General features: G+C 38.7%; 2 protein-coding genes and 1 long non-coding RNA gene across 3 annotated transcripts; all 3 read right to left on the bottom strand.

The window, feature by feature from the left end:
* Positions 1–26,566: 26,566 nt before the first annotated feature.
* On the bottom strand, positions 26,567–27,577 carry LOC145106373 (uncharacterized). Its single transcript, XM_079043373.1, has 3 exons — positions 27,490–27,577; positions 27,007–27,422; positions 26,567–26,917 (listed from the first exon to the last, which is right to left on the bottom strand). The coding sequence occupies exons 1-3, from the start codon at positions 27,575–27,577 to the stop codon at positions 26,567–26,569; spliced, it is 855 nt and encodes a 284-aa protein (XP_078899499.1).
* A 6,603-nt stretch (positions 27,578–34,180) lies between these two features.
* On the bottom strand, positions 34,181–35,883 carry LOC145106372 (uncharacterized). The gene is made up of 3 exons (XM_079043372.1): positions 35,398–35,883; positions 34,814–35,286; positions 34,181–34,340 (listed from the first exon to the last, which is right to left on the bottom strand). The coding sequence occupies exons 1-3, from the start codon at positions 35,881–35,883 to the stop codon at positions 34,181–34,183; spliced, it is 1,119 nt and encodes a 372-aa protein (XP_078899498.1).
* A 19,092-nt stretch (positions 35,884–54,975) lies between these two features.
* Positions 54,976–56,390, bottom strand: LOC145169018 (uncharacterized). The gene is made up of 3 exons (XR_013742245.1): positions 56,225–56,390; positions 55,355–55,454; positions 54,976–55,246 (listed from the first exon to the last, which is right to left on the bottom strand). It is a non-coding gene; the product is annotated as an uncharacterized LOC145169018 (long non-coding RNA).
* Between the last annotated feature and the right edge of the window lie 15,699 nt (positions 56,391–72,089).

The following is a 72,089-nucleotide window of genomic DNA, read 5'->3' as shown; positions in this document are numbered from 1 at the left end:
ACTGAGGACCGGATCAGGGAGATTATCCATGAGGATGTTGTTACCATTGTCCGGGGGAAGATAGCGAAGTTGTTTGGGTCTATCAAGACTGCGATGATGGAGTTCTTCGATGACAGATACGCTGCCCTTGCTGAGACTGCTGTTGCTGCGGGGGTTGCTGCTGGGAGGGCTTTTCAGTATCGGGACTTTGATAATATGAAGCCCCTGAAGTTTGATGGAGTCCATGACTTGATTATAGCCATGAGATGGCTATCTAACATTGATGGATTCTTTTTCACTTGCTCTTTCCCACTTGAACAAAAGGTCAAGTGTGCTCTGAACCTGTTGCGGTCCAGAGCGAAGGAATGGTCGAGACTTATTACCAGTTCATACTCTCCTGAGCAGAGGGCTGCAATGACATGGGAGTAGTTCTCGGAGATGTTCTGTTCTAGATATGTTCCACTGGTAGATTGTGAGAGGTTGACCCAGGAGTATTAGGACCTGAGACAGGGGACGGAGTTGGTGACGAACATCACCAAGATGTTCACGGAGAGGGCCATGTTTTGTACTGAGTTTGCTGCTTCTGAGCAAGCTCAGATGACTCGTTACTTGAGCATGCTCAAGATGGACATCAGGCAGTTTGTATCCACTCAACATTATGGTTCATTTCTGGAGTTGCAGGAGGCCTCCAGGCGGCGTGAAATTGAGATTGAGCTCCAGACGAGGGAGCAGAGACCGACCCCAACGCTATCACAGCTGATTCTAGGTCTTGGAGTTAGAGGGGCCGCACTTGTGGGAAGTGCGGCAAGGTTCATGATGGAACTTGTCGATCTTCTTCGGGATGCCACAAATATGGCAAGCAGGGTCACATTACGAGGGACTGTCGGCAACAGGCTCCAACTTCTGGCATCAGACTTTGTTATCATTGTCATCAGGTGGGCTATATGAAGGAGAAGTGCCCCTTTCTTGCTGCCAAGCCAGCGCAGGCTCCAACACCGGCTACCCTGAGGATCACGAATGGGAGTCAGGGCAGGGCGGAGCCCCCCGAGGGCTCAAGTTTGTGCTTTCTAGCTCACTGCCGAGGAGACTAGGGCAGCTCCAGATGTCGTCACTGGTATGATTCCCGTTATTGTTCTATTGATATTGTTTTATGTTATGCTTATATATATATATATATATATATATATATATATATATATATATATATATATACATTTGCCCGTGATAGGTATGTTCTTAGTGAACTCTTTGCCTGATCTTGTGTTATTTGACTCGGGCGTGAGTCGGTTCTTTGTATCTCGATCATTCAGCAGGGAGTTTGATACGCATATTGGGGAGTTAAAGTGTCCATTGCAAGTTTCCATCGCCAATGAACACGGGGTTTCTGCATCTGCAGTATATCAAGGTTGTGTATTGGAGATCTTCGGGGTGCCTTATCTGATTGATCTGATCCCTATCCCCATGGGGGATGTATGCATGATATTGGGTATGGACTGGCTGAGTAAGTTTGGTGCCATGATTGATTGTGAGGGCCAACAAGTGGTGGTTCGAACCCAAAGTGGGGAAGAACTGGTTACCTATGGCTAGGGCACCAAGATTGGTTCAAGGTTTTGTTCGGCAACCAGGGCTCGACAGTATATTCAACATGGGTGTGCCAGTTATCTGACTTATGTGGTTGATACCCGGGTTAGGGACCAGACTCCAGTTTCAGAGATTCCAGTTGTCAGGGAGTTTGCTGATGTATTTACGGAGGAGCTACCCGACATACCTCTCGAGAGGCAGGTCGAGTTTAGGATTGACCTTGTGCCAGGTGCAGCCCCGATTGCCAAGGTGTCGTACTGCTTGGCACCGCCTGAGATGCAGGAGATGTCATCTCAGCTGCAGGAGCTGCTAGGCAAGCAGTTCATCAGACCGAGCAGTTCTCCGTGGGGAGCGCCGATACTTTTCGTCAAGAAGAAGGATGGTTCACATTGGATGTGCATTGATTACCGGGAGTTAAACAAGTTAACGATGAAGAACCGTTATCCCCTTCCATGGGTTGATTACCTCTTTGATCAGTTGCAGGCTACATCTTGGTTCTCTAAGATTGATCTGAGGTCTGGGTGTCATCAGGTGAGAGTGAGAGAGGAGGACGTGGAGAAGACTGCGTTCTGGAATCATTATGGACATTACGAGTTCGTGGTGATGCCATTTGGGCTCACCAATGCGCCTGATGTGTTTATGGATTTGATGAATCAGGTATGCAGGCTGATGCTCGACCGATCCATCATTGTGTTTATTGATGATATATTGGTGAATTCCAAGACCAAAGAGCAGCATGAGGAGCACATTCGAGAGCTTTTGGGGGTATCTGAGGCGAGAACGGCTTTATGCCAAGTTCTTGAAGTGTGATTTTTGGTTACGAGAGGTCCAGTTCCTGGGGCATCTGGTTAACCACAACGGGATATTGGTCGACCCAACCAAGATTGAGGCCGTGATGTAGTGGGAGGTTCCGAAATCTCCCTCAGAGATTTGGAGTTTCTTGGGTTTGGCATGGTACTATCGGAGATTCATTCATGATTTATCCAAGATGGTGGTACCCCTCACTTGTCTGACGAGGAAAGGCGGGGAATTCCACAGGGGCCGAAGCAGCAAACAACATTCAAGACCTTGAGACGGAAACTATGCGAGGCCCTAGTATTGACACTTCGTAAGCGTATTGAGGATTTCGTGGTCTACTGTGATGCATTTATCACAAGATTGGGGGCAGTGCTCATGCAACGTGGGAGAGTTATTGCTTATGCGTCATGACAGCTGAAGCCGCATGAGGCTCGATACCCTACATATGATTTGGAGTTGGGGCCGATGGTATTTGCCCTCAAGATCTGACGGCATTATGTATATGGGGTTCCGTGTACCATCTACACGGGCCATAAGAGTTTGAGGTATATGATGGATCAACCGAATTTGAAGATGAGGTAGAGGATATGGCTTGACGTAGTCAAGGTTTATGACTGTGAGATTTTGTATCACCCCGGGAAGGCGAATGTGGTCGCTGATGCATTAAGCTGCAAGTCGATTGGTTCTTCGATTGAGAGTATATGTATGAGGATTTCAATCGATTCTCCGCTCCTTAAGTTGATTCGGGAGGCTCAGGCAGAGGGAGTGAAGGAAAAGAATTGGAAACAGGAGAGACTTTAGGGTGAGATTACCAGATTTGTTACAGACAGTCAGGGATTATTGACCTGGTGTGGTCGGGTTTCGATACTAGTGTCTGGTGGGATTAGGCAGACAGTTATGGAGGAGACGCACAAGTCTTGATTTCTGATACACCCTGGAGCCACCAAGATGTATTGGGATCTGAGGCTCAGTTACTGGTGGCCATGCATGGAAAGGGAGATTACATGGTATGTTGAGAGGTGCTTGACCTGTCGGATAGTCAAGGCCGAGCACCAGAGGCCACATGGCAAGTTGCAGCCATTGGAGGTTCCCATGTGGAAATGGGAACACATTACTATGGATTTTTTTACCAAATTGCCTCAGACGGATAATGGTTTCGACGCGATTTGGGTGATTGTGGACCGACTGACCAAAATGCTTACTTCTTGGCTATTCGTGAGAGCTACGCGGCTGAGAAATTGGCCGACTTATATGTACGTGAGATTGTCGCTCGACATGGTATTCCTGTCTCCATTATATCTGATCGGGATGTTCGGTTCACATCTCGTTTTTGGCAGAAGTTCCATGAGGAATTGGGTATGAGACTGCATCTTAGCACTACTTATCATCCGCAGACCGATGGTCAGAGTAAGTGGACCATTCAGACACTGGAGGACATGTTGAGGGCCTGTGTTATAGATTTTGGTGGGAGTTGGGACTCCTACCTTCCCTTACCTGAGTTTTCATACAACAACAGCTAGCAATCCAGTATTGGTGCACCACCATTCGAGCTCCTCTACGGGAGGAAATGTCGCACCCCAGTTTGTTAGGGAGAGATATGGAATAGAGTATTGGGAAGGAATAAAGTAGCCCTTCAGACAAAAAAGCTTATCCAACAAATTAGACTGAGATTGCAGACCGCTCAGAGTCGACAGAATAGTTATGCCGACAAGCGTCGATCTGAGTTGGAATTTCAGGTCGGTGATATGGTATTACAGAAGGTCTCACATTGGAAAGGTGTGATACGCTTCACGAAGAGGGGGAAGTTGGGTCCCCGGTATAATGGGTCTTTTTGAGTGATTGCCAGGGTTGGTAAGGCGGCTTACAGGTTGGATCTACCTGAGGAGCTCAGTTAGATTCACAACACTTTCCATGTTTCGCAGTTGCGAAAGTGTGTATTGGATGATGAGGTAGTGGTCTCCTTGGACGATATTTAGGTTGAAGAGCGCCTGAACTATATTCAGCGGCCGGTAGCTATTTCGGAGAAAAAGATGAAGGTCTTGCGCAACAAGGAGATACCTTTGGTAAAGGTGCAGTGGAAGCATCGGAGGGGCTCCGAGTGGACCTGGGAGCCGGAGGTGGAGATGTGGGAGCATAATCCTAAGTTGTTCACCGCGGAAGACTTCAAGGACGAAGTCTAGATCAAGTGAGGGAGAATTGTAACATCCCAATGCGAGGTACTTCTAAATTAAACCCTTTAAGTCATATATGTTGCATTTTGGTCCCCAATTCAAGATATGTATGCAAAAAGGGCCTTAATGGCATTGTTGTAATTCTAGGCCTTCAGAGTACGCCATGCGTACATGGTGTACGCTGAGCGTACTAGGGCGCACCCTAGTACGCTGGGCATACTTTCCAGATGAAGAAATCCTAATTTTTAGGGTTTGGCTGGTATTTAAGCACTCTTATGGCCTCATTTCCTTCACCTTATCACCATCCACCCTCTCATACGTGTTTGTAACCCTAATATCCTCTTGAGGAGCCATTTCTAAGCTTGTATGTGTGATTTGGTGCTTTTGAAGAAGAAGGAAGGAAGGGAAGACCACCTTGAAGGAGTGAAGCTTTCTGGATCCAGGATCACACCACCTTTTGGCACCATTTTGAGGTATCAAGTTCTAAACTTGGTGTAGTTTCTTGTAGATCTTGTTTTGGATTGGTTTTAGGTTCTTTTGTCCCAAATGTGGTGTTTCATGAACAAATCATGTTCTTGACCCATTAAGCTGCCCTTTTCAGACCTTGGGAGGGTCTTGAGTCATAAAAATGAGTTTCAAATGTTTGGTTTTTATCCATGCATCTTGTAGAATGTCTTAATGGATTAAGAAGTTTAGATAAGCACTCGATGGGCATGTAAAGTCATAAAGTTGGAAACTTTATGACTTTAGAGTGTATTTTAGCCTTGGATTTGAAATATGGACATAAGTGCTTAAGCCATTAAGCACTTAATGAGTTTTGAAGTTTGTGAGAGTACGCCCCGCGTACTCGGAGTACGCCCTGCATACGAGGTCAACCATCCCCATGGTTGTCAACATGCGAGGACTCGAGTACGCCCAATGTACCTTCGGTGTACGCCCCACGTGCTCGCACTGGGTCAATTCAGTTGAGTTGACTCGGTTAAGTTGACTCAGTTGACTTAGTTGGTTTGACCATTTGACTTTGACTTTGACCAAGTTTGACAACGTTTGACCTTAAGGGTATTTTGGGTATTTTAGGATTTTGATGGAAATTGGTCATTTGTGGGAATAGGTATCGGTTAGAGAGTTGAGATTCGGAGTCAAGACCTCACTGTACTAATGGGTCTAATGAACCAAGGGCTACCCAATAGATTAGATATCATGTTATATGATAGTATGATGCAATTTTTAGTGATCTGTAGAACTGTTTGGTTGTCTATTGACTGATTATATGTTTATTTGTATATGTGCACATATTTGGTTGATGGTTGAGGCTTTACTGCTTTGTGCGTGAGCCAACAGGCCGGGGCCATTCCAACTCGATGGTTGATGGGCCCGAGGGTATTCCATCCCGAGGATAACAGAACCCGTTATGTATTGGCAATCCAAACCGATGGTTGATGGGCCTGGGGTATTCCAACCCGATGGTTGACTCCACCCATAGTGTATTGGCATTCCAACCCGATGGTTGAGGGGCCTAGGGTATTCCAACCCGATGGTTGATTAGACCCAACATGCTGTTATTGTATATGTTATTTGTGGTGTGTTGGTACATTGGGGGAACTCACAAAGCATTGGCTTACAATTTTGGGTTATATTTCAGGTACTTCGGATGACCGCGGGAAGGCGAAGGTGTGACCGTACACTTCCTCTTGTTATGATCTATTATTCTGGGAAAACTATGATTTTGGAAATGTTTTGAAAACTATTTTGTAAACACTTTATGGTTTTGGATTGTATTTAAAAAGTTAAAATTTATCATGATTTTTATTATGGATGTTACATGATGTATGAAATACTTTCAATCCATGAATAGATTTGGTCATAGATATTTAGTAAATTTCACTGACGACTTTTATTCGTTATAGTTGAAAATTTTGATTTGCTCAAATTGTTTCATTGTGAAGATTGAAATAAAACTTAATGAGACCATCATTAACCTTTCGTTCTGATAAAAAATGAGTTTTGTGAACCAAGTCTTCTTGGAACATCTTAGGAGTTGTGGAATCGATTACCAACTTATTTCGTCAAAAACACTCACCCTTCATTAGTATGTTTCTTGTGGCACATGATCAAGTGGTCACTTGGATCTATCTTTTGATGTTTTAGGTAGCCTTCGTATTCTCCGGTGGGATAGGGTCACCTGGGCATTGGTTGAATGATGATAGTACATGTTTTTTAATATGATAAAACATAGACCTTGCAATCTATTATATGATGTTTTAAAAGAACTATTTACTCTAATTTTTTTTGGAATTATGCTCACTGCAACAAATATATTGAATATATTGGGGATGTGATTTAGAACCGGAAAACCGGACCGAAACCGGAACCGTTAGAACTGAAACATGTAGAACCGGTCTGGGCCCCGAGTTTAAAATATGGCTCTATCCAGGTTCCGAGTAATCCGGGTTTCGGGTCCTTCGGGTCCGGTAAACCGGATTTAAGAACCGGAACCGTGTTAGGAACCGAAACTGGTTTTAGGGGCCGGAACCAGTTTCTGTGAAAAGTTTAAAACATGCTAATCTCATTCGTTTGAAGTCAAGTTGGAATGAGGTTTTTTCCAGAGTGTAGTTTATAGTTTGTACATGACTTTAGACTATAATTTTGTCATTTTTGGGTTTATATTCATTGACTTACAGTATCTCAAAGTCGGGATATCAAATCTGGAAATTTTATGTTTTTTAGTTTTTTTGTATTCAATGGTAGTTTTAAAACATGCATATATAATTTGTTTGAAGATGAAATAGCATGCGACTTTTTCCAAAGTGTAATATAGATTTTGTACATGATTTTAGACTTTTATTTTGTCATTTTTGGTTTCATATTCGTTGATTTATAGTCTCCCAAAGCCGGGATATAAAAGTTGTGAATTTTCTGTTTTTCAGCTTTATTTTTGTATTTTGTGAAATTTTAAAACATGCATATCTAATTCGTTTGAAGTCGAATTATCATGAAGTTTTTTTGCAATGTGTATTTTAAAGTTTATAAATGATTTTAGACTATAAGTTTGTCATTTTTGGTTTAATATTCAATAAATTACAGTCCCCCAAAGTTGGGATATCAAAGTTGAAAATTTTCAAAGTTCAACCACTAAGTAATTACCAAAAAATTCTGGTTTTCCCAGGTTTTCCGGTTCTAGACCCACTTTATCCAGTTCCATCCGACCCACTTTGATGTTTCCGGGTTTTCCGGTTCTAGACCCACTTTACGTGGTACCTTACCCAAAACCGAACCGAAACCGTTTGTTATATACCGGTCCGTTTTTCGGTCCTACAAAATCTCGTTAACTGGTTCCCGGGTTTTCTGGGCCCAGGTCTACCGGTCCGGGTTTGGACCCACTCTCATCCCTAGAATATATATATTTCCAACCAAACTAATGGATTAAATACTTTCATTAGAATAAGGATTTAATGATTTATCCTTATCTAAAAGATATAGAGTTATGGAGCTTATGTTAGACAATAAGCTCAACCACTATAGTATCTACTAACTACATTTATGTAGACTATCCTAAATGATTGTTTAGGATGAAGTTTTTACTAATCCCACTAATTTTCATTCCATAAGACAAGTGCCTAAAAAGTTCTTTTTCTAAGTGGGAGAGATATGGAGCTTTAAGTAAAATTGCATTGATTGTCAATGATCTTAAAGAGCTTAAGACAGAGGACTCTGAGAGAGTTATCTTGTCAAATACCACATGACATGATTTTGAGCACTCCTCAAAATTCTAGTACAATGTTTTTAACTAGACAATATGATTGTATTCCATATGCTGCTGCAATTGGATTAATCATATATGTCATGATTATGCATAAAGGCCAGATAAGTTATATGCTTAGAGCATGTTGAATGATACTAGTTATATCCGAGAACAAGTCACGGTGTGACTTAAAGGAACATTCTAAAGTACTTGCGAGTACTAGAAAAATATTCCTAATATGCAAAGTATTTGAAAGAAAGCTATGTTTAAAGTTGTTACACGTGTGCTAAAATTCCAAATAGATTGAGATGATTCTCAATCACAATCGGGAGTGTTCTAATTATGAATGAAGAGAAATTACATGGATAGTAGTTCCATGCAGATTTTAACTATAATTACACATCAGAGTTAGAGTACATTGTGGTTTGAAGAATCACATACAAAGATGTTTAATATATAGTTCATTATGACCATGAATAATCCCATTACGTAAGTATTGGTATCTAAGTCGTATTTAAGCATCTAATTTATTCTCAATAGTTTTCTTTATGCATAAGTTATATATAAAACTGAAAATGTTTATATTCGCAAAGTTTATACAAATGAAGTTTGTCAAATCTTATTAACATAGCTCCTTCATTAGGTAAAGCATGAAATCCAAGCTGGTGCTATAGGACCTTGTTGATATAAGTAGATGTATTTGATTGAAATGTAGTATTTAGATATTGGAACAATACAGGCAACATATATTCTAATGAGTTGATATATTGGATATGAGTCTCTCATTAAATAATTGTTGTGTTCTATATTAGCATGTTTAAATCCTTGAATAACTAGGTTATTCTAAATGTCCATTGTCATTCAGAGTTGTGGGAGCATCTCTGAGGCAAGACTAATATGAGTGGATTGGTTGATTCTCATAGAGATGAGAACAACAAGAGCTGCTACCAACTTCATAGGTACTTGATTACGAGAATAAGTATTGGACTTGACCTGCATCAAAATCACTTTATGGTTTGTAGTTATGAGTGATGTTTTGATCAAGGTTGTATCTTTTTATTCTTAGACCTGAGATACATATTTGGGACTTGAAGTGTAGGAATTGTTGTGCTTTGGTATGGTTTAACGTTGTTCCGTAAAAGGCAATCATAAGGTCCATCGTTGGGTATAACATGAACTACATTGATGGGTGTATGTAGTCAAGATGGGATTTTTCCATCTTATACATTAAGAGTTATAAATCTAAGGCCTTACTAAAAGTTGAACACTTAATGAGAATGATGGTGATCAATATCTCATGTTCAACATGATGTCTGAGACAAATGAATAATTGACACCACACCTTTAGTAACAATTGTAGCTTAGAGCTCCTAGAATTAGTTGTTGATGAGATGACACCCTTCATATGTTGTTAGGGGCAGTACACGGTTGCTAGACACTAACTACTGTCTATGTCAGTCTGTAATGAATCTTATGCAAGTGGGAGATTGTTGAATCTATATGCCCAAGAATCATCATTGAGTGATATTGCTAATAATATACGATCATATAGTGTCACACCTTTATCAATTTGACACATTTTATTTATTATTAATATGATTATTAATAAATAATATCAATTCTTGTATTTAATTAGGGAATAATTATTTTTTCGTGAAAATAATAATTATAAGAGAGTATAACTAGTTATTATTTCATATGGTATGAATAAATAAGTCATGCACAACCTTTTGGACTAGTTGGATATTTTTGTCATTTACCTAAAGACAAAGTTTATATTTTATAAACTTTGAGCCTATAAAAATAAAAGAATTCCTCTCTTTTGAAGGGCATGGCCGAAAATATTAAAGAAACATGGAGGTTGCTTGTCAACCTCAATGACATCTCTCTCATGCTTCTAAAGATTACCATTACTTTAGAGTATTTTAATGTTAAGCCCTTACTTTGCATGGAGTATTTAAAGGAGTGCCTTGCATGACTTTTGAGCTAGTTTTTGGTCTATTTTCTTCTTCCCTTTTCTCTAAAATCGTAAGTCATGAAGAGCTCCAACTCTTTGAAGTTTTGTGCTTTACTTTGGTGATTAAATCCCTCTTGAGTTGTCTCCTTTAGTGTTAATTTGAGTTAAGCACTTAAAGGCTTAAGACACTCAAGAATATAGGAAGGAACTAACATTCCAAGTGCGTTACTCTTGATGATGGATACTGTGACACCCCGCTAAAGCGGAAACACGAGGCATGGCAGTATAAAGGGTTTCATAGCAAAAGTTAGAAGACAACACCAACCATAGTATTAAAAATCTTTACAAATTTACAATGGTTTGAACAAATTTTAAAAGAAATAACAATGTAAATTGAAATACAACACATGCGAATGCTCCTAACAATGATGTGTCCCTAAGTGCCACTTACTCGATGATTCCTGAAAAAGCATGTAAAACGAGCGTCAACTATAAAAATAGTTGGTGAGTACTCACAGATAAACAAAATAATACTGGTTCCATGAATTGAAATCAAAGTTTTGATAAAAGTTTCCAATAATAAAAGTATATTGTTAAGATGAGTAAATAAGTTTGTAAAAACAAAGTTCTTTGTCATCATGAGAGATAAGGTATGTTGCCCAAATAAGATGCAACATTCATATTCTCATGGAAGATAAAGTTCGTTACTCAAACGAGTAAACAAGTTTCATTGCTAAAATGAGCAATCAATTTCGTTGCTACAAGGAGCAAACAATTTCATTGCTAAAACATGTATATAAGTTTTCACTAATAACAGTTCGTTGTTGTAATGAGAAACAAAGTTCATTGCTATAATTAATAAACAAGTTTATTGCTATAATAAGTAACGAGTTTGTATGTGTATGAGCAAACAATGAGTCTCAACCAAACCTATGACTGAAGCCCTATCAAGATCTATGCTTATCGTTCCATAGATGAATATGGTATCATGCACTCCAGCAATAGGGCGAGTGAGGAGTTGTCAATTCCTAATAGCGCTATCCATAATGACCATTGGCTCAAAGAGTTAATGGTTAGAGATAAGGGAAGGGCCTTAGTACGATAAGTTCTCATGTTCCGTGTTGCATAGACATACATAGAGAGACATAGCAATAAAATAACAATCATGTTTGATACAAATCAATTTAAATACAACATTCAAAATAATAGTTTATCGGGACATGCTTTTCCACCCCAAAACATAAAAACTGAAAATAGGGAAGTGCGTGAATACTCACAATATGCAAAATATAGCAACCAAGTTTATACGAGTCAAATAAATACAACGAACATAAATAGTTTAGGACATGCTTTTCCACCCCAAAACGTAAAAACCGAAAATAGGGGATTGGTGAATACTCACAATGCATTTAGATGATGCAAATGGTGCCTTGAACTACGTTCCACGTGTACCACTACCGATTCCTACAATAATGGTATTCGCTAGTGAGTCTCTAATCGAAATCTAACACTAGTATACTTACTACTACAATAGAATTATGCCAATAATGTGTCAAAATTTAATATTGATAAGTTACAAACATTTTTCTGTGGAAATTAAGTTTCAAAGAATCAATTGTTATATAACAATTTAAGTGGAAAATTTCGATTATTGAAATGTTAATATTTAACATTTTAGAGGTGTTCCAATGATTAAATATTCAAAACTAAATCAATTTAGTTCTAAAAGTTCCCAAACTTTGCATTTCAGTTTTAATTGAAGTCAAAGACCTCAAGATAAATTTTCTTGAATTTTTGATTTGTCTAACTATTTTTCACCATTTTAGTTTCTTGGATAACCATAAAATCATGAAAAATACTAAACAATTAATAAAAATTACCAAACTTTAGATTTTGGTTCTAAATACGTTAAAAGACTTCTAGATAAATTTTCATGGATTATGGATATGCATAACCATTTTTCATATATTTAATTCTCTAAATATATAAAAATTCATGAAAAATAGAAATCGGTTAAGAAAATGCCCCAAACTTTTTATAGTAATGTCATTACACGTACTTAAGCTGGGAAAAATATACAAATTGATTTCTAAACTGCTTAACCCAATTTTATAATTTTGAGCATTTATTCTAATAAAAATTGAAATAAATAGAAAACAGTTTCCAAAATTGTCCAAAATTTTTGTAACACTTTTATTATACATTTAGAAGCTGTGAAAAATATAAAAGATATTTTTCAATTAGTCTTTCTATTTTTCTTTGTTTTATCCTCTTAAATAATCATTAATTGGAGAATAATTATTAAACAGTTAAAGTAAATTACCAAAATTTTTGTACACTTCATTTTCAGAGTAAATAATCTGGGAAAAATACCAAATGCGGTTTTTATATACTGAAATCCGATTTTGTGTATTTAAGTGTATTTAATCTTAGAAAATAGGAGAAAAATAGTATACAGAAGAGAAAAATCATCAAAATTTTTCTATAGCCTCCATATGTACTACAAGCTGTTCTGGTAAATTTGCATGAATTTTGGATGAGCAGAACTATTTTTTCTATTTTTAGTCCATTATAAATACAAAAATCGGAGAAAAATAGGAATACATTATGAAAAATTCTGAAAATATTTTTCTAAGTCTTATACCTCTGGTAGAAGCTGCGAAAATTGTTATACAGCCTTTTCAACTTGTCTAACATGGTTTTATGATTTATTGGGGCTAAACAAAAAGAAAATTCAAAACCATATTAAACAGTAACAAAAGTCATTGACACTTCATAGGAGATGTTTATTAACTTAAAGAATCATCCAAGAATTTTTCCAGAATTTATTTACTAGTGTAAGTATTTTATATGATTTAACACTCTATTTTCTTATTATTTTCATATAAAAATAAAGAAAATATATATTGAGCTGAAAATTTCCAGAATGCATCTTCATACAATTTAACAACAATGAAAAATTGTTTTCTTATTTTTGATGTTGAAAACCATGCCTAAAGGCTCAATAAAATGTATAGAGAAAACTTGGTTCTTGTGATTTATGTAAAGATTATTGATGTTACTTTGACAATTTTTGCAACATGTTACAAAGACTTTTGAATCAAGATCTTTTTGTTCCTATTAATACATGATATTAAGAGTTTAAAATAATTTTTGGAATGATTTTTAGTGATGAATAAGTCCTTTGAACATGCAACACAAAACAAATGTTCATAAGGAAAGTGCTGTTTGAGCAACAGTTTTGTAAAAATTGGTAAAAATCGAAATATTGGAATTTTCCAGTGAGGTCAGATGGGTTTGAAAGCTAACTAAAAATATTATATTTCAGAAAAAGAATCACGAATTTTGGCTAAGAAATGAGTGAGATATGACAGTTTAAAGTCAGGTAAAGAAATCTGGCAAATTGCATGCATGATGATTGGTTAGAAAAGTGGGTTTTCATCATTTCCTTGAGTAAATCTTTTCAAGTATTTTAAATATATCATGATAAACTCATATTTTAGTCATGTTTCCAGAGATCAAAAGATTAAAACTTATCAAAATGTATACATGCATTTATGAACAAAATTTTGTTTCTCAAAAACTCTTAACTTGAGTTTGATGTTTTACTCCTTAAAATCGATTTTTGCACTAAGATCATGAACATGCAACCTTGTTTAGCATACATGCATGGTGTTAAAACACATCCATAATGTTGTAAAAACCATTTTAACAAAAAGAAAACAAGTTTGAAGAAGATGAAGAAGGAGAAAGTGTAAGAAAAAGAGCAAAACTTGAAGGAAAAGTGAAGTAGAAATCGATTTTACCTTCAAGAATACCACAAGATGATGAAGATTTCGAGTTTGAGGAGTGTTCTTGGGTTTGTTTTCTGGAAAATTTCTTGGTTCTTAGAGGGAGGAAGAGAGAATGGAGTGGTGTTTGGAGAGAAAAAGTAGAGAGAAGGTAGAGAGAGTTTTCTAGAGAGAGAAAGAAGAGAGATGTGTGTGTGTTGGAGAATGAGAGTGTGAGAGAGATATGGGGAGAGAGGGATCCGATTTTAGGGGAGGAGAGGCTCTCTCTCTCTCTCTTGTTTCTTTTATAAAAATTCAAATCTTTTATAAAAATATCCAACTTTTTATAAAATGTGCACCTTAACCTAGTTTTTATGCATAAAACTCTTGATTTTTGACTTATAAATCAAGGGTAAATGTTAATAACTAAATCTTTATTTTTCATTGAATTTTATTTCATAATAATTATTATGATAAGATAATATTATAAGGTTCATAATTGTTTTTATAGGATTTTTAAGGTTAAAGTTTATAAATATGAGTTTTTAGGGCTTTTAGGGTTTTGGAGTTTAATAAACTTTGAATATCAAAATAAATAGAATATTTGAGACTTTAAATTATCTTATGGTATTATAACTCTTTTATAGTTATAAATAATGTTTGTAATTTATTTTTATCGGTTTATTGGCATTCTATGTAGTGATTCCGAGATTCAAGCGAAATTGAGGAATCAAGTATACTAGTCCTAGTCTTCAAATTTGACTTAAGTTTCTATGAGACTTTGAACTAACTTCTACTTCTAGGTCAAGTGCATGATGTGTGTATATGATTCATGAAATGTTGTTCGAGTCAAAGAGTGATCCAAATATGGATAGTCACTACAGCTTAGTAGATGTAGAATTCACATATCAAGGTGAAATCTAAGTACACCATCCATTGTTTCTATCTGTTTCCAAGTTTCTAGTAGGTTATAACTTAGCTTCTGTTTACTAAGTTTAATATGTGTTGTGCCTATATGTGCAACTAAGTTTATCAAATCTATAACTAACTCGAATTTTGACGGTTGTCACAGATACACATAGAGAAATTCCACTCTTGAATTTTTGCTACGTTCATCAACCCCCCAAAACCAAGTGGGTTCAAAGGCTTCAAAGTTCTCATTCTAAAAACTCTTTGGTTCCTTTTATTTCATTCTAACCTCTATAAATGGATCATTGATGGTTTGATTTTGTTATAAACTAAAAATAAACTTGTTATTTTTATAAGACTTCGGTTGCGGTTTTTGTGAAAAACAAACTTATATTTTGTACCAAAACCCATCATATAATGGTCATATGTGAATACTTCCAACAAGTTCAGTACCTAGATGTGTACAAAATTTTGATGGGTTTTACATATAATAATACAGAAAATACATTAAACTCTTAAGGGTACATGAAACCTAATTTGACCTATCTCATAACTCAATTGAAGCAAAATACAAATGAAAAACAAAAACCTAATCCTAGTTGAAATCAAAATTCATAAGGATAATTACATATCTCTGATTTGTTATTGTAAATAAACCCTTTAGATCAATCCAATAGACTCTTGAAAACTAGCTTCAATTGTGTGCAAGCCTCTAATGGTTCACACCTAAAACATAAGAACCCTAGAAGATTTAGGAGAGAAGGGAGAGGTATCAAATTTTCGGTTTTGATCTCTTAGAAGGCATTACCGAAAATTCTAAGTGTTAGGATGTATTTATAGCTGTAAGGAAACACCTAGAAACCCTAATTTAAACATAAAATAATATTATTTCAACTAAGGTAATTTTCTAGTTCCTTGATTATCCATATGAAGGCTTCTAGAAGACTCCAAGTGGAGCCTTAAAACCGTCCCAACCAGGAGGGTTCTAGAACCAGTCCTTTGCTCAAGTTCTGAACAATTACAACTATAGTCCTTCAACTTTTAATTAATTCTAATTAACCCAGAATTAATTCCAAATTAATTATGGTTAATTCTAAATTAATTATAACTATTTCTAATTAATATATTTCTAATTAATATATTAGTCATATAATATATTAAAAAATCATATATCTCTCTCTAAAATTAGTCTAATCAATTTCTTGGTTACGAGGAAAACCCAAAAAGAATTTTACTCCTATTCATCAATATTATACCAATTTAGTTAGAACCTTAGACACCTTAATCCAACAAATTTAACATAAATGGTAAATATTTTTAAAACCATGCCATTTTCGTAAATATCTTTTTAAAATACACTACTTTGGCAAAAAAAAATAATTCAGATTTGACAGGGAAAAAAACACATCGTCATTTTATAGAATTTTATTGTGTAAGATATTAAATAAAAAAAATTAAAATTTACTAAAAGTACGAAATATGGAGACCAATAACATGAAGAAGAACACCATCTTCAATGAAGTTTGCTCCATGTTTTAAAATCTAAATCAATAGCATTGCTCTTGTCTCATATATATATATATATATATATATATATATATATATATATATATATATATATATATATATATATATATATATATAGCTATTTGATAATTATGCTACTAAAAACGGCTTCCAATATGTCATGACCAATTTAAAGGATCATAAATGGTTATAAATATAGTTTTAAAGAAATTTTACTGAATATATTAATATTGCAAACATTATGATCAACCGCCTTAATAAAAATGGAAATTGACTTATCAGGGTAATTTACCTTTTCGTTTTGTTCACATATGGGTAACTTTTTTTTGTACACGTCTAGATAACAAACTTGTTAAAAGTGTTCACATATGACCATTATGACCGGTTGTAACTTGCTACAGCCGGTCATAATGGTCATATGTGAACACTTACAACAAGCTCATTATCTAGATGTGTATAAAAAAAGTTACCTAGATGTGAACAAAAAAAAGAGGTAATTATCCTAATAAGTCATATTCTCTTTAAAGTATGAGCCTAAAGTTAGTATAAGTGTATAACTTGTATTAGGAAACATGTTGAATTTTCCAAATTGAGTATAAGCTATAAAGTATAAAAGCATGAAACTTTTGTCAATCTAAACGATTGTAAGAACTTATAAGCATATTATGATATGAAAGTTACAAGAAAGATGTCCTAATATGCAAGTATACATCCTACATAAAGTCTGATGCCTATATAAAAATGCCAAGAAGTATCAAAATAGAAAGGGATAATGACTTAAAAGGGTAACATACTTTTCGATTTGTACACATTTGGTCACTGAGTTTTTTTCGTCCATATTTTTCCCTTCAACTTGTTTAATTGTACACATTCAGTCCTTATGACCGACTACTCCAGGTAAGCCGGAAAAATGACTTAATAGGGTAATATATTTCTCACTTTTTACACATTTAGTCCTTCTTATTTTTTTTTGCACATTTAGTCCTTTATATATTTTTTTTTTGCAAAATAAGTCCTTGTTTTTGTACACATTTAGTACTTATGACCAGTTTCTTTAAGTTTTCTCACGGTATCCTACGTGGGACAATCATTAATGACATGTTCAGGGATGTTGATGCTTATAGCCACCGCATCCTCGACTGTTTGATTTCTTAGGTCTTGTGTTCTGAATATCGTAACTTCTTCATACGATCTTGGATTTTAATGATCTTTATATCCACACATTCGTATTTGAGTCTACTATGACTTTTATTTAGATTACTCCTGTTAAAAAGTATTATATTTTTACACATGATCTTTATATACATACGTTCTTTATAAATATATGTATGAATTTTGTTTATAAGATCGTAAGTAAAAATATATTACTTTTTTAGATGAGTAATCAAAACAAAAATTGTAGTAGACTTAAATACGAACGTGTGGATATAAAAATCGTTAAAATCCGATATCGTATTAAGAAGTTACGACGTTCAGAATACAAGACCTAAGTCAAACCACAAAACCTAAGCAACCAAGGTTGCGGTGGCCATAAGCATCAACAACACCGAACACATCATTAATGATTTTCTCACACAGGATACCGTGAGAAAAACTTAAAAAAACGGTCATAAGTACTGAATGTATACAAAAACAACAACGATTTATTTTGCAATAAAAAATGTTAAGGACTAAATGTGCATAAAACTATTAAGGAGTAAATGTGTACAAAGTGAGAAATTCATTACCCTATTAAGTTATTTTTTTCAGCTTACATGAAATAGTCGGTAATAAGTACTGAATGTGTATAGTTAAACAAGTTGAATGGGCAAATGTGGACGAAAAAAACTCAGTGACCAAATGTGTACAAATGAAAAAATATATTACCATCTTAAGTCATTATCCCAAATAGAAATTGGTTTAAAAGATTTAAAAGACCTTTAAACATAACCAAAGTATGGAAAGGAAAAAAAATGCTAAAATGTGCATATTTCTCACATGATACATATTTATCTAATGAAACATGTTTGTGTGATATTGAAATGCGTAGATAAATGACATCACAAGACTTAAAAGGGAAATGCATAAACGAGTTATATAGTTATAAAAAAGTAAGTTATTTAATTAAGAAATTCAAAATAAAATTTAAAATTTTAATAAAAAAATATAAAATTGAAAAATAACTTGTTCTACGTAATATGTAAAACGAAAAAAAACTATTAACAACTCGAGAGGTTATTACCGAATTTAATATTTGGGTAAATTACACCATTGGTCCCTCGTACACATGTCAAAAAACGTGTTTAGTCCCTATTTTCAAAAATTAACTCGGGCAGTCCCTGGTTGTTATTTTTCTTGCATGATTAGTCCCTATAGACGTTAACCGTTAAATGTTTCCGCTTAAGCTCCCCATACGCCTTGCACGCAGAGGCATTATCGTCTTTTCAGGGTTTATGTCCCTTCTTAATGCCGTTGCAGCTTAAAAGCTTACAAAACATTGCCTCCCTCTTTTCCTCTGCTATCGTTTCCTTCGTCTCCCCTCGTTCGATTGATTTCTTCCAACTTGATAACAATGATCGATATTAAATGTAATTGTGGAGCCACTGCAATGATTCACACATATTATAGAAAAAGAAACCCTAGGAAACTCTAATACTCTTGTACAGTAAAGGTAAGGGTAATTATTTTAATTTCTTTCTTCATCTTCCCTAATTTTTCTCTAATTCGTGATCTTCTTTACTTGGTTCAGGGACCATTATGCAAGTTCATAGGATGGGTGAATGATTATGATCAAGACTGTGATTGTATGGAGTTTAGGATGAAACTTGAAGAACAAAATCGCAAATTGAAGTTTTACCTAGTTATTAGCTTGTTTTTTTTTGTTTTTTATTTGTTTTTGTTTTTGTTTCATACCTTATATATAATGTCACACCCCCAAACCGGAACAACGGAAACGTTCGGGGGCGGAGGACGTCATGTTTAGTATCACAACACATGCATTATAGTAATCAAAGTAACAAGCAACCGTTGCATTAATATTAAAGTGTTTACAAAGTATATGATTCATAAAAGGTTGACTCCAAGTAAATAACAAAGCAAGACTTGAAGCTACTATGCTCAATCTTCTGAATTCCTAAGCGTGTACCTGCCTACTAGTTCCCTGAGAATACAAGTTATTTTGAAAGAGTAGATCAACATTTAAGCTAGTGAGTTCATAAGTATTTTAGTGTCAAAAGTATACTATAAGTTCTTTTTAGAAAAGTCCACCTGTTCCTCCAGAAAATCCTATATTTTCTGATATGATGAAAGATAAGTAAAAATGACTCTACAATTCCTTCTATGAGTACTAAATGGATACAAGTTATATAAAATCCAGATCAAACAGACAATCGATTGTGTGAATCTGCCCTAAGCCCACAACCAAAAAAGGAACAGGAAATGAGGCGGAAAGCACACATCCCATTGTTTGTTAGATCTTCTTTGTATATAACCCTGGCGTATTCAGTTGGTACTTACGGAGTTAACTGTAATAGTTCTTTATATTTGGTAAAAACATTCTTTAAGAAAATCATATATTTCCTTTAGTAAAAATGGTAACCACAATAGTTCCTTCTATAATCACTTAGTTTATACTAGCTATATATAATCTAATATCGAATGGACAGTTAATTGTGTGAATCTGCCCTAAGCCCACAACCAAACAAGGAACAGGAAGTAAGGCGGAAAACACATATTCAACTGCCTATCGGATATTAATTATATATAACCCTGATGTAAAAGCTAAGGTATTATAGAATTAACTACCTAAGGTCCTACTTAATGTTCTATCCGAAAAGTATGTTTTTGTACAAGAAAATGGTGTACTGATTTTGTATGCTATGACCTGACCCATACCTATTACTCCCTATGATTACTTGGTGTATACAGGATATATATATATATATATATATATATATATATATATATATATATATATATATAGCTAAGATCGAATAGATAGTAGGTTGTGTGAATCTGCTCTAAGCTCATAACCAAACAAGGAACAGGAAATGAAGCGAAAAGCACACTTCCTACCGTCTGTCAGATCCGATTAATATATATCCTTAATGTATCCACTAAGGAATCATAAAGTTAGCATTATAGGCCCCTTCTAACTGAATGTTCATGTTACTAGGAAGTTACGTGGCGTTGTTCTATTTGTTAGGAAGAGTACTAGAAGTAATGAAATCATGTACTCTAAACGCCTCAGTCGATACTGTTGTGAGTTTTGTATATATCAATATGTTATATTTATTATTGTCCGGTACTTTGTAGATGTACTCTTTATAAATAACAGCCGGTACTTTGTAGATGTACCCCATATATAACTCCGGTACTTTGTAGATGTACCCCATATATAACCTGGTACTTTGTAGATGTACCCCATATATATTCTTATACCTTGTATATTATCATATTTTGTTATAAACAATGAGTTAATGATACATTCCCTTCCTAGGTTACTGGGAGTGTAAAGTATAAGTTCGTGAATCATGATTTGTTCTTCTGTTCTAAAATTAGTATGTTCTTTCCTGTTCTAGTTATAGTATGTTCCTCCCTGATCTAGTTATAGTATGAACTCAACCCCTAAACTATACCTATTATAGTTTACTAGTATGCTTGTTTGAACTATTACTGACTTGAAGAAAAGACTCAATTATCTACTGAGTTAAGCATGTACCCTAAAACAGAGTTTTATAAACAATAAACTAACATCCTTTTAAAAGAGTTGCTGAATAGATTTGATCACTTACAAAAGCATAAGAAATCCTTTAATGTGATGGTTATCACAGGTAAATATTTACACAATATCATTGTGTTCAACTTGTATTCCCCCCTTTAAAAGCATTTAAAAACATTTAAAAGATTGATTATAGGGGTATGAACTCACCTTATGTAGGTGATTCAGTTGAAGATTCGAGTAAGGATGAGAAGTTCCACGAATGAAGTCCGAGGCACAAACGAGTCCTAATTGACATATATTGATACATATATGTATATACTTAGTGTTTAAAGCAACTAACATGTAAGGGAAACAACCTTAGGAACTAGGAAACACTTGAAATGAAGTGTTACAATCACATGTGAATGATTGAAGGGAGTTCACGGCCACACAAGGAAGTGTTTATGGCCTAGAAGTGTTCACGGCCAAGGATGCCTGAAGTGTTTACGGCCCAAGCTTGGCCTTAAGAAGGGTTTACGGCCATGGATGAAGGGTTCACGGCCATATCATGATCCTATGAAGGGTTCATGGCCCAATGAAGGGTTCACGGCCGTGAACTCTTGAAGAATCATGCTTAAAAGGTGTTTGTTTCATGGGGGTTCAAGAGCTTCTAATGGACAACAAGCATATGGATAGGATACTTACTAATTGGAAGCCTTTAGGGAGTTTACGGCCCAAGAACAAGTGTGTGTTCTTGGTGTTCTTGGTGAAAAGATGATGATTTGAAGATCTATACCAAAAGTGTTGAATTCATGGATGAAATCAAAGAGCTTCACGTGAATAAGAAGGATATCAAGTAACAAGGGTTGAATCACTTACAATTTTGAAGAGAAAGAAGAGTGTTCTTGATGATACTTGAGAGAGTTTTGAGAGATCTTGACTTGAATATGTGAGAAATGAAGAAATAATGAAGGAACTTCATACATATGAAGAGGGGTTCATGGTCAACATGGGTTCACGACCGTGAACCCTAGTTTGCGGCCATGAACTCCTTGTGAAGGTGTTTCCGGATCGAATGCAACTCAATGATCTCAAGTTAATACTTTCTAACACACAATCCTTGAGTGTACTAGGCTTAGAACTCTCAAACAGACCCTTAACAAAGCTAAAAGTTAACAAAACCAAGTCTGACTTTTGATTGAATTGATTGGCTTTATAAGATAGAAATTTCGGGTTGTCACATCATCCCCCCGTTAAAGGGAATTTCATCCCGAAATTAGCTTTCCTAGCAGTACTCCTGGGGTCGTGCTCCTCTGAATGGCAGAATACCCACTCGTAGATCTGGGAAAATTTGCCCCGACGCTCATGATAAGATTCATACCTGGTCCATCTATCATCACCTCGTGTATACAAGTCATATATAATTAAGATTAGTAAGATGGTCGGATGTGCGACTCTGCCCCAGGTCCACAACCAAACAAGGAACAGGAGATAGGGCAGAAACACACATACTAAATCCGCATAATCATAATTATATACCACTCTCGCGTATACACTTAATAATGATTGGTGGGCTGTATTCGTCCTTAGCCTCTGTGCTTGAACTTGATCTGTTGGACGAGTGGTAGTTCGGGAAGGTTTGCTGAGTATACGGTGGCAAGGTTTCGGAGGGCAAGGTACTCCTCGCATGATTACTTCGGGGTTTAGAAGACAAGAGACAATACCGAGGTCTGGGTTGGGTTGTCGTTACGAATGACGAGGGTTTCATTAAATTGTCGGTTAAGGCGTTGGATTTTCGAAACACATGAACTTGGTATGGTGAGGACCATGCCAATTCATGACGAATGATGAAAACGGACTCTTTACAGAAACAAATGTTAGGCCGATTTGAAAGAAACGTTTGTTATACGATGGTGTATCCCGAGTGTGCTCGACAATGTATTATGTGTAGACTTTCTAGTGTTTTCAGTTTTCTCCTTGATATTACCACTGCCACAAATCGTACCGCGATGAGCGAGTACTAACAGTGGAAGTGCTTTGATAACTAGTGTCAATACTTTTTATTATGATCCTCAACGGTACCTCTATGATCGCCTGTGATATACAAGTTATGTATAATTAAGATGAATAAGACGGTCGACTGAGTGACTCTTGCCTAATTCGACAACCAAACAAGGAACAGGAAATGAGGCGGAATCACTCACTCTAAGCCTGCAAAATCTTAGCTATGCACAACCATGATGTACATACTAAGCCATCATAGCTCACCTGTACGGATCTTTAGTTCTCTTATAAATGTTGTGACTTGTTCAAACGAGTGAGTTATCATAATTACTTTTAAATTTTCCCCAAGTTTTAATCTTATATTAAATATAAATTAAATTTTAAAGTAATTTTTTTTTTCGAAGACGTACCGCTGTTTGCTGGTGGCTCCGGAGTAGTTTCTCCTGAGGTGATCATCAGAATTTGCACATCCGCGCCTGAGTTCTTCGTTATTGGGCAGTCCCTCTTGTAATGCCCATTCTCACCACAACCATAGCAGTCCTGGTTTACTTCTGCTCTGGGGACTTGGGAGATTGGTTGTGCCGGCGCCCTGCAGAAACGGGCAGTGTGCCCTTTTGTGCGGCAATTCATGCACTGCATCTCCCGGAAAGCTCCAGTATGGTGGTAGTTACACTTACCACACTTCGGGAGAGTTCCAGCATATCAAATGACATATGCTGGAGTGGCAGGTGTTGTGGCGGCGTGTACAGTAACTATTTGTTGCTCCTGCGGGGGTCCCTGTGTCGTTCGCTCCTTCCTCTTGTTCCCCGAATTCCTTTTATAGTCCCCTCCCTTTGATGGCTCGGGAACGGGGACCACCACGCCATGGCAGACTCCATGGTTAATGAGTCACGGGGCCAGGCATTTGGCGCTATCGAAGGTAGTTGGGTTAGAAGACAGTACATCCCCGTGAATCGGGGTAGATAAACCCCAGATGTACTTTTCTATCTTCTTGCTCTCCGGGGTTACCATCCCGGGGTATAGTGCTTCCAGGTCGCTAAACCTGTCAGTGTAGGCCACTATGTCTGAGCTGACCATGGTATGCTCCCATAGCTCTTGTTCCAGCTTTTGTACTTCGCCCCTTGGGCAATATTCTTCCAACATCATCTCTTTTAGGTTCTCCCAACCTATCGAGTTAGCCACTGATAGGGTCAGTGACTTAACATGGCTATTCCACCATGTTAGGGCTCTGTCGGAGAAGGTGCAGGCAGCAAACTTCACTTTACTCCCTTCTGGGCACAGACAGATTTCGAAGACTGAATCTATTTTCTCGAACCATCGCATCAAGGCAATGACTCCCCCATTTCCATTAAAGGATTTGGGTTTGCAGTTCATGAAGTCCTTATACGAACACTCCCATGGGTGTCCGTGGGTAACTCCGGGGTTATTCAAGTGGGTACCGCTACCAGATCCGCTGGTACTACTTGCGCGAATGTGAGTTATAGCAGCTGTTACTGCGGCCGTTATTGCTGCTTGAAGAGCAGCAGGATCGAATTGTGGTGGTGGATTCCATGTTGTGTTATTTGCTACGCGCCTTACAGGTCTACTGTGAGGCATCTTTTTCTAAAAACAATACAAAGATGACACTGAAATAAGTCTATAGCAGTGGTTATAAGCCGAAAGCTGAATGACAAAGTTATCCTAGTTCTAAGTGTATCTGGTTCTAACTTTCATAGGGTTCTGGAAACAATTCATAAAGGGAGTCTACATAAAATAAACTTTATGAATCAGAAGTGGCTATTCTCGAATGAATCTCTGTGAATTAAATATCCGTTACCGGCTGCATGAAAAAGAAATAATCCTAACACATAGCGTGAGTAGTGTATTCACTAGCTCACTAAGTCAATCAAGGTTGTTATTTATTAATGTGACACATAAGACGTTTTGGTTTCTTCGGCTGATCCCTCCTTGGAAAATTCCCTATGAATCTCTTCTTGTTCCTCCTTGACTCCTCTACGGACTGCTATGATGGAGTGGTTACATCCATCTGGGTTTGTCGTGCGAGAATGAAAGTGTCTAAAGAATCTATGAGATTAAGTGAAACATTGTGGGGTGATCCTTATCGGGTCCTCCTATAATTACGCAGTGTACAGAAGTTGTATATAATTTAAGATTAAATAGACCTTCGAATAAGTGATCCTACTCTAAAACCACAACCAAACATGGAACAGGAAGTAGAGCATAGATCACAAATTCTAAGTCTATAAAATCTCAATTATATAAAACCTTGGGAGTATACATTCCGGAATTATAGACCTACCAGAAGGGTCTTTTAAATTTTCACATAAGTTATTTATAGTGCCTAAAATACTCCTATAGTATTTTAATGAAATGAACTTGGTATGTTTTAAACTTATTGTTGTATTATAGCATCATAAAGTACTCCCATAGTATTCTAACTTTATGTTCTGATCTAGTAATCCCTCGTATATATAGTTAGGTAAGTTTTAAGACTGTTGCAACACCACATCACTCCCAAACACATGTTGGTCATATCTCAAATGAATATAGTTGATCATATTGATCCCATATATGATTACATAACTATCCAGGTTTGACCGCAGTGTCCAATCTTTAAATACTTCTATTCTGTTCTTCTTGTGATACTTGTTTTAGTATGTATATATGTATTCAGGTTAGTATACTTTTATAAGAATATTGTTATATTTTAAAAATATACTTTTAGTCAGAGCACTTCGGCCCCATTGTATTTATAGTTGTATATCTTTTATGGGTTGATATACTTAGTTCACTATAAACAATGCTCTGATACCAATCTGTCACACCCCAAACCGGAACGGCGGAAATGTTCGGGGGCGGAGGACGTCATGTTTAGTATCACAACACATGCTCCATCTTCTGAATTCCTGAGCGCGTACCTGTGTAATAGTTCCCTGATAATACAAGTTATTTTGAAAGAGTAGATCAGCATTTAAGCTGGTGAGTTCATAAGTATTTTAGTGTCAAAAGTATACTATAATTTATTTTTAGAAAAGTTCGCCTGTTCCTCCAGAAAATCCTATATTTTCTGATATGATGAAAGATAAGTAAAAATGACTCTACAATTCCTTCTATGAGTACTAAATGGATACATATGCAATATACCATTCAATACATGTTCAAATTTAATGAAAATGTGGTATTTGCAACATATGCAATATACCATTCAATACATGTAGCATCCAATATAACAACAAAAAGGGACAAAACTTAAAATATCCAAGATGACCATTTACTATTAACAAAAGGGACATCCAAAATAACAACATAGTGTTGTGGCATACATATAGTTATCCTAGATAGCAACAAAGTATCAAAATACAAAGCATAACAACAAAGTAATAAAGCAATCAATGCCTAACAAAAACATAGTTATCCTTCATGATCATGATGCCAAACTACAAATTCTCAAAGCATGGGGCTTTTTCCCTTTTTCCCGACTCCTTTTTTTACACCACCACTGCTACCTGTTGCACCTTGACCTGTATCTGCTCCTGCACTCTTGTTAACTCCTGCATTGCAAACTTCTGCACCTTGTCCTGTTCTATTCCCTGCTGCACCTTGTCCTTTTCCATTCCCAATCTGTGATTGTCCCTTGTAGGTCCTTCCTTTATGGCCCACATTTCCACATTTTGTGCATGTTACACATTTCCATTTTCTGGACACTCCATCATCTTCAGTTGCAGATCTTCTTCTCTTTTTTTTGGTCTGCCAATAGGGACACGATACTTTGGTGGTATCAACTTGGTAGGACATGTGCTTTTTTCCCACAAAAACCTCCCATTAATAGGTTCAACTTTGAAGACATACATTTCTTTCCAAGTCTTGAGCCAATATGTTGGGTGAACCCATGTCTCAGGTATTTCAACATTTTCATTGTTGAGCCTCATATCCCATATAGCTGTTATACTATGTTTGCAGGGTATACCTGTCGGTTCCCACCTGTTACATGAACAAGTTTGTTGTTCCATATTAACCACACACTGATTATTACTTTCACTTGTAACCTGGTACTTCCCGTTACCACAGAACACTTCCCTACACCGTACTGCCTTTTCATTAATTTTTTGAAGGGTCTTAGTGGCTGTAGGAGTTAATGGTCCATTAGCTTTGTCAATTTCTTTTTGGACCATGACAATTTTCCTCATGATATACTCCCTAATAAACTCCAAGCAACTGATAATTGGCTTATAACGAACCTTCACTATCTTGCTATTCAAACTCTCACACATTATATTCAATAAAGCATCACAATGTGCCCTCCCTGATAAAACACAATTATATTAGATTATATTTAAAAATTATACACTTATCAACATAATATTATATACCTGTGAAGTGGGATCTGGACCAATGCTTAGGTGGAATAGAATTAAGCAAGTCATATGCTTCACTGTTAACTTTCTTTAGTTCTTCCATGGCACCGTTGAATTATGGTATGGTGGTACATGTTGCACAATTCCAAAGACAATACTTAAACTCCTTGCCCCTCCAGTTACGTTTCATGTTCTCATGCAGATGCCTTAGGCAATATCTATGCTCTACTGCTGGGAAAAGTTTTTCAAGTGCAGGCTGTTAGAACAATAAAGAATAGATTGATAGATTCTAAACTGGAATATGAATCAAAACAACAAAGCAATGATCAAAGTTGTGTCAAATGATTAATAATCAATGCCTTAGAATAGCTCGATGTAGAACTTCTACTGTAAAGGCACGGTAGGGAATCACAAAAACGATTAACCCTAATACAATACATACGTGCAGTAATTAAAGCCTAACCCTAGAATCATAAAGACGGATAGACAGGACCAAACCGTAAAAAGGATAACCACATACATAACAAATTTGACACAATCTTATAAATAACCCAACAATCTCCCCCTTTGTGTCAAAAAAAGGAAGGAAGATTCTTCAGTTCTGTAGCCGCTTCTGGACCTTGAAGAGCTTTGGCATGAGACTGAATAGGGTGTTGCGAACTGCAATATACCATCGGATCATATCTGCAAAGCATTTCTTACTTGCAGCATCGTTCGCTTTAGATTGCCCGATTAACTCCAAAGGAAGGCAGATTCTTCAGTAAAGATGCATGTCTGAAAAAGAGAGGAAACACCTCTGAACATTTGAACCATCTCTAGCACTCTGTTGAAAAACCATACTCCAATCATATTTATAATTCCTTCTGAGCTTCACCTTGTAAGCACCATACGAAGCTTCTTTGGGTTTGACAATGGGTTTCTATCGGAGTACTGCCTCTATCTCTACATCTATTTTGCTGAATTCGTGGATGTACGAGACCAACATCCTTTTAAGATGCGCCACAATAGGTTCATATTTCTGTTCATCCTTTAGCAAGAGATGTAACAAAGATATCCAGTCATAAGGATTAAGGCACGACAGGTCTGCGACTGTAAATTTAAACACCGAACTCGTAGCACCTCGAGCAGTTTTAAAACGAGCATTGAGGAAGCTTTCGGTTTCAATTGGACCAACAACTTTGACAGCAGTAATCTTCTTTGAATTCCAAGTTTGGTGCTGAGGATTCATGTGCTTGAGATAGAACAAGAAAAGCACCTCATCAACATCATGGTTCGGAAGAGGAGTATCCACAACCTTATCAAAGCTACGAAACTGAAAAGCCTTCGGAGTGATTGGTAGATCAAGCTTCAAATCTAGAGAGTTCTTCAAATCAAACGATACCACGGGCTCAAGCCAGTAAACATTTGGATTATCAATGGCTTCATTCAGAATATGCTCCATAGACCAGGAAGGAAATAGAAGCTTTTGAGTTTCCAGGGTGACTTATGCTTCACGGGATTCCTTTTCTCTTTCTTCGGCTTCCTTGGCAAATCGCAGATTCTCATCAATTTTCGCGTCACGAGATTTGCGTTTACGTTTTGCTCCTTCATCCTCTTCCTCTTCATCATCATCATCAATGAATTTTTATTTACCTTTCAATCCTGAAGCTTAATTATCCTTCAGATCTTTTGATTTTGACTGTTGTTCATGCTCATCAGAGCCACCGGCAGGTTTCTTGATTTCTTCACCATATGCCTTCTTCAAATCAAACGATACCACAGGCTCAAGCCAGTAAACATTTGGATTATCAATGGCTTCATTCAGAATACGCTCCATAGACCAGTTAGGAAATAGAAGCTTTTGAGTTTCCTGGGTCACTTGTGCTTCACGGGCTTCCCTTTCTCTTTCTTCGGCTTCCTTGGCAATTCGCAGATTCTCATTAATTTCTGCGTCATGAGATTTGCGTTTAAGTTTTTCTCCTTCATCCTCTTCCTCTTCATCATCATCATCAATCAATTTTTCTCTACCTTTCGATCCCGAAGCTTCATTATCCTTCGGATCTTTTGATTTCGACTGTTGTTCATGCTTATCAGAGCCACCCGCATGTTTCTTGATTTCTTCACCAAATGCCTTCTTCACTTCTCCCCCTTGTTTCGGAAGAGTACCCGATGCCGAAACACCTTCTATTTGATCAAGCATAGAGTATACGGGGCGATGTTTGTCAGCCAAATGCTATCGAACAGAGATTGTGAGCATAGAATCACGAGTCTCGATGAGAGTTTGCAAAAATTGATTAACATCGGTGACAACACTTTTGAACACAACTTTTTCAGTCTTAAGATCTTGTATCTCCTTGTTAGCATGAGAGAGGTGGGCTGAAACAACTTTCACTTTTTTAGTTTTGACGGCAAGCTCATCCATGAGAGCATTCTCAGTAGCAAGATCTGCTTGTAGTTTTTCAATCTTGGAAGTAATCGACGTCTGCAGCTCTGCATTATCATCCTGGATGCCAGTGCGAACCTCGAAAAGAGCTGCTTTCTCAGTTTGGAGTGTTGTGCTAAGGTTCGTAATTGCCTTGTTCGCAGCAGTTGTGTTTTGTTCCGAAAAGGTTCAGAAGTCTTCCATAAACTATTTAACATCAGAAAGTAGTTTATCGACTTTTTTGGTCAGTTCACAAACAATCTTTTCGGAGTGCTCAACGACTTTTGTTGATGCAGCAAGATTCGCAGCATGCTCCTTGGTGAGAGTGTCAAATAAAGCTTTGTAAGATGCATGGGAATATTCACTGCTAGACGAAGATTTGGAAAACTCAAGGAGAGTATCCAATTTATCATTGAGGTCTTTGAATTGCCCCTTCGTCATCGGTGCATGGTCGTCATCACTAGCCGATTGGACGTTGAAAGGACTATACTGGAAGTCTTGGAAATAATCTCGATCATCACCAAACACCGTATCAGGATCACCAGTTCTTAGAGGTGAGACAGGAGAGAAATCAGGACTAAAAGTGACACCAGACGCACCCGCCCCCATATTAGATACGTTGACAGTTACTGGTGGTACGCTAGTAGTTGTGGTGGTGGTTGTTGTAGAATCAGTGAAAAATGGAGTTGGTTGAGGAACTGAGACTTGTGGTTGCGAAACTCCAACAAAGATGTTTAGAGATGGAGCAATGGTAATTGGAGTGGTGTGATTCGGTGAAGATGGAGGAGTGAAGCCCTGAAAGAAATCTTCTGTTAATGGAACAGAGGTGGGCATTGAAAAAGTTACCTCCAGATTGGTCTGAGTAGCAGATGGTTCCGAGACCATAGGTTGCAAAGTCTTAGTTGTATCTTCAGTTTCGTGCTGGACTTGCTCTATTTGCTGAATGTCGGAAATAGTATGAGAATCTGAATCCTCTGCAGCAACTGGAGAAGGAGACCTTGTCTTGCGAGTCGGTTTCTTTACTTTCTTCTTCAGAACTAGAGGTGGTTCGTAAGGTCCAGCTTTCGCCTTTCGCTTACCTTCCCTCTTAGGCTTGTTCACTTCCTCCAAAGCCTGTTGCATTTCAGGTGTTAAAGGATGAGGACCTGATGCAGGTTGCTTCTGATAGTTGTTGATTATGACGTTGTCTGCTGGAGCATAGTTGAGCATTGCCTCAGGAAGCGAGCCGATAAATGCGAACTTTGTAGGATCAACTATGATGATGTTCGAAGTGTGAAAAATGGGGATGGACTCCATTATAGAACCTTTTATCACTGGAATGTTGAGGCGATTGATGGCCCTTTGAACAATGATGTAGCAAAATCGAGCACACGATATTTCTGAGTGCCGAGTCATGGAAAGTGTAATCTGAACCAGTTGAGCCCAAAGGACAGAGCCATAATCCAGATTAATCTCGTGATATAAACCGTAGAGAATAGTGCAGAAGAGTTTGCTTGCACTATCCGAACCTGTAATCCTCTCTGAAAAACTTTTGAAAATAAGAGTGAACAACTCATTCCACATTGGAGGAAGATTGGGCTTCTTAAATTTTGACACGACAGTGAGGTTTCCCACATAACCTATCTGATAAAACATCTCAAGTATGACCGAGGAGGAGATGTATCTGGATCGACAATGTCCCTACCCTGAGAAAACCCTAGCAATCGACTGAACCTTGACTTGGAGATGGAGGTTTTCTGGGTACCAATTTCAAACGTAATAACAACCTCACCTTCTTGATAACTAGCAGTGGAGAAGGCCTTGGATACATGAACCAAGGGGACGATTTCAGCCATGGTGAGAGCTGGAGCCAACAGAGAAAGACGAAGACATTCGATCAACGGTTGGAGAGACACAACATATTTTGATGAGTCGAGATCGAGGATTAGGTTTTGGTTGGCCTTGATGTTTAGTAACGTCGATTGAGCCATTTGTTCAGCCACTGATGGAGTTTCAGAAGAGGTCACCATTGTTGCAGATGGAGATTATGAACAGTGCTCAAGAGAGAGAGAAATTGACTTGCCGGAGATTTTGAAAGTATGAGAGTGATAAACAAGATGGAAGCATCAATTTACCTTTTATACAGTATGATAGGTGAGAGAAATCCGGTGTTTGACGTTTCAAAATCCCAATAAAGTTGCCTGGAAAAGTGTGACTGACAGGCGTGTGTCAGGCGGTGGAACTGATAGCGTAATGTCAGGAAAGGTTTGAAAAATTCACGCACCCAAATCGATTCTTATCCCTTAATGACCGCCTTTTCTGTTTTGCCCATTTGGAGTATAGAAACATTCGCAATAACATTCGCCATAACCTGTATTTGGAGTTGAAAGTAACCATTCGGAGTAACAAACCAGACTTTAGAAAATCACAAGGATTTTTGTGCAAGAGTATGCCAAAGATAAAGAAATAAAACCAATATATCTGGGATTCTAGTGATGTCAATAACTCAACATGAAAACAGTTGGGTCCCAGGCAATGATCTATTCCTTCGGAGTCAAGAGAGACTCAGAAGTGCCTGCGTGGTATCCCATTGAATTACGATCATATGTTTGTTGAGAAATAGTGAAAGGCTTCTTTTCATAAGGCTTGTAGGGTGGCTTCATCTTCAACCAAACTCCAAAACTTAACATAACTCTGAACGTTCGGACGAAGTACTTGTCTCACCAGTGTAGTCATAATTACAAGTATGCAGTGGAAATATTTAATTGACAGGTTAAAATAGAAATCTCAAGAAAAATAAAAATTGGATCTAATGGGAAGAAATGTCTTAGGTCTAGAACATTTCATTAAGATCTCGCAAAAATACAATAATGAGATTTCAAGGTACAAGCCACGAAGGTGGATTCTCATCTATTCCATGGTGAAAAATCTAGAACATGTCAATTGTTCACCGTTAATTCAAAATTTGGTTTTGGATTTTGGGTTTCACTCAATTCGTGGTAAAAACGAATATAAGATCATTAACACAGAAGTTGTGTAACCGTAAACCTCAGTGGTAATTTCTTAGAGTCTCAAGGGTTACAAGTGTGAAGGCGAAAGTGATATGGAGAATAAATAAAGATGGTTCCGAAGATAAAAATGTACCCCTGCTATGAAAGAATGACCAAGCAGTCATCTCTTAACTCAATGTGAGAAGAGTAAGGTAGCTCAATGACTTATGTGATTATTAGCCTGATTGGGAAGAAATGATTTGTATTATCGATTCATTAAGGCTTCAAAGATAGAGTCTCAAAGGCTTCGGACAACATGCATCAACATGCTTCTAGAGACACTTAGCTAGTACATAAAATTGGAGTTATATACCTGCCCCATCTTTCCGAATTGAGATGACAAAATGATACCTACGATAATACGAATTTAAAAATAACACACAAATAAAATAAAAGTATTTTTAGAGTTTTAAATTTTCTGAAAAGATAAAACAAAAACAATAAAGAAAATATTTTTGTATTTTGGATTTTTCTTGAAAAGGAAATAAAAACAGAAAAGAAAAATAATTTTAGATTTTGAAAACAATTCTGAAAAGAAATAAAAACATAAAATATTTTTGGATTTTGAAGGATTAAAAAAATACATAATATACAAAGGATAGATGATGTTCCAAGTCCGAGATGAACAGTGGACTGCGAGCCGTTGCGAGCGTTCGGACCTATTCGAAGTGTGAACAGTGGACTATGAGTTGTTGCGAGCGTTCGGACCTATTTGCAGTGTGAACAGTAGACTACAAGCCGTTGCAAGCATTTGGACCTATTCGCAGTGTTAACATTATACTCCGAGAAACTCCGAGGGCTCAAACCCATTCGCAAGTTAACCAATGCATGCCGAATGTGAAGCTGGGTTCGGAAGATAGTGTGCTTCAATCATACCTAAGCCTTGAAGAATTCGATTGAAAGATTGTTCAGGTAAGGCTTTCATAAAGATATCAGCTAGTTGATCAGCAGATCTTATAAAGTAAATTTCCACGTTTCCATCCTCTACATGATTCTTTATGAAATGATACCTCAGTGCAATATGTTTAGTCTTGGAATGTTGCACTGGGTTGTGGAAAATGAGAATTGCACTTTCGCAATCGCAGTATAAACGGTTTCTCTTCATATTAATCCCATAGTCTCTAAGCTGACTTTGAATCCAAATCACTTGCGAGGTACAAGAAGCAGTTGTGATATACTTAGCTTCAGCAGTCGATAGGGATACACATGTTTGTTTCTTTGACTGCCAACTTACGAGTTTTCCATCAAGAAATTGACATCCTCCATTTGTAATTTTTCAATCAAGTCCACAACCTCCAAGATCAGCGTCAGAGAATGCTTGCACGAAGAAGCCTGAGTTGGAAGGGTACCAAATTCCGAGCGAGGTTGTCCGTTTAAGGTATCTGAAAATATTCTTAACTGTAGTCATGAGGGGTTCATGAGGATTTGCCTGAAACCTGGCACAATAGCAAGCAAAAAATATAATGTCTAGACGACTAGCGCTTAGATACATCAATGAACCTATGATTTGTTGATAGAGATTCATATCAGCTGCTAGTTTGTCTAATGACGGTGTAAGCTTCATTCTGAATGCCATTGGTACCTTCACCTTTGAATCTCCCACCATTCTGAACTTTGCAAGTAAGGTCTTCGTATATGCTTCCTGATTTATGAATACCCTCTTGACTCTGTCTAATATTCAAACCAAGGAAAAAGTTAATCGGACCCATTGAGCTCATCTCAAACTTAGTCTTCATCCACTTTTCGGAACTCTGCAGTTAATCTAGGATTAGTAGATCCAAAAATGATATCATCAACATAGATTTGGACAGTCATCAAATGGTTACCATCTTTCTTGCGAAACAAGGTTGGGTCGACCGAGCCTTGTTTAAACTTAGCCTATTTTAGAAATCGTGTGAGAGTCTCATACCATGCTCGTGGAGCTTGCTTCAGACCATACACAACCTTATCCAGAATATAGCAGTGGTTTGGATGTTTCTTATTTACGAACCCAGGTGGTTGTTCCACATAGACTGTTTCTTCCAGTTCCCCATTCAGAAAAGCACACTTAACGTCCATTTGATAGACTTCAAAGTTCTTATGGCCTGCATATGCTAGGAAGATGTGAACAGACTCCATCCGTGCTACTGGTGCGAAAGTGTCTTCGTAGTCTATTCCTTCCTCTTGACAATACCCTTTCACGACCAAGCGAGCTTTGTTTCTTATTACGTTACCTTCTTTGTCATTATTTCGGAACACCCATTTTAGTCCTACCACTGATGCATCCTTCGGAGTTGGGATTAATCTCCAAACCTTGTTACGCTCAAACTTATTGAGCTCCTCCTGCATTGCTTGCACCCAATCAGAATGATCAAGAGCAATCTTAACATTTTTGGGCTCAATCTTGGAGATAAACGAATTGAACATGCAAAATTCCATCTTGGAGAATAATGCAGTTTGCTTCGCCTTTTTTTGTGCTCTCGTAAGAACTCCTGAAGATGCTTCTCTAATTACTTGTGTTTTAGGATGATCTTTGTTCAATTTGGTCAGAGGAGGATAGTTTGGATCATAGGATGGATCCAATTCTGCATTCACGTCCTCAAACTCCGACTGAGCATCCGAATCATTGTTGTCATTCTCATTCTCCCCCTTGAATGATGTATGTTGTTCATCATTTGTAATAGGATGCTCCCCTTGAATTGGACTTTCGTGGTTAACTGTATGAGTTAAATCCTCCCCCTGGAATGGCAATTCTAAGTTGACTTTAGGATTTGCATCCTCCCCCTGAACAGTAGCATTCGTAGCTTGTAGTGAAGATAGATTCCCATAGGCTTTCGGACTAAGTGGTTCGTTTCTAAGATCCTTCGCAGCATCACCAATAATCTTCTCGAGTTCATCTTCCTTGTTATATGTTGCTTTTGATTCTGAAGAGATCGCCTTTTCTGGCTCGTCAAACAGGTTCATGAATTCTTCATAGAGGTTTGATAGAGGAATTGTCATTGGATTTGTCATGGGAAAGATCTTCGCAGATTCACGTTCGGATGTCTAATACTTCTTTAGATAATTGTCGCCGAACGTGACATAGTAGGTTTCTTCAATCCATTTGGATTTCTTGTTGAGAACCCGGTATGCCTTAGAAGTCAGAGAGTACCCTAGGAATATTCCTTCGTTGTTCCTTAGAGTTTGAAGATAAAACACCTTGAACCAAATACATGAAAGAACTTAACATTAGGTTTTCACTTATTTAGAATCTCATATGGAGTTATTGAAAATCGTTGATTGAGAAGAGATTGATTTTGAGTGAAACAAGTTGTTCCGATCGCTTCAGCCCAGAAGTACAATGGCAGGTTCGCAAAGGATAACATAGTCCTCGCAACTTCACACAGAGACCGGTTTCGTCGTTCAACGACTCCATTCTTCTGAGGAGTGTAAGGAGCTGAGAAGTTATGTGCAACTCCCTTTTCTGTCAGGAATTCTTCAAACACTTGGTTTTTGAACTCCAAACCATTATTACTGCGAACATTCCTTAAGCTTAGAGGTGGCTTCAGATTTCTATTTAAGAAAATAAACCCAGGTGAATCTGGAAAAATCATCAACAATAACTAATATGTATTTTTTACCACCAATACTCTCGATGGCTGACGGTCCACAAAGATCTATATACAATAGTTCAAGTGGCTCAATCACTTTGGTGTTGATGATTGTCGAATGACTCTTTCTACTCTGCTTCCCAAGTTCGAAGGCGGCACAGAGATGTTCTTTCTCAAACTTCAGAAAAGGAAGTCCTCGCACATGGTCACCAAGTACAAGTTTGTTAAGATCCTTGAAGTTGAGATGCAAAAGCCTTCGATTCCATAACCAGCTGTCATCCGAAGATGCTTTCGTAAGCAGGTATATGCCTGGCTTTCCTTTGATAGGATTAAGATTCAACGGATACATTTCGCCTTTCCTCTTAGACTTCAGAAGCACTTTCTTGGACTGTTTTTCGATAAACTTTGATCCCTCATCATCAAACGATACTTTCAGACCAGTACCTACAACCAATTGAGATACACTTATGAGGTTGTGTTGCGGGCCCTCCACATAGGCAACCTTCCGAATAGAGAATTCCCCATTCGTAATCATGCCATATCCTTTAATTTCCCCGAGCGAATTATTTCCATACTTGACTCATCCTCCATCCTTTAATGATCTGAATTCCATTAATTCTTCTCTCCTTCCCGTCATGTGACGCGAACAACCACTATCAATCTATCATTCGGAGTCGAACTGTTCGTCACAAATTACCTGCAAAAATCAGAGAGATTTAGGAATCCAAAGTTGTTTGGGTCCACGTGAGGCTTTCTTATAAGAAGGAAACATAATTGATTTATCAACCAAGTAAGATCGTTTTACCAAAGTGTAATTGTCTCTTTTTATGATTTTGAAAATGACAATCCTATTATCTTTAAGATTCTTTTCTTTGAAAAGTGATTTTCTTTGTTTAGCTCCAGTTTGTTGTTTGGCAATCTTTTTCTCAAACTTCTTTTCCTCATTTTTCAAGTGTGTTTCGGATTTCTTGATGGGAGTTTTAGATTCTGAAACAACTTTTCCTTTGCCCTTAACATCTTTCGATGTGTTGGCAGATTTTGAAACGTTAGGATTTGGAGAAAAATAAGGTTTAGCCTTTTCAAAAGGTTTCGTTTGTTTTGAAAATGATGGTTTTTGAAAAACTTTTGGTTTTGAAGCCTGTGAAGATGAAGACTGGGGTTTTGAAAATCTTTTAGGATTCGGATTTGGAGAGACTTTCGCATTCGGATTTACTGATCTTTCTTGATTGACAAAATCGGAATATTTGGATTTCCAGAAATGCTTTCTATCTTTTAAGTTTTTATGATATCTAGCATTTCTTTGAAGTTTTTGAGCAACAAATTCCTTGGCTGACTTATATGACAACTAGCTCTAGGTTTCGTTTTTCTAATTGGAGTATCATTCTATTCGGATGAACTCTCATTTGGAACATTTTTGGTTCCACTTAGACTACCTTTTTCGTAACTGGAGTTAACCTTGTTCAGTGGTTCAGCCACATATCTTCCCTTTGTTTTCCAAGAGGTCATTTCAGAAAGACCTTTTGTTTCATCTGCATTGTCTATGGGTGAGGACCAAAAGTACTCGTCACACCCATCATCATTGTCTTCTTCTACGAGGGACGATAATTCTAAGGTTTGTTTCTTGTTCAGTCCAGAAGTTGCGAAAACTTGATTTGGAACAGTTTGAATCTTCGGAAAAATTGTTGCCTTTTATTTTAAATTCTTAGAACCTCCATTTTCAGAAATACGAACATACTCCACTGAATTTTCAGAAATTAAATTCTTCTTAGGTTCAGGTTCACTTTTAACAAATTCAGAACAATCAATCTCATCCTCCACAAAAATCTCACTCATTTCGCTTTCATCATCAAATTCATATATATTTTCAACTTCAAGAGTATTTTCTGAACTCAATTTGGTGCACAATGAGTCAAATTTATGTACAATATCATATTTAATTTGCTCTTTATCTTTTTCGCTCAAAATTTGTTTCAACATGTTACTTGGACTGTATGTAAGCTTCAATTTTGTCAAGTCCAATTTTGTAAGAATCAGAGACATCGTCAGAGGAAACAATGGATTCACATTTTAAACAGTCTGCATTGATTTCGTCCTCTTTCATTTCGAGAAAGGGAAAAATCATTTTGTGTATATTCTTTCCTATTTCACAATCGAGATGCAGTTGAGTAATATTAAAATAAAGATGTTTAGCAATCAAACAGAATATGTTTCGTTGTTTCAAAAGCCCTAAATTGTCTCGTTGCAAATAAATAATATCATCCCTAGACCTAGAAAGCTCTGACTCCAACTTCTCTATCCATATCCGTCTCTCTTCACCTTTGTTTGAAACCCTGATGATTTGATCAGTTAAGTTAGAATTATTTAAACATGTTCTTTTTAAGATATCGCTGAAACTAGACACTGTGAATTTTTAATCATCTAATTTAGTTTCGTACCGAGAGACAGGAATGTTAAGAGATTCAGGAATAGAGTGTACCTTGTTGATCACTTTCTCTCATTCACTGATATGCTCTGAGACAGGTTTCGCAGCAAAACAGTTGTCGGTATCCTTCCCGCTGTCGGTTGCGTATCCTCTTTGCTCCGCTGCATCATTGTGAACCACAAAACACTTTCCCTCGTACTTAGCTACTTCAGACATTGCTATGTAACATTCTCCATGTGTAGGCTTGCGAACCTCTTCATCCTCCGAATTAGTCGACCAAACTTTGACTCTCCCGAACTCGTCATCATCTTCCTGCACAATCAAAGCAGGCTTAGCATTGTCAGCACTTTTCTTCTTTTTGATCTCCTCAATTTTTCGGAGATAGTAAGCTTCATCTTTATCTTCTACATCTTTCTTATCATTCAATCTGCGCAACATACACTCCTTGGACAGATGATTCTTCCCATGACAATAGTTACAGTCATATCCAAAATCTCCCATCAACTTTTTCACTTTCTTCGCCTCATCCTTTTGGGAGTCCATGGGGACCTCGTCCTTAACCTTTTCGAAAATATAGTTGCCTTGCCAGTTCCTGTTTTTGGGACGCCCAAAATTCTTTTTCGCAAACTTTTTGGGGTTTGAGACCATAAAAGCGTATTCTTCTTTCGTAAGTTCGCAATCTGAGAGATCAGACTCTGAATCATCTTCTGCTACAGTTTTGCCCTTCTCGACCAGGGCCAAATATCCTATTGCAGAAACAACCTTCCCTTCCTTTGTTACTTCATTTTTGTGGGACCTGAGAATTCCCACTACCTTTGCCAATGAATAGTTCTTAAGCTGTTCATGAGCTTTAACAGTTGAAACTACTGCTTTCCATTCAGACCGTAACCCGTTCATAAACTTGACCTTTTGTTCTATTAATTCACGTTTTATTTTTTGCTTCATCACCCTACTTAAGAGATTATTGTAACGGTTAAACGTTTGATCAAGCTTTTCCTCTGGCTTCTGAACAAAGGCACCAAACTCTGAAAGAAGCAGTGTCTGAATGGAGTGTTCCAGATCTGCATTACTTGAATAGAGCTCTTTTAATCTATCCCAGATCTCCTTCGCTGTATCACAGGAACTCACCAGACGAAAGGCGTCTGGAGGTAAATCAAACCTTATTATTCTCATTACTTTGACGTTGCTCAACAATTTATCCTTCTCACTTTGTGGAATATCTTTGACGTCGATAAGAAGAGTGTTGTATTCTGCTTTAGTTTTGATAATTCCCCTGGTTCCCATGTGCATGAATGTTCCTTATGTTATGGCTTGCCAAATCGTCGTTCCATAGTCTTCAATACCCAGAACATAGTCCGCAAAATGTAAATCCCAAACTTCATAGTCTTGTCGGAAGAGAATAGGGATCCTGGTGGTGGATCCGATGCTGCTACAAAGATTGAATGATAGAGTATGTGGATCTTCAGGCTGCATGTTGTAGATTCACTAAAACTTGTAAAGAATCAGATGTGTAAAACTAAAATCGAGTTTAGGATGTAATAAGGATCAAGATCTAATCGTCAACAATCGATCAAAACGATGAAGACGGAAAGAACAGATCCAGTAAAAGCGGAAAAGCCTTATAACACTTCGACAGAAGAGTTGCGTATGGTTTACATAATCTCCCGCTCTGATACCAATTGTTAGAACAATAAAGAACAGACTGAAGAGTTGCGTATGGTTTACCCTAATAAAATACATGTGTGCAGTATTTAAAGCCTAACCCTAGCATCATAAAGACGGATGGACATGCCGAAACCGTAAAAAGGCTAACTACATACATAACAAATTTGACACAATTTTATAAATAACCCAAAAATCTCCCCCTTTGTGTCAAAAAATGTAAGGTAAATTCTGCAGTTCTGTAGTTGCACACTTGTTAACTCCTGCATTGCAACATTCTGCACCTTGTCCTGTTGTATTCCCTGCTGCACCTTATTCTGTTCTATTCCCAGTTTGTGATTGTCCCTAGCAGGTCCTTCCATTATGGCCTACATTTCCATATTTTTTGCATGTTATAGATTTCCATTTTGTGGACACTCCATCATCTTCAGTTGCATATATTCTTCTCTTTTTTTGGTCTGCCAATAGGGACACAATACTTTGGTGGTATCAGCTTGGTAGGACATGTTCTTTTTTCCCACAAAAAACCTCCCATTAATTGGTTCAACTTCGAAGACATACATTTCTTTCTAAGTCTTGAGCCAATATGTTGGATGAACCCATGTCTCAGGTATTCCAACATTTTCATTGTTGAGCCTCATATCCCATATAGTTGCTATACAATGTTTGTAGGGTATCCATGTCAGTTCTCACCTGTTACATAAACAAGTTTGTTGTTCCATATTAACCACACACTGATTATTACCTTCACTTGTAACCTGGTACTTCCCATTACCACAGAACATTGCCTTACACTGTACTGCCTTTTCATTAATTTTTTGAAGGGTCTTGGTGGCTGTAGGATTTAATGGGAAATTATCTTTGTCAATTTCTTTTTGGGCCATGACAATTTTCCTCATGATATACTCCCTAATAAACTCCAAGCAACTTATAATTGGCTTATCACGACCCTTCATTATCTTGCTATTCAAACTCTCACACATATTATTCAACAAAGCATCACAATGTGCCCTCCCTGATAAAACACAAATGTATTAGATTATATTTAAAAATTATACACTTATCAACATAATATAATATACTTGAGAAGTGGGATATGGATCAATGCTTAGGTGGAATAGAATTAAGCCAGTCATATGCTTCACTATTAAGTTTCTTTAGTTCTTCCATGGCAGTGTTCAATTGTGGTATGGTGGTACATGTTGCACAATTCCAAAGACAATCCTTGAACTCCTTGCCCCTCCATTTACGTTTCATGTTCTCATTCACATGCCTTAGGCAATATCTATGGTCTACTGTTGGGAAAAGTTTTTCAAGTGCAGGCTATTAGAACAATAAAGAATAGATCGATAAATTCTAAACTGGAATATGAATCAAAACAGCAAAGCAATGATCAAAGTTGTGTCGAATGATTAATAATCTATGCCTTAGAAGAGCTCGATGAAGAACTTCTACTGTAAAGGCACGGTAGGGAATCAGAAAAACGTTTAACCCTAATACAATAAATGCATGCAGTATTTAAAGCCTAACACTAGCATCATAAAGACGGATGGACATGCCCAAACCATGAAAAGGATAACTACATACATAACAAATTTGACACAATCTTATAAATAACCCAACACATGCAATAAGCCCTAAATCATCATAAAGTGAAGTTTTTTTTATTGAATTGTAAAACATGCAAGTGAAAGTGAATGGATAACTGTATTTACCTTATGTCTGTCTAATATGAAGGTGAAGTTAGAGTTTGCATACAAACCAAGATCATCTCTTAAGTTACTTAAAAACCAGGTCCATAAATTAAAGTTCTCTGCTTCAACAACTGCATATTCCAAAGGGTATGTGCAATTGTTCCCATCTAAACCCTGAATTATCATGTCAAACAAAGTAATAAGAAAACAATTAACTATTGTCAAACATTAATGAACTACACAAATATGATTATGCACATACCACTGCTGCCAGGATCATACCATGGTATGGACCCTTCATGAATGCACCACCAAACCCTAGTAAATCTCTTTCCCCTGCTGTAAATTCACTTTTCAGTGGACCAAGACAAATGTATACGCGTTCAAATACCCTGCTCTCATATGCATAACATGGTTCACTTTGCACTTGAAGTTTCATTGTGGTGTTTGGATTTCTTGTCTGCACCCCCTCTAAGTAGTCTCTTAGACATGAGTACTGAGCAACAACATTTCCCCTAATTAATTCTAGGGCTTTTTTTTTCGCCCTATGAACTTTCATGTCTGACAATCCAACTTGGTATTTCTTCTCAAGCATCTCACGTAATGCTCTAAGTGGTATTTCTGGGTTTGACTCCATTGTGTCAATAACCTGTTCAAAGAGAAACTTGTAGTTGCATGCCCTAGTTTTCCTTGTTTGAAGACATGTATGTTGCCTTTTTTATATCTTAATAGTCCAGTTAATGACGTTTTTCCACTTACTCACTAGTAGGACCCATGGGCATTTATGAATAGAACCATCTTTGACTTTCTTTTTCTTTTGACTTGGTCCCACTTTGTCAATACTTTTGTTGGTCCCACCTGTTTCTAATATCCCAAGGTTTGGTATAATCCCTTTACAAACCACTCTAATCCCGTTTTTATCATTCTTGAAGAAGTCTAACTCCATTCTACTCTGTATGGAATGAAGATAAATTTGTTGTTTAACTTCCTTGGCTGTGCTAAAAGTCTGGTGGATGTAAAATGGATCTTTGACATCAGGTGCTTCATTCTTGTGTGCTATTTGTAAATCTCTTATCTTTTACCTTTTTTACTAGCTTCACCCTCATCTGATGAAGATGCAGATACTAATTCTTCAGTGTCTATAACCTCTAATTCCTCACCACCTTCTACTGCTTTATCTCGATCATCAGGAAAACTTCCAACCCATTCCACCTCTTTGTCAATGTTGAGGTGAAAGTTCTTCATATCAACCTCTGGATCATCCAACAAGTTATCGTCATCAACTATGTAATCACTATCTTGACTATCTTCACTATCTTCACTGTCTTCACCATCTTGACTGTCTTTACTAGCTTGACTGTATTCACCTGCTTTTTCACTATTTTGGTTCATCTGGTTCCATAGGAATCCTACCAAAATGTTCACACCATTCAAATGTATAATCCCAACCATCAACATTAGGACATGTGTTTCCCATCATTGGTTCAGTCAAAGGTCTTTCAATTCTTGGTATATAGGCAGGGGTTGACTCAACTGTTTCAGTCAACGTAACAGGGGGTTGTTCCAAGGTTGTTTCAGGTAATGTATTAGTGGGTTGGTCCATAGTTTCTTCATTCTCAATAATAGGGGCTTCTTCACTAGGACCATCCCCTGAGTTTGGCCATGTCAAGAACAACCTCTTACGAGAAAAGGACTCAGGAATTTCGTGTATCTTTATCTTTGCAGGGTTTGGGGACATTTGATACGTATGCAGATTGGTTTCCCAAAACTCTGTGTACACTTCTATCACCTTGTGTTCATAAACGTATGACCTAAAGTGGTTTATATCTTCGTCACAGCCCAAAGCATACAACCCAAAATCTAAATCCCAGGTTGGTCGTTTGAAATGGTAGTAAATACTTTTACCTGGTTCCACGCAATCAAACAATTCCATCATCTCATCCACATCATGCACCGAGAACAAGTCACTATTAATGCCATGAATATATTTCATCTTCCCCTTGATGTATTTGCAGCCTGGAAACTTCGTAAAAACTCCATCATAGTGCAATCGTATCGAGAACATAGATGGATTGTCAACTCCAAAACCCAAAAATAAAAAAAATAAATTTTTTTTACCTTTTAGGATCGTATAATGGATGATCAACTGAGTATGCAGAACATTTTACCGTATGAGCTTTGGAGGTCGTATTCTTCCCATTCTTTCCTAATCCTCCAGTTCACCATCGTAGAAAACTAGGGTTTTCTTGTGCAATGCAAAGGGTCGAAAGAGGATGAAATGAGAAATGATCGGTTCTGGAAGTCGCGGCATAATGGTTCATGTATACAAACCCTGAAAAGACGAAAATGCCCCTGCATGCAAGGCACATGGGGAGCTTAAACGGAAGCATTTAACCGTTAACGTCTATAGGGACTAATCATTCAAGAAAAATAACAACCAGGGACTGTCCGAGTTAATTTTTTAAAATAGGGACTAAAGACGCTTTCTGGCATGTGCACGAGGGACCAATGGTGTAATTTACCCTTAATATTTCCCCGACCACTAATTATTAAATGGCTATATTTTTAATTTTAAAACCCTATAAATACAACCCCTAAAAACCATTTCATACCACTCCAAAACCTACTTTTTTCTTCTCACTAAAAACGCCTTCATCTTCATCTCCTGGAATTTTTGATTCGGTGTTATAAACGATCATGGATGTTGTTCAATCCGTTGAAGTAAAGATAAAAGAAGACATAGACAAAGAAATCATGAATTTTCTCACCAACTCTCACGCACAATTATTTTGATGAGCACACAATTTTCAAGGATATTTTTTCGAAGGTGGTTCCGTATGCACAAACATTTGTTTCAGTGTATAGTCAACGATGTCACAAAAACGTGTCCATATTTTCAAATATGCGCAGATGCTGCATGTACAATAGGTTTTACTCCCTTACAAAAATGTACATCCACACTTCGTCAACTAGCATATGCCACTTCCCCCAATGGACTATGTAACACCCGCGATTTCGGGTTATACATTTAAGGGATAAAGGTATGAGTATTTGTGTTATTAAATAATTTAATCCTCGAGTAGGATAATTGTTCGTCGTACTCTTTACGAGTTATATAAATACTTATTTATTATACACATTACATGGTCAAATATTATGGATACATAATATTTGTAGAAAATCTTATTATCGTTGAGCGATAAATTAACATTTTAATTAGAAGATTATTTAGGATGAATAATCTTAACAAAAGTTGTATTAATCGTAATTACGAAGTCGTGAGTATAAAGAATGCCAAAATCTGACTTCATATGAGGAATGTATGATTTTTTGAAGTTTCGTATTCGACACGATACTACGTGTGTGTCATAAAATATGAAACTAGGTTGCTTGTTATCCAAAACAATCTTAACCTCATAAATGTGAATCCTTTGATATAAAGAACGTCGAGAACGAAGTTCGTATGAAGAAGCTGTGAATTTCACAAGACTTTTACAATGTATTCCTTATAGACTGTAAAATAAAAATAGATTGTAAATTAGCTGACGAAGTCTAAATGAAATTTTAGTACTCGTCGATAGGAAATCGGGGATATAAAGAACGTTGAAAACAGAGCCCGTATGCAAAAAATGTGATTTTTCAAAGATTTTGAATTTTACCGATGTATGATGACGTGGCGGCACCGGAGTGCACCACGTGGCATGATCGGAGACGACCTCCCCCAACCGACTTGATGACGTGGCACCACAAAATGTCGACATGTGGCCCAACAGAAATTCGACACGTGCCGCCATAAGGATACGACACGTGGCGTAACCGGATGGCCTCCTTTCCTCCCCAAGAAATGTCGACATGGCAAGATCTAGAGGCGACACGAGGAAAGACGTGGCACGCCCTTCAGAATTACCTATAAATACTTCAGTTTTTTGTTCATTCTTCACTCAAATTCCTCCAAATTTCTCTCAAACTTTTCCCGCGCCTAGAGGCCCGAATTTAAGAGTTTGCAAGTATTAGTAGCGAAACTTGTTGGATAAGGTATCTAAGTCCATAACTAGATTTGGTATGTACTTGACCCGATTTGGCATGGTCCATTTGGGTTGCATGGCATTGGAACATTTGGATAGACTTTTGTGAGAAGATGATATTTATGGTTTATTAATATATTATAAGTTCTAATATATTAATTATTTAATTTGTATTGATCAAGAATTAGTTTGGAATTAATTTTGTGATCAAAAGAGACTAATTAAATAAATGGGGATTGATTTGGTAAATCATTCATTCTTATATAGTAGGCTTATGATCCATAGTTCTTCATGTTGGGCTAAACCCATGTGGTGACCCATGGATACTCCATGGAGTCTAAAACCCATGGATCATGAGGAATGTGGAAAGGCATGAGTTACATGGTGTAACCCTAATGTGCATACTATATAATGAAGCCTCATCCAATCAAAATCGGCACTTAAGACATTCACAAGTGAGGACTAGCCGATTTTGGTGCATAGTAATCTTCTCTCAAGTTATTCCAATTGTTGGTGGTGTTGTGTGAAGCATTTGAGGCATCAAATTTGGGTTGCTAGGCTCACAAAGTCTTAAGGAACCCAAGATACAAGAAAGGTATGTCACTCTACTAGTTTTTATATTACATATACCCCAATCATATGCTAGTTAGGATGAAACCTTGGAAAATGAAAGTTTGCATGTATAATAGAGAAAACATAGATCCAAGGTTTTTAGGGTTGCATGCACACCATAGGAGTGTTAGAATGCTCAAAAACCATCAAAACTCTGGACCAATGGAAGGTCCAATAAAAAGGAGCTTTTTGTATCGAAGTTCTGCCCGCATAATTTTCGATTTTTCGCTAAAAAACATGTTAGTTGAGTTATTCTTACTATGCTTTAAATGTAGCTTATATTTATGTTCATAGATGTTATTATGAACCTATAAATAAGATTTATCAGTAATTCAAGTCAGAATACTGATCGATCTACTTACGAGAATGATGTCTAGGCTAGAACTGTGAGGTGTTTAAAGTGAATTTTCCAAATGGTACATCTTTTTACCAAACAAATCCTACCTCTAGAGTGATCTTACTTAATCATTCCTTATTTTATAGAACTCAACATTTCATTGGTATTAATGATGAATTCGAGAATTTGTTAATATAACTTTATAAATACGAACGAATACTAAGACTTAGTAATATTTGTATTTAGGTCATTCATAAGGGAAAACTAAAGTGTTAGTTAGGGAGCTGACTTTCCTGCGAGTCTTCCACCTTAATCAGGTGAGTGCATAGTTACTTGTATTCTATGTATTGAATATTTAAAATGATTAAATATAAGTATTGAATATTTAAAAAGATTAAATATATGCCGAAAGCACGTTATTTGTATTCTATGTTGATAATATACTCTATATGTAAATTAAATGCTTATTATCTGGAATACATGTTAAATGTGTATTTGGTAATACTATATAACATACAATGTGCGAGCCATATATGATTATAAATGTGCTAAAGTATTTTGGTAACACTTCATGACAACCTTAATACAAGTATTATTACTTAAAAAGATTAAAAGTATATCGAATACTTACCATTGAAATTTTTTGCTAAATGTATACCTCTAGTATGATAAGTATTTTATAAACAAGAAAGCGATTTTGGAAATTGATTACAGATATTGGGGTTTGTCTTGGTTATACACTAAGGCTTGTAAAGGATACTTAGTTTAAAGTATGTTGAATAAGTGCTTATTTATACATTGCATTGTAATGATATTACATAAAGCAAGAAAATTGTATTGGGAGTTGATTACAGATATTGTAATCTTGTCTAGTTATAAACTAAGGCTTGTAAGGGATGTTAAGTTCAAATAAGTTGGATATTGGGGTAGTCTCATTATGGGGGTAAGATGTGAGATTAAAAGCGGAGTATAGTAGTCCTCCTCTTTTTAGAAATGGTGGGTATTTATCAAACAACCAGGGGGTATGTCTGGTCATCTATCAGAGTAAGATGACAACACTTGATCATTCTAGACATTCTTGTAAGTTACGTTTCTAGTGTGGACTTATAACCCACAAACTTACAAGAAATGGGATACCATATTCATCAAATACTCTAATGGCTTGGGTTGCCTTTATGACTTACACCGGCCAAGGAATCCCCTAGTTGTGTAGTCAAACCATTGTTCTAAACGATTTCGTCAGGTGAGGTGATTCTTATAGATGATCGTGCATTAGGATTTGTGAGAATCGATTGGGTTGGGTATGTATAGGTATAGTGAGTTATAAATTTCTTTGTTGGGTTATATATCTATAATGTATGGTAACAGTTGCTTTTGTAGGTTTGATACTTATGGATTATTATCATAATAATATTATGGTATTGAAAACCCGATATGTCTCACCAAGTTTTCCTAAACCTGACCCACTCAAACTATATGCATCACACGTAGCAGGTCTAAAACTGTTCAAAATTGATTAGGATGTCAAGTAATTAAGAGACAACCTGCAATAGTGTTCAGGACCGTTAGGTCTTTACGCTGTAACTTATGTTGTGTATTAATTATGACATCATTAGGGTTTTTGTATTTTGAAATAACATCTATACTGAAGATATTTTAATAAAATATGACAGTTTCCATAAAATGTTTTAATAAACTGGGATTTCTCAAAAAAAGATAATATGATTTTGAAAGCGTACAAGAAAAGTGTTTTTTCGGTTCTGGAAAATAGGGGATGTCACACACTAGATGAGAATATTATGATGTCCGCACGTACTACATAAGAAAGACTTTATAAAATTTACAAGTATGTCATGAGATTATATGGTCCGTATTCGTGTAAACCTACTTATAGTGTCATCTAACACTTATATGGTCATCATGCAAATGTGCATGGCTTCCCTGGAATGTTGGGTAGCTTAGATTGCCTCCACTGGGAATGGGGCAATTGCCTAAATACACATTGGTGGTTGTCAAGGCCAACAAATAAATAACCTTATGAATTACACACTTGATAGTGTATAATGGCAAGGGGATTGAATACACAGAGATTGGTTCAATTTGTAACGGTAACATCCATAAAAATCATGCCAAATTTAAACTTTTTAAAACATTTCAAAGCCAATTATTATTACAAAACTTGTTTTCCAAAATAGTATAATGTCATAGCATCCCAAAATCAAATCATGAAAACATAAGGAGGTGTACGATCACACCTTCGCCTTCCCGCGATCATCAGAAGTACCTGAAACAAAATCAACAACTGTAAGCCCGAAGCTTAGTGAGTTCCCCTAAAATACCAACGACATACAATAATAATCATATCATATAAACAAACAGCATGCATAATGAGCCTTCAGCCTGACTGGACCGCCTCGCAGGGCCTTCAGCCTATTTAGACCGCTCCCGAGCCTTCGGCAGGTCTGGACCGCTCGTCGGGCCTTCGGCCTAACTGGACCGCCTCGCAGGTCCTACATTCTATCCGGACCGCCCTGGGTATGTTGGCCTTCAGCACAAAGTAGAACCACCTCAACCCAACCCCCAATCAAACAATCATGTGCACATAAATATCATACACTAGCATATATAACAGTCAAACCGATCTAATAGATCACTAATCATAGCAACATCCTATAACCAGGATACAGACCTAACTAGTCACTAACATAGCATCATCCTAAATACCAGGATACCGACCTAACCAGGTCACTAAGCATATCACCATCCTAACTACCAGTATGTAAATCAATAAGCATATCATGCAATAACCCGGATACAAATCCAAAAAGGGCTTGAATTTGTGCCTTAGACCCTGTTGATATAGTGAGAAGAACTCACCTCACAAGTAGTGCAGAATTGGACTGAAAGTCTCCGACCGCTGTCTCACCGAAAATCTCGAACTATCCAAAATAATGAATACTAAGTCAATAATGGGGATCTCAATATTTCCCAAGGGTCCCGCATAGAATTGTCCACTATTGCCTTTTCTCTAATTTGGGCCAAGGCCCAATGCCAAATCCATGATATTAAAAGTCCATATATCCAAAGCCCATTGATGGCCTAATTTTCCCAATTGGACCCAACTCCCTAATTGAGCCTTATTCTCGGATCCATTACCAAAACTGGCCCAAAACCCAATTATTCAGAACGTCCAGCAAGGCCCAAGTCCAACTAGTCCAAAGGTGGCCCAATCTCGAAGCCCAATTCGTCAAAAGCCCAACAGAGGGTGTACGCGGGGGCGTTCTCCTTCTGGTACGTTGGGCGTACTCCACCTTGCGTTGACCACCGTCGGGGTGGTTGACTCAGTACGCTGGGCGTACAGAACTTACGCGGGGCGTACGCGAGTTTTACTAAAACTCTAATAAGTGCTTAATGGATTAAGCACTTAAGCCCAAATTCCAGAACCATTGACCAAATGTGTCTTTGAACCATAAAGTCTCCAACTTTAAGACTTTGGACGTCCAGAAAGTTCTTAATACATGGTCTTAACCCATTAATACATTCCTACTATATGCATGGGACATTTTAAGCCATTGGGACATCATTTTTATCACTTAGGACCCTTTTGAGGGTCTGAAAGGACAGCTTATTACGTTCAAACCATAACATGCACCAACTTGGGACTTTTGGGACAAGAAATGGTTTCATAAAGCTACTAAGGCTAGATCTACATCATACACACATAAAGGTTAGAGCTTTTTACCTTCTGGAGCTTCTAGAGCACAAAGAAACTTCAGATCTACAAAATTGTCCTCCTTCTCCAACTTCTTGATGCAACACCTTTTTCTCCAACTACTCAAAGCACACTCTTTTAGCTCACACACTCAAGAAAGAGGTTAGGGTTTGGGGAAAACGGCTCAAATCTATGGAGGCTGACGTGATGGAGGGTTTTGAGCTCATAAGGACGTTTATATAGCACTCAAACCCTAAATATTAGGGTTTCCACGTGACGTGAGTACGCTCAGCGTACGCAAGTGTACGCCCAGCATACTAGGGCGCACCTATTACGCTCAGTGTACCGTATGTACGCTTAGCGTACTCTCTTGATCCCAAAGTTGCAACTTTAGCCCTCAGGCTTCTAACGGCTTCACTCTTCCAACCCCAGGGACAACAAATGACAAAATAATAATAAAAGAGAGGATTCGGAATACCTGCAAATATCGGGATATTACAACTCTCCCCCCACTTGACCAAGACTTCGTCCTTGAAGTCTGCTGCGGTGAACAACTCCGGATAGTGCTCCTGCATCTCGGCCTCCGGCTCCCAAGTCCACTCGGATCCTCTCCGATGCTCCCATTATACCTTTACCAAAGGTACCTCCTTTTTCCGTAGAACCTTCACTTTCCTCTCTAGAACGGCCACTGGCCTCTCCACATAATTCAGGCACTCATCGATCTGTATATCATCTAATGACACCACTGCCTCCTCATCTAATATGCACTTTCGCAATTGTGAGACATGAAAAGTGTTGTGAATCTGATTGAGCTCCTCTGGAAGATCTAGTCGATATGCCACCTTGACAACCCTGACAATGATTCTGAATGGCCCGATGTATCGGGGACCCAACTTCCCCCTCTTCCTGAAGCGAATCACACCCTTCCAGGGCGAGACTTTCGGGAGTACCATGTCACCCACCTAGAATTCCAACTCAGATCAGCGTTTGTCAGCGTAACTCTTCTGCTTACTCTGAGCGGTCTGTAACCGCTGTCTGATCTGCTAAATCATCTCGGTAGTCTGCAGGACTACCTCGGTCCGACCCATCACCCTATGACCAACCTCGCCCCAACAGATTGGGATGCGACATCTACGTCCATACAACAGCTCGTAAGGTGCAGAACCAATGTTGGAATGAAAGCTGTTGTTATAGGAGAAATCTGTAAGTGGTAGGTAGGAGTCCCAGCTCCTACCGAAGTCAATAACGCAGGGTCTCAGCATATCCTCGAGAGTCTGTATGGTCCGCTCACTCTGGTCGTCTGTCTGCGGATGATAGGCTGTACTGAAGTGCAGCCGCTTACCCAGCTCCTCGTGGAACTTCTGCCAGAAACAGGAGGTGAACCGAACATCATAGTTTGAAACGATAGAGACCGGAACCCCATGGCGAGCGAAAATCTCGTGTATATAGATATCGACCAGCTTCTCGGCCGATGAGCTCTCCCGAGTGGGTAGGAAACGAACACTCTTGGTTAATCGATCCACGATGACCCATATAGCATCGAACCCCTTTGACGTTCTCGACAATTTGGTGATGAAGTCCATCGTGATCTGCTCCCATTTCCATGTTTGCGAATCTCTAGAGGCTTCAGCTTTCCATGCGGCTTCTGGTGCTCGGCCTTGACCATCCTACAGGTCAAGCACCTATCAACGTACCAAACGATCTCTCGCTTCATGCACGGCCACCAGTTACTCAATCACAAATCCCGGTACATCTTGGTGGCCCCCGGGTGAATAGAGAAGCGAGAGTTATGAGCCTCCTCCAATATAGTTTGTCTGACCCCACCGGACATCGGATCCCAGACCCGACCGCAACAGGTCAATAATCCCCGGCTATCCTGCACAAATCGGGTATTCTCGCCCCTAATCCTCTCAAGCTTCCAGTTCTCCTGACGGATACCCTCTGCCTGAGCTTCCCGGATTAAGCTCACAAGTGGAGAATCCACTGATATCCTCATGCATGTCACTGGAGCAGAAGATCCAGCTAACTTACGGCTCAGTGTGTCCGCAACCACGTTCGCATTACCAGGATGGTAAAGGATCTCGCAGTCATAATCCTTGACCACGTCAAGCCACCTATGATGCCTCATGTTATGGTTCGGCTGATCTATGATGTGCCTCAGACTCTTGTGGTCCGTGTAAATGGTACAACGGACCCCATAGAGGTAATGTGTCCAAATCTTGAGAGCGAACACCACCGCTCCCAACTCCAGATCATGAGTAGGGTATCTCGTCTCATGCAGCTTCAACTACCGCGATGCGTAGGCTATCACTCATCCTCTGTGCATGAGGACCGCTCCCAGTCCAGTGATGGATGCATCACAGAATACCACAAAATCCTCAATTCCTTCCGGGAGAGTCAAGACTGGAGCCTCGCATAGTCGCCGTCTAAGGGTCTCAAATGCCCTTTGCTGCTTGGTGCCCCACCGGAAATCCACCCCCTTCCTCGTCAGACGAGTGAGGGGTACTGAAATCTTGGAGAAATCCAGAATGAATCTCCGGTAGTACCCTGTCAATCCCAAGAAGCTCCTGATATCCGAGGGAGATTTCGGAACCTCCCACTGCATAACCACCTCAATTTTGGCCGGATCGACCAAAATCCCCTCCTGGTTAACGAGATGTCCAAGGAACTGAACCTCGCGTAACCAAAACTCGCACTTCGAGAACTTGGCATAAAGTCGTTCTCGCCTCAAAACTCCCAATAACTCCCGAAGATGCTCCTCGTGTTGCTCCCTGGTCTTGGAATACACCAAGATATCATCTATAAACACGATGACCGAGCGATCGAGCATCGGTCTGTAGACCCGATTCATCAGGTCCATAAACACTGCTGGCGCGTTGATGAGCCCAAACGGCATCACCACGAACTCGTAATGTCCATAACGAGTCCGGAACGCGGTCTTCTCCACGTCCTCCTCCCTAACCCTGACCTGATGGTACCCGGACCTCAGATCTATCTTGGAGAACCAAGATGCTCCCTGCAACTGATCAAAAAGGTCATCTATCATCGGGAGTGGATAACGGTTCTTCACCGTCAACTTGTTCAACTCCCGATAGTCAATGCACATCCGGTGTGAACCGTCCTTCTTCCTGACGAAGAGGATCAGCGCTCCCCACGGGGAACTGTTAGGACGAATGAACTGCTTGCCCAACAACTCCTGTAGCTGTGATGACAGCTCCTGCATCTTCGGTGGTGCCAATCGGTACGACGCCTTAGCGATAGGGGCCGCACCTGGCACTAGGTCGATCCTAAACTCGACCTGCCTCTCCGGAGGCACTCCGGGTAACTCCTCCGGGAACACGTCAGCAAACTCCCTGACCACTGGAACCTCTGATACTGAAACCTGATCCCTGACCCGCTTGTCCACCACATACGCTAGATAACCCGCACACCCGTGCTGAATGTACTGCCGAGCCCTGGCATCCGAACAAAACCCTGATCCCAATCTGGTGCCCTCGCCGTAGACAATCAAATCTCCCCCACTAGATGGTCAATAATCAGTCTTTGATGGGCATCCAAGACTGATTTAGCTAGTCCCTAGCTAGTCCTTGATAGCTCGTCCTAGATAGTGGTTTTTTTATGTATCAAGGACTGAAAATCAGTCCCTAATACATGTAAGTATCAAAGACAGAAAATCAATCTTTGATACTTTCACGTTTAGTCTCTAATGTGTTTTCATTGAAACTACGATTTTATGTCATATTAGTCTTTGATATTATCTTGTGAGGACTGAATATCAGCTTTTGATAATACCTTGTTCAGTTCGTAATGTGATTTTTCAATAACTAAATATCAGCCTCATATACAATGTTATTTAGTCTCTAATTTTTTTTAATAACTAAATATCAATCTCAAATACAATGTCATTTACTTTCAACTATGTTTCTTTTGACACTGATCAACACTTATTAATAAAAACTTTTATTAGTAATAATCAATTGCAAATAATAAAATTTACAACTAGATTTGAGTCTCAAATCATCTTTTATAATGGATAGAATATAGAAATGCATGAAACGAACAAGTAATAAAAAAATTACTAGATCCGATCTACTATATTTCTTTTCTTTCGCTGCTTTCTCCTATGTATGGAATTCCATAGCGCATAAGTTCTTCATCATAATTCCAACTATTACCGAGAATATTACTGATTCCCCAATGAATTTCTTTCCATGAATATCTCTTGTCAATGTCAATCGCGCATCAGGTTGATTATCCACAATCTATTTAGCCTTTCGATTAAGACTAGGACCTCACCTCCATGGTTGATCTAGACAATCAAAATTGTACATTATAGTATGCATAGTTTTTATTATTATAAATAAAATAACAGAGGGTATATAAACTACTTCGAGTGTCAGAGTCTGGCAAAGAATACCCATTTTGGAAAAACAAAGATTTATTTTTGTTAGGCACTTCCTTCATCAGCTACCAAATGAAGCTTTATTGAGGATCTTCTCTAGAACCATTTCCTCCTACTAAGTTAACTCAAAAAGAAACACCACTTTAGTAGGCGAGATGGTTAGGGTCACACACACACACACACACACACACACATATATATATATATATATATATATATATATATATATATATATATATATATATATATATACTTTTTTCCTCCCTTAACGTGTTTTGATATTTTTCTTCATTTACTCTTTTTTTTGTTTTATCTTTAAACCTTTTTCATGATATTTGCTTTGCACATCTGCAAGACAAAAGCTTGTTTAGGATGAAAAGAGACAAAAAAAAAATTATAACATGTGTGCAATAGGAATAAACATAATGTTGAGGGGACTGGACCAACATTCCACCCATTTTATTCCCAAACTATAAAAGGACAAAGGCGTTTTTACAAGTCAGAGTAGTGTTCTAAGGAGTTGAATAATAAAAAGATCAAATGGTCTAGTCAAATATAAAGTGCATAAATGAATATGGGACAGTCTTGTAGGCATTTCATCAAACATTTGGTGTCCATACCACGATTGAAGAGATACTAAACACCAAACCCTTCTAAAAGGAGTCATTGTTCTATCATCTATGTCATCTGGAATTGTGTGTTACTACATTGATACCCAGTATAACCATCATAAAGAGAGAGATCCAACCGTAGTTTATTTTTAAATTGATTTGGTAAGAATAAGATATATGAGATTGAAAGAACCAGCGACTATGGTATAGTGAGAGAGATAAAGAGAGAGATTGAGTGAGTATGTGTTCTTGTGTTTTTTGTGACATAACATACATTGAGAGGCGAGTGGCGGAATGGATACGGCAGACCAGCGACACGGTGACAACAGAGTGGCGAAGACGGAAGTTGACCTTGGCAAACCAAAGGCAAAAGGAGAGGACCGAAATGAAGAACATGTGACCGATTAGGCGTTGATATGAACACTTTGGGGAAACTGAAATCTAAAAAGTCGAAACAAAAACTTTAGGATGAGACATAGGCGGGAAATTAAAATTTAGATAAAACCAAATAATTAGGAAATGTCCTTTACCTAAATGATTTTAATATTTTAATTTATAATTTTAATCCTTTAATTATGTATAAATGTGATTATCTTTTATATTTAAACAATTTGTATTTGTAATTTTTAATTAAATTTTAACTTTAGAAATAAAGTATTATTTATAAGTAATATTTATACACAGGTTTATTATAAACAATAATTACATGTATTAGTATATTTAACTAAGAAAATTAATTAATTAAGATCGTTTGTATAAACTAGAAAAAAAAATTGATTCCCCACGGTCCACTATAGCTCCTCGATATTGCGAGGTTTGGAGGGAAAGAGTTTGTCGTTGCTTGTGATACTAAGCAGTCCTTTTGCACCTACGTTACGCGTCTTTCCATCACCAACCCTTTATTTAAACCCCCCAATGTTTGAACTTATTCCTCCGTAACGGGTGTTTAAGTATCACTCCATGTAGTATTTATGACTAATTCATAGTCATTGATACATGGGATTCGTGACATGTTAATTAGTCTCGGATACTAAAATTTAGTCCATGATAAGTTTCCCTCTAGATGTAAAATAATATATATCTATTAGAAACTGAAATTCAGTCTCTAGTAAGCTCCCTTGTAAAATCAAAATTAGTGCACTTATGTGCGAGACTGAATCGATAAGTTTCATCCAAAATCAAAACTAACGAAAGTCTATCAGGGACTAAATTCAGTATGTGGTGATAGGTATCCCTCTAAAGTAAATATTGTGTACGTGTATCAGAGACTGAAATTCAGTTTGTAATAAGTTACCCTCCAATTGTATTTTGGTGCAAACATGTTAGGGATTGAATTTTGTTTGTTCATTCTCTAACGATTCACACATTAAAATCAGTCCCAAATAGTATTAGGGGCTGATGAATCAGTCCCAAATACCTGGTATCTGACACTGATTAATTAGTCTCTAAATTTTTAGTTACGGATGCCCATTTTTCTTGTAGTGGTACTTAGAGTTCGAACTACCACTCGCTGACCCTTGCAGTCGGTCATAGCACCGAAGTGACTATGCCAGTCCATACCCACAATCACACATACATCCCCCATGGAAATCAAAATCAGGTCTATCGGGAAAGATACCCCGAAGATCTCTGTGACAACCCGAAATTTAGGGCTATTATTATAACCGCCAATCTATCCGTGAATCTCTTGTTAATCCGAATTACTGAGTTTTAGTGCATCTAATGTAAAATAAATAATTTTATTTCAATTATTACATGATATCAGATGATACCTTACTTCCAAATAATGTAAACTGTAAACCGAATCAAACCGCTTAAGCGGTAACGCTAATTAATGCGTTTGAAAAATTGAAATTTTGCATTAAGCAATTTTGAGCAAAAAAAACATTAAAATATTATATTACACGTTCCCCTGTTTCCAAAACTATAAAGAATGTCCAAAACGGAGTTCGTATGCAAAAGATACGACAGTAAAACACTGGTTTTCTTTAATCGCATAAAACCGAATCGATCCGTTGAGGTACTTACACTTTGCCGACGAGATTTCCGAGAGCGTTTTTGGACTCAAGTTATAGTCTATTATTTAATTTCACACTCGAAATAATTTTTACGAAAATATTTACAAAAGTCGCGAAAATGGACACCGCGAGCCGTTTTGACGCAAATCTTTAAACGCAATATCCCGGAGTTCCGTAACTCCAAAAATTAATCCGTTCGGGTTTCTGGAATCCTTGAATTACCCTCTTTCATATGAAATTCTCGAAAACGCAGTCCAATGTCGGGATCTCGATTCATCAATTTATGAGTGTTTTGGGCAAGTTAAAGGATTAAACTACTTTGTGGGCCCCACATAACTTGCATACAAGGAAATGGCCAACTCATTTCCCTTCTTGCTTCCCGATTTGATCAGACCCACAGACTAAACCCATATCTTCACCACCTTACCTTCTTTGTGTGCAACTCTACACAAAATGGTACACATGAGTTGGAAGCATGGCCTTAAAGGCTTGTGAGTGCCTTCCATGGCTATAAATAGAAGCCTTAATCCTTCCATTTCAATCAACCAAATTCATAGCAACAATCTCTCTTCAATCTTCTCTCCATTCTTCTTCTTTTCTTGGGTTAAATCACTACCACCCATCACCATAACTCCACCAATATTTTAGCCACTGTTTTGGGAAAGGAAACCCACCCAAACACTTCCTCCGACCTGCTACTCCAGTCCCTCCATTCCCTCTCACTCGTTCTTGCAAAATTAGAAAAAGAAGACGAAGCAGCGGAGCTCCAAGACGCAACTCCACCACTCCCTGCCACCGTTGTTGTGATCAACCCACCAACACCACCTTCGGTTCTGCTACTGCTTAGCTTCCATCATCCATCCCTTCCTCCCCCTTTCGTCATTCATAGCCAAACAGAAGAAACAGTGAAGGCAGCGGAACTGCCACCCATTTCCGGCCACCTTCTGTCACCACTGATGACCTCAACTGTTCCCTCCGATCACCACTGTAAGCACTCACCATCTCCACCTGCGTTTTTCCCTCTTCTCCATTTATTAATCCATTTCACTGTGAACGAGCCTAGACCGAGAGACCGTGAATTGCAATGCGCGATTATTTTTTCTAGGGATGGAATTGGTACGGTACCGATATTTTTATCTCCAAACCGTGTACCATACCAACTATAGTTGGTATAAGATTTTAGCTACCAGTACCGTACCAAGTGTACTTGGTACCAATTAATTTGGCTACCAACAAATTTGGTTGGTATATATTGGTATTTGGTATATACCAAAATTTTAAACTAATATGTACAATACATGAATATAAGTTGAATTTGTGGACATTTGGCCGTTGCTTCACTCGCTTCTGGTAGTATTCTTTTTATTTGGAAACCACTAAAAGGATTAAAAGAGGTCCACCCCTAGCAAGTTGCTATAGGAATTAAATGGTAATAGTACAAGTACAAGGAATGAGAAGTTAGTATTCCTTTTTAAGTTTTAGTGTATGTATCACCATTCTCGTGCACATCAAACAATAAGTATCAAGAAATTTGTTGGTCAATGTGTTAGTTTAGTAATTCTAAGACTTGTTAGTTGTTATTCTAATTAAAACATGAAGATATGAGAACTCATATTTCTTTGTATTTATAAATTGATATATATATATATATATATATATATATATATATATATATATATATATATATATATATATATATTGGTTGGTACGGTACAACCGTGGTATTCAAAATTTCATACCGTTACCGTACCAAGACTACTTAATTGGCATGGTATTAGCAGCCAAACATATTGGCTACCAAACAACTTGGCTACCGATTTAATTGGTTCGGTTGGTAACATGTTGGTTGGTTCTCTGTGGTACATATTTGCCAGCCCTAATTTTTTCTGTTTCGTTCATGCGTGAATGAAGAAGACACAGGAGGTTGATACCTCCTGTTTATCAAACTTAATTGTAAATTAAATAGTTTTAGTCCCCCAACTTTAGGACATGTACGACTTTGGCCATTCCTTTGTGTAACAACCAAAATTTTCATTTTTAAATCTCATAAAAACACATGTCATATTCTCAAAAACACCAATATCAGTTTAACAAAGTTTTCAAAACATTGAATCAAATCCAGGATCCATGACATAACTCCATCTCAACAGTGTGTGTACAATCATGCCGGTGCCTTCCAACGATCCTCTGAGGTACCTGAAACACAGACCACATAACACGGTAAGCAAGAATGCTTAGTGAGTTCCCCAAAATACCACATACACATATTAGCCACTCGAGACTATAACTTTGTAGGACCCTCCGGTCCGATGTGTCTCAGTGGGACCCTCCAGTCCCATGGCTCGTTGGACCCTCTGGTCCGGTCTGGGTGAGAACCCTCCGGTCTCACTACTCGTTGGACCCTCCGGTCCGGTCTAAGTGAGGACCCTCCGGTCTCTACTTCGTTGGACCCTCCGGTCCGGTCATAATATAGCACAGTTCGTTGGACCCTCCGGTCCGGTCTAAATATCACATAATATAACACACACCACATATCATAAAATGCATAACTCAGGCAAGCACATATGAGCCTCTGGTCACACATAATTACCACCCTAGGTAAAGTATAGTGAGAAGACTCACCTCGTAAGCTAGCAAATGAAAATCTCGCACTCGGAAATCTCGAACTCTAACCACCGGTCTAGCCTCCGCCTAACACATATAATGATTATCCCCAATTAATAATAAACTCTCAAGAACCTAGACTAACCCTTCTACAATCTCACAGAAGGTTAAAAGACCATTTTACCCTTCTATGGTCTCAATTGACCACAAGTTGACCAAGCCCTAAAAGTCCATAAAAGTCAACAGCAGCGCGTACGCGGGGCGTACAACCCTTTACGTTGGGCGTACCGCTTTGTCATGCATCGGGAGTCCTTGACCCTACGTTGGGCATACTAGAATTACGCCCGGCGTACGGCCAAGCTTTGCTCTTTCCACTTAATTGGTCTTAATCCATTAAGACCTTAACTCCAATCCCAGATCTGGACTTCCTATAGATTCTTACTCCATAAAGTCTGTGACTTTAAGCCTTTGCATGGCTGAAGAAGTCACAAACACTAAAACCCTCACAATATGCTCACAAAAGCACTCATAAATCATGCATGGGGTGGTTATGAAGTCCAAGATCCCATTTTTATGAGTCTACTCGACTGAGGGTGCTCAAAAGAGTAGGTATTAGGTCCTGGAGTCAAACAAACCCATAAAGTTCCAAGCTTTGGGACCAAAAACCCAAAAATGGTCCAAACATGCACAAATAAAAAAGATGAGAAAGCTTTGAGATTTTTACCTCTAGCTGATGCTCCAACCTCAGAAAAGCTTAGATCCAAGACTTGCACTCCAACTTTATCTTCTTCAAAGCACCTCCTTCACTCTAAGAATATCTCAAGGTTACTTCAAGCTCACAAAGGGACTCTTATCACAAGGGACGTGATTTAGGGTTTATAAGAAGGTTGGAGACTGGAAATGGTGGCCAGAAATGAGGCCATCATGTTCCTTATATATGGACTCACCCTTCATTTAGGGTTTCATTCTGAGCCTAGTACGCCCAACGTACTGGGTGACCTCCGCGTCATGAATACGCTCACGAGTACGCGCAGCGTACACTCCTGTACGCCCAGTGTACTCGATTATCACCGCACTTCTCAAGGACTGAACTTGACAACTTAAGAAAGAAAAGGGGCCAATGAGATATACCTGATCCCAAGATGTTACAATTCTCCCCCACTAGAATCAGACTTCGCCCTCGAAGTCATGTTCTGCAAACAGTTCCGGATATTGCTCCCGCATCTCTGACTCCGGCTCCCATGTCAAATCGGATCCTCTCCGATGTTGCCACTGGACTTAAACCAGGGACACTTCCTTTTTCCTTAGAACCTTCACCTTTTGATCCAAAATCACGATCGGCTTTTCAATATAATTCAGGCTCGCATCTACCTGAATGTCCTCCAGTGGCACCACTGCCGTCTCATCGGCTACACACTTCCTCAACTGGGATACGTGAAAGGTGTTATGGATCTGACTTAACTCCGCAGGTACCTCCAACTGGTATGCTACCTTACCTACTCTGGCGGTCACTCTGAACGAACCGATATATCGAGGCCCCAACTTGCCCCGCTTCCTGAACCGGATCACCCCTTTCCATGGGGAAACTTTCAGGAGCACAAAATCTCCGACCTGAAACTCAAGCTCAGATCGTCGCCTGTCCGCGTAAATCTTCTGACGACTCTGCGCCATCAGTAACCTCTATCTGGCCTGCTGAATCTGCTCGGTTGTCTTCAGCACTATCTCAGTGCTGCCCATAACTCTCCGCCCCACCTCTCCCCAACAAATGGGAGTACAACACCTTCTCCCATACAGGAGCTCAAAGGGAGGCATACCAATGCTCGAGTGATGGTTGTTGTTGTAGGAGAACTCAGCTAGGGGTAAATAGGTGTCCCAACTCCCTCCGAAGTCCATGACACAGACGCGCAACATATCCTCGAGCGTCTGAATTGTCTGCTCGCTCTGTCCGTCTGTCTGCGGGTGATATGCAGTACTGAAATGTAAGCACGTGCCCAGCTCCTCGTGAAATTTCTTCCAAAACCTGGAAGTAAAACGCACGTCTCGATCTGACACTATCGAGATCGGCACTCCATGCCGAGATACCACCTCTCTCACATAAATATCGGCTAACTTCTCTGCAGAAGAGCTCTCACTAATAGCAAGGAAGTGAGCACTCTTCGTCAATCGATCCATAATCACCCAACTTGCGTCAACTCCACGTGCCGTCCTCGGTAACTTGGTAATGAAGTCCATAGTGATCTGTTCCCACTTCCACTTGGGAATCTCCAGAGGCTGCAATGGACCATGTGGACGCTGGTGCTCTGCCTTGACCCGTCGGCAGGTCAAGCACCTCTCAACTACCCACACAACATCCCTCTTCATACAAGGCCACCAGTAATCCCTCTTCAGGTCCAAATACATCTTGGTGGCCTCGGGATGGATCGAGAATCTCGATCTGTGCGCCTCCTCCATCAGTATGCTACGTGCTCCGCCTGTATAGGGCACCCAAATCCGCCCTTGAAAGGTCATAAGCCCCCCGACTATCCGTCACAAACTCGGATACCTGACCAATCACCCACTCCCTCTTGCGGTTCTCCGGTCTCACGGCATCCGCCTGGGCCTCTCGAATGGTATCCAATACTGGAGTCATCACTGTCATCCTCATGCACGTACCTTGAATCGGGGCACTCTCCGCCCTGCGGCTCAAGGCATCGGCCACCACGTTAGCCTTTCCTGGATGATACAGAATCTCACAGTCATAATCTTTTACCACATCCAACCACCTCCTCTGCCGCATATTCAGGTTGGGCTGATCCATCAGATATTTCAAGCTCTTGCGGTCCGTGTATATGGTACACCGAACCCCGTACAAATAATGGTGCCAGATCTTGAGGGTGAACACCACCGCCCCCAGCTCCAAATCGTATGTGGGATACCTCGTCTCATGAGGCTTCAGCTGCCTCGAAGCATATGCTATCACGTGCCCTCTCTGCATGAGCACCGCACCCAACCCAGATATAGATGCATCGTAGTAGACTACAAAGTCCTCCATCCCTTCAGGAAGGGCTAACACCGGATCTTAGCACAATCTCTGGCGAAGAGTCTCAAACGAGGTCTACTGCTCGGGACCCCAAGTAAAAGTAACTCCCTTCCGGGTCAATCTGGTGAGTGGAACCGCAATCTTGGAGAAATCTATGATGAATCTCCGATAGTAACCAGCCAACCCCATAAAACTTCTGATCTCGGTGGGGGATCTCAGCACTTCCCAAACTCATAGCAGCCTCAATCTTGGCCGAATCGACCAAAATCCCATTCTGATTAACGAGGTGCCCCAAGAACTGGACTTCTCGTAACCAGAAATCGCACTTGGAGAATTTGGCATAAAGCCTCTCCGATCTCAATACTCCAAGAATCTCTCTCAAATTCTCCTCATGCTGCTCTCTGGATCTCGAATACACCAAGATATCATCAATAAACACGATCACCGATCGATCCAACATAGGCCTGCACACCCGGTTCATGAGATCCATGAACGTTGTCGGTGCATTGGTGAGCCCAAAAGGCATCACCACGAACTCGTAATGCCCATAACGAGTCCTACAGGCTGTCTTCTGAATATCCTCGTCACGCACCCTCATCTGATGATACCCAGATCTCAAGTCAATCTTGGAAAACCAAGACGCACCCTGCAACTGATCGAACAAATCGTCGATCCTCGGTAATGTATAACGGTTTTTGATCGTCAATTTGTTCAACTCCCGGTAATCAATGCACATCCGGTGTGAACCATCCTTTTTCTTGACAAAAAGGATCGGTGCTCCCCACGGCGAACTACTCAGCCGGATAAAACCCTTCCCCAACAATTCTTGGAGCTGTGAGGACAACTCCTTCATCTCTGGCGGCGCAAGGCGGTAGGGTGCCTTGGCGATAGGCGCCGCCCCATAATCAAATCAATACGGAACTCCACCTGCCTCTCAAGAGGCACACCCGGCAACTCCTCGGGGAAAACATCCGGGAACTCACTCACTATCGGAACATCAGCGACAGAACTCGGTCTCCCATCAGCAACTCGAGTATCCATCACATATGCTACAAAGCCCCTACAACCCTGCTGTAAACTCTGTCTTGCTCTAGCAGCCGAGCAAAATGCTGATCCAGATCGGGTACCCTCGCCTTACACTGTAAGCACTCCCCCACTAGGGTCTCGTATGGTCACGAACTGACGCTCGCAGTCTATAACAGCTCCAAATCGACTCAACCAGTCCATGCCCACAATGACACAGACATCTCCCATCACAATTGGTACTAGATCTATCGAAAACTCAACACCGAAAATCTCAAGTATACATCCCCGAATCAGATCAGTAGCAAAAACCGCGCGCTCATCGGCTATGGAAACTCGTAGAGGTCGACTCAACGCCTCTCGTCGGATGCTAATGCAACGGATAAACGCTAACGAAACGAAGGATTGACTCACACCCGACTCAAATAATACCAAAGCAGGTACAGAACTCATAAGAAAAGTACCTACGCATATCATCGCATAAGCATAATACATCATATCAACAGAATAAGTAAAAGGGTACATACCGGCCACAACATCAGGCGCTGCACGGACCTCCTCCGCTGTCAACTGAAAGGCTCTACCGCGAGCCCTCGGTACCTCGGCCTTTGCTGGCTGACCCTCAGTAGCTCGTGCTGTGGCAGGGGCAGATCCCTGCGCAGATCCCTGTAGCAGCTGTGGGCACTCGACCTTCCGATGGCCCGTCTGGTTGCAGTGAAAGCAAACCGAAAATCCTTTGGGGAAATCCCTCGCGATATGCCCCTCTTTCCCACACTTGTAGCACACACCTGCTCTGCACATCCCATCATGAGTCTTTCCGCACTTCCCACAAGTGCGGCCCTTCTGGTCTCCAGACCTCGAATCAGCGGGCTTTGCCCGCTTGGCTGCCGGATGAGACTGTGTCGGCCGCCTATCCCTCCTCTGAGACTCCGCCTCCTCCCTGGCCCGAGTCTCTAGCTCAATCTCCCTCTTCCGAGCATTTGCCTAGAGCTCGGCAAATGTCCGGTATGTCGAGTTCGCCACAAACTCACGAATGTCTCTCCTCAGTATGCTCAGATATCGGCTCATACGTACCTGCTTAGTAGACACGTGCTCAGGTTAAAACAACGCCCTCTCATGAAACATCCTCGTGATCACCGTCACAGACTCAGTCCCCTGCTTGAGGGACAAGAACTCCTGGGCCAACCATTCCCTCTCTACCAGGGGAACATACTCGTCTCGAAACATCATGGTGAACCTCTCTCAGGCCACTGCGGTAAGCTCTGCAGGAGTGAAATCAGCTGTCACAAACTTCCACTAGTCCTTCGCTCCCAAACGAAGCTGGTTCAATGCGAACCGTACCCTCAAATGCTCCGGACAGGAACAAGTGTAGAAACATCCCTCAATGTCAGAGATCCACCTCATCGCGGCTATCGGATCCTGAGTCCCATCAAACTCTGTTGGCTTCGTGTTACTGAACTCTCGGTACAGCAACAAGTCACCCCCTGTGGCCTAGCAGCAGCGATGGCTGCAGTGGCTGCAGCAACAGCCGCCTCGGTAAGAGCAGCATATCTCTCATCAAACGTCTCGATCAGGATGGTATTAATAGACCCAAACATCTCCGGTATCTCTGCTCGAATGGCTGCGGCGACCTCCTCGTGGATCAACCTACGAATCTCCTCGTCACTAGTACCAATGGTACCACTGCCTCCAGCGTTGTGGCGCGTACCCACCATGATGTCTCTGAAACACAACACAAATAATCAGAGACTCGACCGAGATTACTCACACTCGATCACTCGCTCCTACTCGACCTCTAGCACCCTAAGGATTCTTACTTGGCCTGCTCACTGATCCGGTGTTTCCAATAGTACAGGCCCAATACTAACTTCCACACCGCATCTGTGTTCATCCCAAGTCCTCCTCCTAGGATCCTAGCTCACAAGTACTCTATATCTCGTCATACATCGACTACTATCATAGAATATCTTTCATATGCTCATTCCTGCTTCCTATTTGCACTCAAGCAAATCATAGATAACAAACCCCTAGGCTAAGGCATCACAAATCAGGCCACTCTAGTCCTAAATTATGAAATACCTAGCCTACTCTCTAGCATGCATAACATATATCATAATAGCTCGTAACACATAAAGTAAGGGTATTTTGGGAAATCACCGTTCGGGCGCTGGCTGATTGTACACACTGTTATTTCTCCACTTTCTTTTTAAATATCTTACTCGTTTTTAGAAAATCGATTCTTTTGAAAACTTTTCTCAAATCCTCAGTTTGAGTCCAGACATACCCGAAGGTGTATCCGAATCCCTCAAACCAAGGCTCTGATACCAACTTGTAACAACCAAAATTTTGAACCAAAATTTTCATTTTTAAATCTCATAAAAACACATGACATATTCTCAAAAACACCAATATCAGTTTAACAAAGTTTTCAAAACATTGAATCAAATCCAGGATCCATGACATAACTCCATCTCAACAGTGTGTGTACAATCATGCCGGTGCCTTCCAGCGATCCTTTGAGGTACCTGAAACACAGACCACATAACACGGTAAGCAAGAATGCTTAGTGAGTTCCCCAAAATACCACATACACATATTAGCCACTCGAGACTATAACTTTGTAGGACCCTCCGGTCCGATGTGTCTCAGTGGGACCCTCCAGTCCCATGGCTCGTTGGACCCTCTGGTCCGGTCTGGGTGAGAATCCTCCGGTCTCACTACTCGTTGGACCCTCCGGTCCGGTCTAAGTGAGGACCCTCCGGTCTCTACTTCGTTGGACCCTCCGGTCCGGTAATAATATAGCACAGTTCGTTGGACCCTCCGGTCCGGTCTAAATATCACATAATATAACACACACCACATATCATAAAATGCAGAACTCAGGGAAGCATATAAGACCCTCTGGTCACACATAATTACCACCCTAGGTAAAGTATAGTGAGAAGACTCACCTCGTAAGCTAGCAAATGAAAATCTCGCACTCGGAAATCTCGAACTCTAACCACCGGTCTAGCCTCCGCCTAACACATATAATAATTATCCCCAATTAATAATAAACTCTCAAGAACCTAGACTAACCCTTCTACAATCTCACAGAAGGTTAAAAGACCATTTTACCCTTTTATCGTCTCAATTGACCACAAGTTGACCAAACCCTAAAAGTCCATAAAAGTTAACAGCAGCGCGTATGCGGGGCGTACAACCCTTTACGCTGGGCATACTGCTTTGCCATGCATCGGCAGTCCTTGACCCTACACTGGGCGTACTAGAATTATGCCCGATGTACGGCCCAACTTTGCTCTTTCCACTTAATTGGTCTTAATCCGTTAAGACCTTAACTCCAATCCCAGATCTGGACTTCCTACAGATTCTTAGTCCATAAAGTTTGTGACTTTAAGCCTTTGCATGGCTGAAGAAGTCACAAACACTAAAACCCTCACAATATGCTCACAAAAGCACTTATAAATCATGCATGGGGTGGTTATGAAGTCCAAGATCCTATTTTTATGAGTCTACTCGACTGAGGGTGCTCAAAAGAGTAGGTATTAGGTCCTGGAGTCAAACAAACCCATAAAGTTCCAAGCTTTGGGACCAAAAACCCTAAAATGGTCCAAACATGCACAAATCAAAAAGATGAGAAAGCTCTGAGCATTTTACCTCTAGCTGATGCTCCAACCTCAGAAAAGCTTAGATCCAAGACTTGCACTCCAACTTTATCTTCTTCAAAGCACCTCCTTCACTCTAAGAATATCTCAAGGTTACTTCAAGCTCACAAAGGGACTCTTATCACAAGGGACGTGATTTAGGGCTTATGAGAAGGTTGGAGACTGGAAATGGTGGCCAGAAATGAGGCCATCATGTTCCTTATATAGGGTCTCACCCTTCATTTAGGGTTTCAGTATGAGCCTAGTATGCCCAGCATACCATATGGTACGCGCAGCGTACTGGGTGACCTCCGCGTCATGAATACGCTCACGAGTACACACACTGTACACTCCTGTACGCCAGCGTACTCGATTATCATCCCACTTCTCAAGGAATGAACTTGACAACTTAAGAAAGAAAAGGGGCCAATGAGATATACCTGATCCCGGGATGTTACACTTTGATTTAAATTAATTATTATAACCCCATATGAGAAATAGTGACAAATCTTGTCCTAAAACATTAAACTATCATTTAAAATGTCCACAAATACCCCTCCCTTGGAAATTTCTTATAAAATCAAGTCCAAAGCCCAAACTCATATTTCCATTATTTATATTTAACCCTATCTTGTGATTTATTTACCAAATAAGTCCAAGATTTAATCTTATAAAATTATATGAATCATTTTTGGTCCTTGTTTGGAAATAATCTTCCAAATTAAGACCATTTAATTTATACGTGGACCCTATACTTTGGTTAAATTACCCAACCACTTTCCACATTAATTTATGTTAAAATTTTCATAGGAAACTAAATAAATCTTGACGGTTCATTAAAGCAACACTTATCGGTTTCTCGCGTCAAATACTCGAAACAAATCCTCCACCACACGTTAAGGTGAGTGTTACGGCCCCATTTCTACTTATTTTCGGGGGGGGGGGGGGGGGGGGGGCGAATACATGTAGTATGTATTATATATATTTTCTAAATGTTTTGTTTATAAAAACAACATCATCATTTTTATACAATATAAATGACACAAAAATATTAATTATTACTCTACTACTTACGATACGGGGAATCTGGTTTGAAGGGCCGCCTGGGTTGTTGGATTTCAGAAGTGCTTAAATGCCTAAATGATCCTGCCCTCCGGTGTTTCATGTCTGGCATTCGTCTGTACAATGGTAGTACGTGTACTAAGTAATATTGATCATACAAAATGCACATGAAATATTAATGTTTTGTGTAAACACTTTATCAGTTTGGGAAATGATTTTTTTTAAACGCTTACATGTTAAGTAAAGAAAATCGTTTTAAAACATTAATATTTATATATGTTATGTTTGTTAAAATAATACAACTAATAAAAATAACATATGCATTTCGACTACAATTGTGCTATGACTGTACATATGGTTATCAACTTGGTAGTTTCAATATACCTCATATGTGCGCAAAAATATATAGGTTTATATATTTATACAAGTTTTAGAAATCGTATCTTAGGCGCATACATGTGTTTGTGTACACTATACTAAGTATTATCAACTGTTTAAACAAGTATCATACACTTTACGTGTATGCTTATCAAATATACTTGTTGTTTATCCGTTTATCCGTATCTGCGGTTGTTAAGTTCAACCTTGGCAGATAACTTTATTCGTATATCCGTCTGTCTGTTTATTACAGAAATATATAGGTTTATACATTTATACAAGTTATAGAACTTGTATCTTAGGCTCATACATGTGCTTGTGTACACTATACTGAGTTTTGTCAATTGTTTAAACAAGTATTGTACACTTTACGTGTATGCTTATCAAATATACTTGTTGTCTATCTGCTTATCCGTATCTGCGGTTGATAAGTTCAGCCTTGGCAGATAACTTTATCCGTATATCCGTATGTTTGTTTATCCGTATCTGCGGTTGTTGAGTACAACCTTGGCAAAAAACTTTATTGTTACCCGTACAGCCATGGATTTGGTTGCTTTCAAAATGGTTTTTAAGTATGGAAATTACTTATGGAACATAACGTTTTGGCTTTGAAAGACTCATTACAAACACAGATTTAAGTATGGAATTACTTATGGAACATAACATTTTGGCTTTCAAAGAGTCATTACAAACACAGTTTTAAGTATGGAATTACTTATGGAACATAACATTTTGGCTTTCAAAGATTCATTACAAACACAGTTTTAAGTATGGAATTACTTATGGAACATAACGTTTTGGCTTTCAAAGATTCATTACAAACACAGTTTTAAGTATGGAATTACTTATTAAACATAACATTTTTGCTTTCAAAGATTCATTACAAACATAGTTTTAAGTATGGAATTACTTATAGAACATAACGTTTTGGCTTTCAAAGATTCATTACAAACACAGTTTTAAGTATGAAATTACTTATGGAACATAACGTTTTGGCTTTCAAGATTCATTACAAACACAGTTTTACGTATGGGTTCATTTATACAAACTATACATTTTGGCTTTTAAAGACTCATTGCAAACACTTTTTAACTGTTGTTATACATACAAAGAAAATACTTTTTGGACTTTTTAAAAGTATTACTACGGTTAAGTAGAAAACCTGTGACACCCACCAACCTGTGTGTTGATTTTCAAACTTACATGTATTCTTAGGGGATCGTTAGCCAGGCGTTCAGACAGAATATTAGTTGTGGATTGCAGACGACCTAGCTAGCTTGTTTTTGTTATCTGCTTACCTGTTTAAGGTAACTACTGTACTATTATTATCTGTAAGAACCCTGTATTCAAACTTAATGATGGAATACAAATGCAGCTTTGTTTATCGTTGTACTTGTGCTGTATATTCAGTTTATCTGTGATCCACGAACTTAGTCCCACTCCCGGCGTGTTCCACCTTGGCCGGGGGTGTGACAGAATGGTATCAGAGCTAAATTGGCTATAGAGAACTCGTATCCTCGAAAGAGGAATACAACTATAGCAGACTAGCTTCTAATAAAAGTATTATTAATAATGACACTACTTCTCGACTACTTACGATGTCTGGCCGTCATCTGTGCTTGGTAGTCAAGAAGAACTAAAGAAATTTTAATAATACTACAAACCCCACCAACCATAATATATAAGAGTTTATATATACTCTGACCCGCGATGAGAACACTTAATAAGATTTTAACATCTCTTCAACTAGAACTACCAACTCAACCCTTTAGGTCAAACACCTCAATTAAAGGTTGGTATTGTACATAAGCCATACCATAAATAAACCTGGAACGCGCGCCTATGTTATTTATGGTCGGGCAGGTGCACAACCAACCTTGAGTAAGGAGTTTGACAGACTACAACGGTTGAGAGTTTTAGAGATTGAAGAATGTTCTCTAGATTCACTGCAACAACCTAGTACCTTAGAATCCATATATACATTTTAAAACACTAATACATTTCAAAATCATTAGCAGTTAAGATCCTTCTATCATTCGGAAATCTAGAGGATTTCTGAACCAACCGCCTTTCCCCTGTCATTTGGAAATCAGTAGGATTTAAGGAATCAATCTCGCTCTATGACTTGGGAATCTATGGGATTATAGGAACAACTTATACTAATACACTATCATGCAATATAATACTTACATGCTTGTTATGATTAACTAGCATAAACAACTTAAGTGTTTCTTTCTAAACGTTAAGGACAATGCCTCTATGAAAGGAACCAGGAGTTTGTCCACCGCCAACTCCCCGAGGCAACCAGAGGAAAACCCCACAAGTAACCCAAACCTTGGTAGAAACTCCAAACCGTGAAGAAAATATTAATGCAATGAATGTGAACCCAAT

The sequence above is a fragment of the Lactuca virosa genome, chromosome 4 (assembly GCF_052849685.1).
Source record: "Lactuca virosa cultivar CGN04683 chromosome 4, Lactuca_virosa_CGN04683_v6, whole genome shotgun sequence".
In the NCBI taxonomy this organism is placed as follows: Eukaryota; Viridiplantae; Streptophyta; class Magnoliopsida; order Asterales; family Asteraceae; genus Lactuca; species Lactuca virosa.
Note: the sequence above shows the minus strand (reverse complement) of the source record. Positions and strands in the feature narration are given on the sequence as shown.

Excerpts from the sequence above, each read along its gene's own strand:
- LOC145106373 (XM_079043373.1), bottom strand. The coding sequence starts at position 27,577 with ATGGAAGAACTAAAGAAAGTTAACAGTGAAGCATATGACTTGCTTAAT. Across the intron at positions 27,423-27,489 it reads GTCCAGATCCCACTTCACAG|GGAGGGCACATTGTGATGCT; the intron begins GTATATAATATT and ends GTGTTTTATCAG. Across the intron at positions 26,918-27,006 it reads TTGAAATACCTGAGACATGG|CACATGTCCTACCAAGTTGA; the intron begins GTTCACCCAACA and ends GTGGGAAAAAAG.
- LOC145106372 (XM_079043372.1), bottom strand. The coding sequence starts at position 35,883 with ATGACAATTCCTCTATCAAACCTCTATGAAGAATTCATGAACCTGTTT. Across the intron at positions 35,287-35,397 it reads AAGATCATCCTAAAACACAA|ATTGAGCCCAAAAATGTTAA; the intron begins GTAATTAGAGAA and ends TTTATCTCCAAG. Across the intron at positions 34,341-34,813 it reads AAGCAAGCTCCACGAGCATG|GTTTCAGGCAAATCCTCATG; the intron begins GTATGAGACTCT and ends CTATTGTGCCAG.